This window comes from Salvia splendens, chromosome 3 (assembly GCF_004379255.2).
Source record: "Salvia splendens isolate huo1 chromosome 3, SspV2, whole genome shotgun sequence".
NCBI lineage: Eukaryota > Viridiplantae > Streptophyta > Magnoliopsida > Lamiales > Lamiaceae > Salvia > Salvia splendens.
The window spans coordinates 10,361,998-10,430,638 of record NC_056034.1 but is presented as its reverse complement, the minus strand read 5'-3'; the positions used below and the strand labels follow the sequence as shown (position 1 = coordinate 10,430,638).

General features: G+C 39.8%; 9 protein-coding genes, 1 non-coding gene and 2 pseudogenes across 13 annotated transcripts in view; 4 read left to right on the top strand and 8 right to left on the bottom strand.

The window, feature by feature from the left end:
• LOC121794858 overlaps positions 1 to 1,387 on the top strand; it is a 3,153-nt gene extending 1,766 nt beyond the window's left edge. For all 3 annotated transcript variants that reach the window (XM_042193220.1, XM_042193218.1, XM_042193219.1), the window contains 6 exons: positions 1 to 14; positions 93 to 255; positions 348 to 476; positions 573 to 767; positions 839 to 961; positions 1,053 to 1,387. The exon at positions 1 to 14 is cut by the window's left edge and continues 122 nt beyond it. In XM_042193220.1, the coding sequence (XP_042049154.1) occupies positions 1 to 14; positions 93 to 255; positions 348 to 476; positions 573 to 767; positions 839 to 961; positions 1,053 to 1,169 (741 nt within the window). In that variant the 3' untranslated portion in view covers positions 1,170 to 1,387. The remainder of the gene's footprint in view (positions 15 to 92; positions 256 to 347; positions 477 to 572; positions 768 to 838; positions 962 to 1,052) is intronic.
• Positions 1,362 to 3,603, bottom strand: LOC121794859 (probable WRKY transcription factor 3). Its single transcript, XM_042193221.1, has 4 exons — positions 3,205 to 3,603; positions 2,151 to 2,686; positions 1,916 to 2,062; positions 1,362 to 1,852 (listed from the first exon to the last, which is right to left on the bottom strand). The coding sequence occupies exons 1-4, from the start codon at positions 3,532 to 3,534 to the stop codon at positions 1,567 to 1,569; spliced, it is 1,299 nt and encodes a 432-aa protein (XP_042049155.1). The 5' UTR covers positions 3,535 to 3,603; the 3' UTR covers positions 1,362 to 1,566.
• Positions 3,604 to 12,264: 8,661 nt separating this feature from the next.
• LOC121794857 (eukaryotic translation initiation factor 5A-2-like) lies at positions 12,265 to 14,083 on the bottom strand. The gene is made up of 5 exons (XM_042193217.1): positions 13,818 to 14,083; positions 13,110 to 13,232; positions 12,975 to 13,031; positions 12,816 to 12,890; positions 12,265 to 12,728 (listed from the first exon to the last, which is right to left on the bottom strand). Exons 1-5 carry the CDS (start codon positions 13,938 to 13,940, stop codon positions 12,627 to 12,629), a joined length of 480 nt encoding a protein of 159 aa, XP_042049151.1. The 5' UTR covers positions 13,941 to 14,083; the 3' UTR covers positions 12,265 to 12,626.
• Positions 14,084 to 17,074: 2,991 nt separating this feature from the next.
• On the bottom strand, positions 17,075 to 33,923 carry LOC121796541 (annotated as a pseudogene).
• Positions 33,924 to 36,525: 2,602 nt separating this feature from the next.
• On the bottom strand, positions 36,526 to 38,851 carry LOC121797333 (cell division topological specificity factor homolog, chloroplastic-like). The gene is made up of 2 exons (XM_042196088.1): positions 38,641 to 38,851; positions 36,526 to 37,311 (listed from the first exon to the last, which is right to left on the bottom strand). Exons 1-2 carry the CDS (start codon positions 38,731 to 38,733, stop codon positions 36,703 to 36,705), a joined length of 702 nt encoding a protein of 233 aa, XP_042052022.1. The 5' UTR covers positions 38,734 to 38,851; the 3' UTR covers positions 36,526 to 36,702.
• A 3,823-nt stretch (positions 38,852 to 42,674) lies between these two features.
• On the bottom strand, positions 42,675 to 42,777 carry LOC121797532. Its single transcript, XR_006049895.1, has one exon. It is a non-coding gene; the product is annotated as a U6 spliceosomal RNA (small nuclear RNA).
• Positions 42,778 to 47,665: 4,888 nt separating this feature from the next.
• On the top strand, positions 47,666 to 51,114 carry LOC121794855 (protein RETARDED ROOT GROWTH, mitochondrial-like). The gene is made up of 7 exons (XM_042193214.1): positions 47,666 to 48,164; positions 48,436 to 48,544; positions 49,053 to 49,212; positions 49,542 to 49,690; positions 49,898 to 50,049; positions 50,321 to 50,435; positions 50,837 to 51,114. Exons 1-7 carry the CDS (start codon positions 47,860 to 47,862, stop codon positions 50,969 to 50,971), a joined length of 1,125 nt encoding a protein of 374 aa, XP_042049148.1. The 5' UTR covers positions 47,666 to 47,859; the 3' UTR covers positions 50,972 to 51,114.
• A 29-nt stretch (positions 51,115 to 51,143) lies between these two features.
• On the bottom strand, positions 51,144 to 52,418 carry LOC121794856 (uncharacterized protein At5g01610-like). The gene is made up of 3 exons (XM_042193216.1): positions 52,110 to 52,418; positions 51,760 to 51,814; positions 51,144 to 51,607 (listed from the first exon to the last, which is right to left on the bottom strand). The coding sequence occupies exons 1-3, from the start codon at positions 52,209 to 52,211 to the stop codon at positions 51,228 to 51,230; spliced, it is 537 nt and encodes a 178-aa protein (XP_042049150.1). The 5' UTR covers positions 52,212 to 52,418; the 3' UTR covers positions 51,144 to 51,227.
• A 1,087-nt stretch (positions 52,419 to 53,505) lies between these two features.
• On the top strand, positions 53,506 to 57,715 carry LOC121794851 (integrin-linked protein kinase 1-like). Its single transcript, XM_042193212.1, has 11 exons — positions 53,506 to 54,231; positions 54,478 to 54,552; positions 54,951 to 55,067; positions 55,223 to 55,317; positions 55,632 to 55,752; positions 55,847 to 55,926; positions 56,124 to 56,183; positions 56,377 to 56,498; positions 56,587 to 56,672; positions 56,762 to 56,877; positions 57,262 to 57,715. The coding sequence occupies exons 1-11, from the start codon at positions 53,959 to 53,961 to the stop codon at positions 57,389 to 57,391; spliced, it is 1,275 nt and encodes a 424-aa protein (XP_042049146.1). The 5' UTR covers positions 53,506 to 53,958; the 3' UTR covers positions 57,392 to 57,715.
• A 152-nt stretch (positions 57,716 to 57,867) lies between these two features.
• Positions 57,868 to 60,002, bottom strand: LOC121794853 (transmembrane emp24 domain-containing protein p24delta9-like). The gene is made up of 4 exons (XM_042193213.1): positions 59,607 to 60,002; positions 58,996 to 59,205; positions 58,220 to 58,296; positions 57,868 to 58,139 (listed from the first exon to the last, which is right to left on the bottom strand). The coding sequence occupies exons 1-4, from the start codon at positions 59,823 to 59,825 to the stop codon at positions 57,995 to 57,997; spliced, it is 651 nt and encodes a 216-aa protein (XP_042049147.1). The 5' UTR covers positions 59,826 to 60,002; the 3' UTR covers positions 57,868 to 57,994.
• A 943-nt stretch (positions 60,003 to 60,945) lies between these two features.
• Positions 60,946 to 62,616, bottom strand: LOC121794854 (annotated as a pseudogene).
• A 273-nt stretch (positions 62,617 to 62,889) lies between these two features.
• On the top strand, positions 62,890 to 66,638 carry LOC121794850 (rhamnogalacturonan I rhamnosyltransferase 1-like). Of its 2 annotated transcripts, none has more exons than XM_042193210.1 (8): positions 62,890 to 63,734; positions 64,104 to 64,171; positions 64,250 to 64,338; positions 64,411 to 64,573; positions 64,802 to 65,112; positions 65,298 to 65,502; positions 65,760 to 65,917; positions 66,010 to 66,638. In XM_042193210.1, exons 1-8 carry the CDS (start codon positions 63,482 to 63,484, stop codon positions 66,281 to 66,283), a joined length of 1,521 nt encoding a protein of 506 aa, XP_042049144.1. In that variant the 5' UTR covers positions 62,890 to 63,481; the 3' UTR covers positions 66,284 to 66,638. The 2 variants fall into 2 exon arrangements, with proteins under 2 accessions (XP_042049144.1, XP_042049145.1); XM_042193211.1 differs by having other exon boundaries at positions 62,891 to 63,734; positions 64,802 to 65,091.
• The last annotated feature ends 2,003 nt before the right edge of the window (positions 66,639 to 68,641 follow it).

Sequence of the window (68,641 nt, the reverse complement as noted above, 5' to 3'; positions counted from 1 at the left end):
GAAAATTATTTCAGGCATGCTTCCTGGTTAATACATGCGTCATCACCTCTATTTATTTGTTCTGTTTTTTCATGGTAATCTTTCTGATGCAGAGATAAAAAGAAGTATCCAGCTGCTGACTATAGCCCTTATATACCTATTGGTGTTGATTTATTCGCCTGCCCTCGGAAAATACATCATATAGCCGAGCACATTGAACTCCCTAATGCTAAATCACACCATGAATTTCCTTCACTACTGATTGTAAACATACAAGTATTACATTTGTGTTTTAAAGTAGCTGTAAAAGTACTATGTTATTTGATCTCAACCGCAAGAATTCAAGAATCTTGATGTTTTATTTGCAGCTTCCTACTTATCCTGCCTCAATGTTTCTTGGAGATACTGACGGGGAAGGGATGAGCCTTGTTGTTTATTTCAAAGTGTCCGAGAATTTTGCCTCTGACACTCCTCCAAAATTTCTCAACGCATTAAAGGTGCTCAAACCTTTATACCTATCTATATAGAGATTTCATGCCTATTTCCATTTTTATGTTCCTAATCTCACCACGTTCTTGATGAACTTCTTGCAGAGCTTCGTTGTGAATGAGATGGAAACCGTGAAGAGTTTTGCAAAGGAAACCATCGTTCCTTACAGAGAGAGGCTAAAGATCATGGTCAATCCTGTGAATCCTGAAGCCCTTGGCTTGAGCTCTGCAGAGAGGAAGCTTCTGCAAGCGTATAAGGACAAGCCTGTGCTTTCACGCCCGCAACATGCTTTCTACAAGGTGAGTTCCTCTCAATCAACGGATGATTTTTGCAGTGTGAGATTGCTTAAATGGTTTCTGTGTGTTTGTAGGGGCCGAATTACCTTGAAGTCGACCTAGATGTGCACCGTTTCAGCTATCTATCCAGGAAAGGACTTCAGGCGTTTCGTGACAGGTTGGAACACGGAGTTCTTGATCTGGGACTGGCAATTCAGGTTGTCTTTTTTACTACATTTCCATTTTTAGATTGTTATAGCTAGTGATGTTTTGACACCTTATAGTGACTTTTGTTATGAACTGATGTAGGCTCAGACACCGGATGAGCTTCCTGAGAGAGTTCTCTGCTGCGTTCGACTCAACAGAGTCGATTTTGTGAACGTTGGGCAGATACCAACTCTTGTAACTCAAGACGACAAACAGTGAGCTATAGGAGGAAATTCGGCTTCCAAGAAAAGAAGATTTGAGCCTCAAGAATGCGTTGGGTATTGATGCCTTTTGATGGGGTTGAACCTGATGGAGGAGAGAAAAAAACAGGAAAATTGAATCTGAATTGTGTAGTGAGGTGCTGAAGCAGCAGATATAATTGTGTATCCCATATAAGAATCATACTCACAATTAACAAATAGCAAATCTTGTTTATTTTCCCTCTTCCAAATGCAGGTTTTCACAAAGAATATACAAACAACTCAATTTCTGTAACTAACTTCAAACCATTTGTGTGTATCCTAGTCTCTATCTTTGTATATGTTTTGTGTCAAATCAAACTTAATCAAACAACAAAATGAATCATCATCTTCTTCTTCTTCTTCATCTTCTTCTCTTACCTGTTATGTTTCCAGTCATTTTGAGAAAAAGATATGTTGTCCTGTTCTTCCTTCATACGAGGAATCCCGTTAGCTTGCTGCTCGTTACGCCCGTATCTCTCAGCAAGCGGTCTCAACTGTGAAGCAGCAGCATTAGCACTGCTGTGGCTGCTAGCCTTAGCAGCAGGAACTTGGTGGTTGTGCTTCCCCTCATACGTTGTTATCACAGCTTTGGCATCGCTCGCTGCTCTCTCCACATGCTTCCTCACATTGCAACCTTGGCTCGTGCACTTGTAGTAGCTTCTGCAAATTCAAACATGAGAGAGGGAGAAAGAAATAGAGAATGCAAGAAAATGATGCCTTTACCTTGGATAAGGATTCCCCTTCACCACTTTCTGCCCATATTTTCGCCACCTATAGCCATCATCCAAGAGATCAATCTCACTTGTTGTCTGAACAATGATCCTAGGCTCTGTAACCGTACGATGAGACGACGAGGTTTCCTCAACACGTCTGCAAAAAAGATTCAAACAGAGAGACACAGAGATACAAGAAGCATTAGCTCCAAAAATACTCATTGAGGCACAATCTCTAGCTATACCTTTTCTTGGATTCGTGTTCATCCTCGTCTCTCCCATTCACTCGCTCTGCCTCACCATCTCCGCCTACTTCCTCGCTGTCACTTGACTCCGACACACGTTCAGGAGCAGAGTCCTGCTCTGTCTTGGACTCCATCTCCGAGCTATCTCTAGCACGCTTAGCAGGGCGGGCGTGGTTGTGCTGCCCTTTGTAGATGATCTCGGTGATCTGACCATCGAAAGAGCGCTCCACTTTCTTCTTGACCGGGCACTCTGCACGCGTGCACTTGTAGTAGCTTCGAGGATACTCACTGCCCTTCACCTGCTTCTGCCCATACTTTCGCCAGTTGTAGCCGTCATCAGCAGGCTTGTCAACAACAATGTTACTAGGTTGGAATTTTGTATCAGCGCGTGCAATCTCGGATGATTCTTGCACGCGAGGAGGAGGGGCGTCTCGTTGCAGAGTGAAGGACGAGGAGGATGGGAAATCGTTGGGAAAGTGATGAGCCTGTGCAGCCATCTGAGCTAGGAAATGTTGGTGAGGAAGTCCTAGCACACCCTATTACAATCAAGAAACTCAACTCTCAATGATCTTAGAAATGGGATTCACAGAGCAAGATTGAAACTTGGACAAAAAAGAGTTTATATGATGGCTATCCTAAAAAAAAGTTGTAATCTTGATGGAGTGTTTATGGCACATGTACAAATTAGGACAAGGATTCAATAACATGCCACTTAATTATCTCATCATTATGCACAAATAAGGAAACATTTGGTAAGTTCCACTCTATGTTGTATCAAGAAATGAAGATCAAATTTGCACTACTAAAATTGCATGTCACAAACCAATATCTATGCTCCATAAATTTAAGCTAAAATGAAACCTCTATCCTCACTAATCAATGAATAAAGCATCTAATCATCCATCAGTCAAAACATCATTCATCGATGCATACCGAACTCATATTAATATGATATTGTCATCACGGTTTTGTTCTTGGCACATTTTCCAAAAGGGCTCGTACTAATGTAAAACTCTTATATGTTGCTTGCGACTTTATTTATTTCCCGACATACCTGAGAAGATGGGAAAAACTGCGGTGAATCGAGCAAGCTAGCCGGGCTCAAACCGGGCGGAACCGTGAACATTGCCAGCGGCTGCGACACCGCCAGCCCCGCCGGCCTATTCTGCTGAAACATAAACTCGCCGCCGCCTGCCGCCGCCGGCTGTCCTAGAAGCTGCGAAAACGAGCGGCAGTAGGCGTCTGGTTCATTCTCGGGGAAGAAGGCGGAGAGGAGAGTCATCGGGCCCGGGCTGAAGGACGGCCCGCCAGTGAAGAAGCTCCCTGATGAGCTTGCCGGCGGCAGAGTAATCGACGGTGGCGGCGGAGATTCGTTTTCGGCCATTGACTTTTAGTTTGTCTAACTTGGGAGGTTTTTTGCTTGTTTAAGTCTTTGGTGAAAATGAAAATAAAACAAAACAAAGCATAAAATGATGATATGAATAGAGAAGTTGAAACTCTGAGCTCCCAAATTACATGTCAAAAGTCGTCGCTGTCGCTGAGTAATTAGTTGAGATTCGATTGTATGAGTGTAACTTCTTTTCTTGGGCTAATAAATTAACCATTTCTATAATTTTGACTCATTTTTAATTGTTAATTGTTGCGTACTATCGTTCTTAATTAAAACTCGTAAACACTTTATCTGAGGTGATTCGAACACTCATATCAATACTTGTATGACCTAATTCATTTAGGCCGGATGTGTGCATTATATTCAAATGCGATGATATCTCTAATTTCTACTTATGACATGTCGATATGGTGAAAACAGATATATGTACTGAATTCTTGTTATATTCAATGATAAAATATGCAAACTCAAGTTATGACTCAATCAATAAGATATTTAGAGCATCCGCAGCGGTGGCGGTTGGCGCCACCGCCGTCCGTGCCAGCGGCAAGGCGAAGAACCGCCGCCGCTGCAACCGCGCCGCTGGCACGGCGCTGCTCGATGTATCGAGCACGTCCGTGCCAGCGGACGCACACGTGTCACTCTCCCATTCGCCAACGGCATAGCCGTTGGTTTCAAACAATTTTTTATTTTTTTTTAAAAAAATCGGTTTTTTATTAAAAAAACCGATAAAAAAAAAATTCACTTCCCCAAAAAATTATATCCGTTTATAACCGTTTTTCCCCACTTTTTAATTTTTTTTTTATTTTTTTTACCCCAAAAATACACACTTTCATCTATAAATACCCTCAATTTCACTCCCAAAAATTCACACTTTCACTACACAATTCTCATCATCATTCTCTCATCTCCATTCTCATCACTTTTGGTGGCGCGTCTCTAGCCGGTACAATGCACACCGGCCGCCGGGAACGATCGAGCGCAACGAGAGTATGGTGCGCAACTGCATCGGCCGAGCCAACGAAGAAATTGAATTATGTAATTTTTAATTTTTAGTATTTTAATTATGTAATTTTTAATTTTTAGGATTTTAATTATGTCTTTTTATTTTATTTGTAATTTGTAATTTTTATTGTGGTTTTTTTAATGAATTTTAGTATTATGAAAATGTTGTTGTGTAATTGAATTTTATATTAATTGTACTCGTCCTTGCGGAAGAGCACAGTTGTGGGTGTTGTGCTCTTGCCAGAGAGCAGGCATGAATAGTACCGCCCGGGCCCACAACCGTGCCGCTGGCAAGAGCACGGTTGTGGATGCTCTTATCGTCAAGTCAATAGATTAGAAAGTTCAAGTCAAGTGTATAAATCTCTAAAAATTGACATCATAATCCACATTTTAAATTTGCTTTAAATGCTCAAATTTTGATACTTATAATTATACCCATAAAATATGAAAGTTGTAACTTGTGTTTGGTGGGAGTAATTGTATGTCGTTGTTGGCCTCAGAACATAAAACACTAATGCAATATAGTTGTTTTTTTTGCGAGATAAGCACGTGGAATATGATTAGAATAATGAGACTTTCCAAAAAATTAAGAGTTGTCCAAGAAGGATTGAATCGGAATTCACATCTTCATCATGATTTATGTGGGCGATAAGAGAGAAAGCCTTATTAAATAGCGCTTAGAATTTTATCTATGTGTTAGTAGATAATTAACATTAGAAGACCAGCTCTGCCTAATCCTAATGAAACTATAAGATTAATCATTCTAAGAAACAATTCAAATTAAACAGAGAATAACACTTCATCAATCATCATTTTTTTTATGAAAAGGAGGAATAATGAGAGAATTCTTGATCGAATCTTTTGGCAAGAGGCAAAAGACAAAGGAGAGAGAGAGATGACTTGTTTGGAATTTAATATATGGTTGAGAGAGATATATTTTATGACTTGTTTGGATTTTAATATATGATGTTGCATTGTTGGTCCCAACTAAAATTAGTCAGTCCCACGTTATCAGTTCTGACCTATAACTAGGCCACTACTACTATCCAATGTGAAACACACACACACTTTATAGTAAAATTATTATTCTTGTAATTATTTATTACACAAGACCTCTATAAATCTGTATTCAATAAATTTAGACTTTATTAAGAATAATAAATTGTTTGTGGCCTCACTTTGGCCAATGTAGAACATTGATATTGCTGTTAAGTATTAAAAATCTAAGATAAGGATGTTTAAATAGACAATTATATTATTTAATAGTACCGTCGATATCATAAGCTAATAATCTATTACAAACACAAAATATAATAAAAAAGGTTTTCTTTTCTCAATGTCTTCTCTTCTCCGAAATTATCTCTCTAATTTTTTTATCTCATATCTATGACCTAGTTTTATTCTCAAGTCTATTAATAAAGCTCCAAGTCTCTAACCATTATTAGCTTATAATATGAGTTATTTTGAAATTAATTGGTGGTTTGGTTTGACAATAACTTACACACTGACATTAGCAGATTTCTGCATTCAATCAATCAATTGCCAATAAACATGTCAATAGTATACATGCTCCTTTTCAACTCAATGTGCTATAATCTAAATTAAAAAATCTTTCAAAAATTTCATAACTTACAATTTTATCAATATCCGTTTGTTGCTTATGAAAAGTTATTTTTTTTATTAATGCAATTACCATTTTATAGCGTTAAATAACACTCAATTTGTTATCCTCTAAATACTCTAATTTGTTAGGACTAAAATCGAACGAATAAAATGTTTGGTTGTACCCATATCGTTATATTGGTGGGGTCGACTTAAATTTTGGCCTGCATTTATTTAAATTAACGTGATTGAAGCAGGCCTTAATTAAGCCGTACCTAAGTAGGTGCTACAATACAAAAACGCAATTATTTTCTAAATATATCTCACCAGATAATGAAAAAAATAATTACTAGTAGTATAATGTACAAAAAAATAGTACTATCATTTTTGTATGAAGAGTATCTATTAAATGACAATTGTAAATCATGGAGTAGTATAAAACATTTACATATACATACTATTCACTTTCTTGCATCTATAACAGTTTGTTTATGATTTTTTAAAGTGGTGTATTGGAATTTGAAATCCAGTACCAAATCATGATTTCCAAATTGTTATATACTGTTAACATATTACTTATACACTAACTTATACTCATACGAAAAATTAATTCTTTAATCAGCTATGTGTTAATAAATAATAGTAAGTCAGCTTTAAATATTAGTTCTATATAGTTTTAACTGAATATAGCAAGTTGAATTGGTACTATTTGATTACGTGTAAGGCACGAGGGTTTATAGCTACCAAAAAGAGTAACACGACGACAATAAAATATCCTACCTAACTTTATGCTTAGATCATACTGTAGCTCAAAAATGTGTTTCAGAGAAAAAAATTGTTAAATTTGAACTAAAAAATATAAGAAAAACTTTTATTCCTTTTAAGCCAAATAAAGAAGTGGATTTAAATTCTAGAGGAAAAGTTTCAAATGTTACTGTATCTTTCAATAATTTTTGTGAGCAATACTCGGTCCCTTTCAAAAATATTAAGATTAATTTTAGGCCCAAATACTGAGATGATTCCCAATTTGGAATTCAAGCAAATCAAATGGGCCGCTTTCAAGTTTATACAGTATGATTTAATTTCTAATGCAGAGTCGATTTAGAGAGATTATTATATTAAAATACCCAAATATATAAAATAATAAAATACAGAGATAATTGTTGCTTAAATCATGAATTTTGATCAAAATTTAACCAATCTTATAAGATTTTAAAATATAATATTAAATGATAGTAATACTTAATTTTTTTCTCAATTATCAGTGTACAGAACGGCTTGTTATACTTATTAAAATAAGAAAAGAAATAAAAAGAAAAAAAATCTCATTTTGAATACCAAAAAGGCATCGTTTTGTGTACGGATTAGACAGTTGTGAAATACGGAGTATTGAAATTTATAATTTCATACTCCCTATGTCCCATAAAAATATGGACAATAGGGATGACACGTGAATTAAAAACAAAATTAGTAAAGTAAGAAAGAAGATGAGAATGGTATGGTAAAGTAAAAGAGAGGAGGAGAATTAGGCCATCTGCAACGCTGTCTCTTATCTGTCCCTTAACCATCTCTTAAATTACTATTTTTGGGTTCCACTGTACTTTTTACTCCATCTCTTAACTAAGGGACCGAACTTGCAACCCTCCATCTCTTAACCATCTCTTAAATTACTATTCATTCATTTTCATTTTTTATTTTTATTTCCAACAAATTCAATTAATAAAAAACACACTTCATTAAATAAAATAAAATTACAACATAAAATAAAAATACAACTTAAAATTCAAAAAAATGAAAAAAAACACATAATTAAAATCCTAAAAAAATAAAAATTACATAATTTAAAACATAATTTTATAGAAAATAAAAAAAACTACTCCGCCGGCGAATCATCCTTTGAAGGCGATGGAGGTGCACTGAAGCCACATGGATGCGGAATACCAAGTTGTCGTGCCATAAACTCAATTCCAGCAAGATAGGCTTGGTATTGGGGAGGCGTCATGCGGGAAGTGTCCGTCATTGTGGCGGTCATGTACGTGGACATTAGGGAGTTCGAGGGTGCCCCTGGACACCGCCGACCCACCTTTCCTCGTCTTTGACGACCTCCCAAACATCGACATGTTTGAATTGTTTGGCGGTGTCGTCGAAGTAGACTCGCAAAGCCGACCTCAGAATGTCGGCTCCCGTGGCTCCACTTTGGTAATGAGCCGCTTCACTCTTGTAGATGGTGCAGAATTTTTTGACCTCTCTGTCGACTCGGTCAAAGTGAGCGCGGAGCATCTTAAATGTGCGGCGACGGGACCCCTTCGGCTTAATCTCGTGGTAGGCCTCGGTGACCTTTTCCTAGAAGCACTTCTGGGATTGTTGATTCCCGACGATGGGATCGTACGAGATGCTGATCCAGGCGTTGTACACAGCCAGCGTTTCCTTGGGGTTGTACGGATGCCGGCCTAGATCCTCCTCCTCCTCCTCCGCCCTAGAGCTTCCACCGCCTCAGCCTCCTCCACCGCGTCGGCCTCCTTCCAGAGTGGGTTCAACCGAATAATCCTGCCGAATCTGGGATAATCCCTGCGAATACCTCGGGGCGGAAGGACGGGCGTATGCATCCACATCAAAATGGGGTGGTTGGTACCCCCCGGCGTTGACGAACCGGAACCACCACCCAGGACATTGTACATGCCCCCCGTCGCCGAACCCGTAGATGTCAAACCCGCCAGAGCCGCCATCGCCAGAGTTTCTGTCGCCGACCATTTTGTGATGAGAAGTTAGATGAAAATTGGAAAGGAAATGAAGATGATTTGGGAATAATAGATGTGTATTTGTGTGTGAAATGAGGATGAATTAGGAGTATTTATAGAGTAAACAAAAGAAAAAACGGTCGAAAAAACGGTAATATTACCGTTTTTCAATTTTTTTTTATTTTCAAAATTTGAATTTAAAAAAAATGATTTATTGCGTCAGCGTGACGATGCTCACTCGCGGGCCGGCAAGTGGGCGTCACGCATGGCACCGGAGCGCGCCACGTCGCGCGGGCGCGTGACGAGACAGCTCGCCACCCGTCTCGGCTGGAAGAGACGGGACGCTGTAACGCGTCTCGTCGCAGTCTCATCCCTGCGTGACGGGTTACGAGCCACCCGCGTGACGCGTTGCGGGTGGCCTTATAGTTAAAGTAGTGTTAGTAGATAGTGAGACCTACATTATTAAATTGATATAACTTTTTAAAAATGGAATGCACATATTTTAGTGGGACAGACGAAAACGGAAAGTGCACATATTTCTAAGCGACGAAAGGAGTATCTTGAAATGCGAATTTAATAAACTTTTGTGATTTTAATTATTGTTTCAATGGAAGATACTACCGTACTATGAGGAACAGTCTCTTGTTCTTCCTTTATTGGGTTGTTCATACTTTTGTCTTATTTTATAGTCTCACTAGTACTTATATTTTCAGGTCACACCTAAGGCCAAACGCAACGCTGTCACTTATCCGTCTCTTAAATTACTATTCATGGGCCCCACAATATAGTTTTTTACTCCATTTCTTAACTAATGGACGAAACCTGCAACCCTCCATCTTTTATCCGTCCCTTAACCGTCCCTTAAATTACTATTCATTCAATTTCATTTTTTATTTTTATTTCCAACAAATTCAATTAATAAAAACACATTTCATTAAATAAAATAAAATTACAACATTACATTCTTAAAATAATAAAACAAAACATAAGTAAAAATCCTAAAAAAATAAAAAATACATAATTTAATTTCATCCGCCAAATTTTGCCCAAATGTGCTCCATTAGATCATCTTAGAGTTGGGCGTGGGCGGTAGGGTCACGTGTCCTTGCCCGAATAGACAACTGTTCTTGTATATACGGATGCACTCCACTTCGAGGTGGACTACTTGTGGTTGAGCTTCCGGGGGCTTTAGGGTCGAACCAATTTCCCGCCTCGGGTCCTTCGTCTTGGATAATCATGTTGTGCAAGATTATGCACGTATACATGATGTCAACCATGCTCTCCATGAACAACGTACGAGCCGGGGCTTTGATAATGTTGAAGCGCGCTTGGAGAACCCCGAACGCCCGCTCCACATCCTTCCGAGCAGCCTCCTGCTTCTGCGCAAAAAGAGTCTGCTTTGCGTTCACAGGCCCGATGCACGTCTTCACGAAGGTTGGCCACTTCGGGTAGATGCCGTCGGCAAGATAGTACCCCATTTTATAGCGCCGGTTGTTAGCGGTGAAGTTGATGGTCGGCGCTTTACCATCCAAAACTTCGGCGAAGAGGTCGGATTGGTGGAGCACGTTTATGTCGTTGTTCGAGCCGGGGACCCCGAAGTACGCATGCCAGATCCATAGCCGGTGGTCGGCGACGGCCTCGAGTATAACGGTGGGGTGGGTACCTTTGTGGTCGCTCGTGTACGACCCCCTCCACGCTACCGGGCAATTCTTCCATTGCCAGTGCATGCAATCGACGCTGCCAAGCATCCCGGGGAATTCGTGCACTTCTTGAAGGCGGAGCAGGAACTGGCAATCTGTCGTGCTTGGCTTCCGGAGAAATTCGTCGGTGAAGGCTGCCCGGATGCCTTTGCAGAATTAGATCAAGCACATTCTCCTAGTGCTTTCTCCAATGTGGAGGTATTCGTCGAACATATCCGACGTTTGTCCAGTAGCAAGCTGACGGATTGCTGCAGTACATTTCTGCAGCGTCGTGTGGCTGGGACGGCCGACAACGTCGAATCTTTCTTGGAAGAACTCTTCCCGGGCTGCCAATGTATTTGCGATGTGGAGAAATAGCGGTCGCCGCATGCGGAAACGGCGACGGAAGTAGGTATCTCCCCACACCGGGTTATCGCAGAAGTAGTCGCCGACTAACCTTGCGGCGGCTTCCTCCCGGTTACGATGGATGTAAGTCCAGGAGCGTCTTTGGGGTGGCGCGGCTTCCTCCGCCTCCCGGCGTCGATCTTCTTCAAGTGATTCTTCCATTATTCGATGCATTTGCTCATATGGATAATTAGATCGATTAAATTTGGGGGAAGAATAAAAGAGATAATTGGAGTGGAAAGAGAGATGATTTGAGAGGAATAGATGTGTGTTTGTGTGTGAAATGAGGATGAAATATGAGTATTTATAGAGTAAAAAAATAAAAAATAATAAAAGAAAACCGGTTGAAAACGGTAATATTACCGTTTTCGAATTTTTAATTTTTTTATTCAATTTTTTAAAAAAAAAAAATTGATTTATTGCGTCAGCGTGACGAAACCCACTCGCGGGCCGGCGAGTGGGCGTCACGCATCGCCTAGGAGCGCGCCACGTAGCGCAAGCGCGTGGCGAGACAGCTCGCGGGCTGTCTCGGCGTGACGGGGGTTCCGGCGGAATGGTGACGGAACAGGACGATGCAACGCGTCCCGCGCCCGTCTTGTCACGGAGGGACGGGACACCAGCCACCCGCGTAACGCGTTGCGGGTGGCCTAAGAGCACAAGCAAAAGGTACGAATTATTTGGTCAATTTTGGACCACTAATATTGTTCAAACTGTGGTGACTAATTGATATAGAGGCATATAATAGCATTGAATAGGATGAGATGGATTGATTGTCTTCCCTTAATTTCTTTCTTTTTTACAGCTCCTCTCATGGTTTGTACCATGTATTCCCACTGTTGGAAATTTTAGAATGTCTCCTTTTTAAGTGGCTGGCCAACTTGCAAAAGTCATCCAACAATTATCAGTTTATCAATTTGTTAAAGCTTTAGATGCTGGAGTGTACATAAATCTTTATGATTTAGAAGGCTTCATTATCTCACATAGTACTACTTTTCAACTAGTGATGAAAGACTGAAAGTGGAGTACAAGAAATAGCATTCTTTTATAACCCCATCAATTTATTTCCCAAAGTTGAAGTAACAGTAGCAGCACACCTTACAACTGGAGGCATGGTTACCAAAATAACAGAAGCTACTATTATTGCAAAATTGGGAATTGATGCCTACGTTGTCAAGGAAATTTAACTACCTAGTAGTATGTGCTCTTATTATTCTTATTTTTCCATATCAAACCAACCTGCTTGTGGCTCAAAAAAGGGTAACATAACATTATACAAACTCATCGATAAGATTTTATTTTCCACTAATAAAAACACCAGCCATCTTATTTCACAATGTGATGATTACAATGTAAAACCCATCACAATTAATCTTGATTCACCACATATATATAACCACATGAGAAGAATCCAGTTTCCAACATGTCAAATCTAAAATACCACACAGTAATAAAACATGACAGCAGTTCAAACAGAAACAAAAATGGAAAGCGGAAAAGAAACATAATAGCCATCCTAATAATAGGAAGTAGTCTCCTTCATCGTCGAGGACACAAGCCATCAACAATCCAGTCTAAAACTATCCTGAATCATACGATGGGAAATGATCCTCCCATATCATTTAGAAAACTATAATTATCAGATCACAGCAATCCCACACTACTTGGGACCAATATCCTTGAGGGCGCAGATCTGCTCCTCCCCCATTGCAGACATAACACTCACAACAAGGTCCTTCCCTTCAGCAAACCCATCCTTGATCTGAAAGGTAAAGCCATAGTCGAACAAGACATGAGATGGGTAAATTACTAATCCAAAAGGGAAGAACAATTATGGGAAAAGCTTCACCTGGGTAAGGAGAGCCTCATCAGTAGGAAGACGGAGATCATCCTTGGTATTACCACTGTCAGTAAGCAAGCTCACCTACGGATTTAGTTATTTCATGGTTAATAGTCTATATAAGCAATTTGAAGTTAGGGATCAATGTAAACAACACGAGACACGTACAAATCCATCCTCGGAGATGTCAATAAGCTGGTAGTCAGTGCGATTAACATGTGGAACCTGGAGAGAAAAGCTAAGATTAAGGTTTTCATGCATAGCAAGATATCAATTTTAGGTACACAACAAGAAGATGCATACATCACAATTGTGGGAAGAGGGAACGATATCCTCGAGCTTCTTGGAAGTGAAGATGTCAATTGCAACAAAGTGACATTTGGCATGACCGTGCTTCCCGGTTTTGGAAGTTGAAACCTCCACAACCTGGAAGGGAATATTATGAGATCAGCTTGAAAACTGAAATGAAAAAAATCATGCTTTATTGCTGTTTGAACAATAGTAGTATAAACAAAGGTCGAAGAATATTTTCCAAATCATGAAACAATGTTATTAGTTAAAATTTGCTGAATTAATCGGGTGTGATGACTGATGAGCTTTATTAAGTCGTCAATAAAGCACGAATAAAGCAAGCAAATTTAATACTAAAAAAAAGTACGGATCTATTGATAGGAGAGATATGAGAATTCCATCACGAGCAATCATGATGAAAGCAAAAAAGTCGAAACTGGAATACGACTGTATGTTATCACACTAAATTTAAAAGAAAAACAGTCCATGAAACCGTAGCCAAAAACCTAAATCAACGAACCGCAGGGCTGAGCAAAGCCAAATAGACAAACACATGAAAATCGATCATATTGCTCAGATCTAAAGGAACTAAAAAGCGCATACTCGAGCAGGATTGAAACCGAGATCAAATCCGACGAATTGAGAGGAAAAACAAAACGAAACAACTGAAATCAAATCCAACGAAATCAATTAAAAGGAGAAACAGAGCGTGAAACAAACCTTGCAGGGGCGGCCCTTGATAACAATGTAACCGTTCTTACGGATGGTGCCGGCCTGCTGGGGGTAAGTCTTGGAGGCGCCGGCGTCGGCCTTTGATTCGAACTGATGCTCCTCGTCCGACATCCTCAACGGCGACGGCGACGGCGGCGGTTAGAGTGAGAGAATGGCCTGAAAAACAAAAGGATTTGTTGGGAGTGTGTGCAGAAGGCAAAGCTGAGGGCGAGAGAATTGACGATGGGTTTTTTGGATATATAGGGTTCGAGTAGTGTGGAGTTCAGATGGAGAATTTAGGGTTTTCACAATTTGAAATTGATTTATCGCCGTTGATTGGCGAGTGGAGCGGCTGACGGACAGGATTCGTTTGAGATATCTGCGTCAAAACGACGCAGTGTCTTGTGCTTATCCCTTTGAGCATTTCAATATTACTCTTCGTTTCTTTAAAGTTGGATAATTTTTTTCGTTTTGAGAAGTTCCTTCATAGTTTAGTCATTTTTATATATGGTAATTTTTTTCTCTTTCTTATTTTACTCTCTCTACTTTATTCACTTTATACTTTATTCTCCATGTCTTTTTCCTTTCTCTTACTTTTTTATCTGTTTATTTAACATACCTACCTTTCATTCCTTTCTAAAACTCCAATGCGAAAAATTTCGCTAAGCCTATGAAGAAATACGGTGCAGCTTCACCCACGGGAATTACTGTGCTACCGAATAGCTCGTTACCGTTATTTATTAAATTAAAATTATGGAGTATAATTGATGGAATAATATTCCGACCAAAAAGGAAAATTTGGTATAAAAATCATTTAATTTTGAATCCCCACCAAATCCCTTCTAGTAGCCTAAGCCTTTTGTCATATAATTAACATTTTTTTCTTTTTAAAATAATTTTATTTGTAATTTATAATACTAGTACTAATATACTACTCCTGTCCCATTAAATATGAAATATTTACATTTCGGTATGAGATTTTACGTAGTGTTATTTTGTAAGTTAATGGAAAAAAGAATAACGTAGGAAAGAGACAAAACATAGAAATGGTGGGGTATATTCATTTTAGAAAATGTTTCAATTTAATTAGAATAATCTAAAATAAATATTTCATTTTTAATGAATTAGAGAAAGTATATTACCATATCACCTCCCACTCCTTTTAGTTCTCTTAAATGCTCATAGAAAAATATGCACCATATATAATTGAAAGGAGTAAATACTCTTTTCATTCACCGTTTATAGTCTAATTTTCACTTAAGAAGAGTTGCAAAAAATTGTTTAACTTTATAAAAAAAATAAAGAATTGCATTAGTAGAATTTAAGCCTCATATAATGATTAGTTAAATGATGGGATCCATTTTAGCTAAAATAACACTTTGTCATAGACACCCGAGAGGTAAAAATGAGATCTTTTTTCACGGGCAGAGGGAGTGTATGCTAAGAGCATCCCCAACCTCATTCCCAATTCAGGCCCCAAGTCCTATCCACGTCATTATTTTCCTAAATTTGAGTCCTAGGCCACAACTCCTCTAACCCTGTAGGCCCCATCTCGGGTCACAACTATTAAATTGCACTATTCACAACTCCAACCTATTTTACTCGTAAAATAGAATACGTTGAACAATTAAAATTGGAAAAATTCATTGTTCAGTCGGAAAATAGAAAATTACAAATCCTAGAAAAAGAAAATTAAAAATCCTAGAGAAAGAAATTTACAAATCCTAGAAAAAAATTACAAATCCTAGTAAAAGAAAATTACAAATCCTAAAAATTGAAAAAAACTACTTCATTTGTGCGCAAAGGTAGGCGATCATCTCATGGTGCAACTCGAGCTCGAACTCCGACATTGTCGAGGTATCTCTCGATGTCAACTCCGTCAGCTGGCCCATCCGCAACGTAATACTCATATCCGACATAGAGTCGGATATCTTATCCAGGGAAGGATTGGTCGGCAGAGGTGGCATAGAGGAGTAGCTCACTGTTGCTTTTCCCTTCACTTTCCTCTTTGTCGCCTTTGTGCCAATCGGACAGCTTTGAGTACCAGGGGATGAGAGGAAGATGTCGTCGTCTGTCACGTTGAGGTCGATTGGCGGACCTCCTTCGCTCGAAGAGTAGTGTCCCGCTGCGGAAACTTTGGTTCTCTTCGGCACCCCACTTGCCACTGATTCTGCCCCAGCGGTGTACTTCGGGCTTCTCGACAAGCTTCCAAACGTCGAAGTACTTGAAATGCTTCTTCCCGTCAGAGAAGAAGTCCGCCATGGCCTTCTCCACGAGGTCCATCTCGTTGTGCCCGCTCGGCCACATTCGGACTACGTTAGTCCACTTGCCATTCCACTTGTTCATCTCCTTTTGGACCCAACCCCAATGCTTGCATAGCTTCACATAGCTACGCTCGAACGACCCTCTAGGTCGACTAGCGTTGTACTTATCTGCAATCCGCTGCCAGAACACTTTGCCGCTCTGCTGGTTGCAGATGATAGGATCCTAGAGACGTCGACGAAGTTCTTGGCCAGCTACAATGTCTCCTGCGGACTATACTTCTTCGGCCCCTCCTCATCCGCAACCTTGTCCTTGCCCCTCCCTTCAACGGGCTCCATATCACTGATTTCGTGCTCATCAGTGCTAACTGGCGATGTTATTTCCATGTTGGTAGCCGACCCCGGACTAGGCGTTGCATTTGGGTCGGGCGACGGCGGCACGTGCCAGTTGTTGGCGTTGATGAAATCGTCCATCTGCCGTTGGTCGCTGTTAAACCACTCCATAGAAGCCGGAAATATTGGAATACAAGAGGATTGAAATTGAGAAAGTGTGGAAGAGTAGTAGAATGGAGCATAACAAGTGTATACATACGCAAACAAAATTTAAAAAACGAGTGGACTTGCCGCCCATCCCGAAGACATACAACGCCGGGCCGGACTCGCGATTTGCGTCACGGGCACGGCTAACCCTAAGCCGGGCCGGACCCCGGGCGCGGCCCCGTGACGCGACTGCGTCACTGGGACCGTCCCAGGCCGGAAATCGTCGACATTTAACGCTTGGGCCGCTGGCCGAAACCCAGTTGCGGTCCGGCCCGCTAGCGTTTGGGATGCTCTAAAATATAATGTATTCTACTGTTACTGAAAGTAAACATTACTTGCTGCATACACTTACAAAATAAGTTAAAAATCAAAATCAAGTAGCAACATACTAGTATACAACTAAAAGTTAAGTTGCATTTCTAGAAATGAAGCTGAAAAATGACCTCGACAACAACTTGTCCTCGATTATGCCTTCCTCGAACTACTGGCCGAGATTGATTCAATCTGTTGAGCTTCGAGATGATGCATGAATATCTGAGGATGCTCTTCTCTGTTACATAAGGAGTGTATGCTTTGTTAAGCATTCATTATGCTACAAATCATGAACTACCAGATTTAAAATTTACTCAAATCAGCCTCTATAAGAGTGAGTTCTGAAATGCAAATATCAGGTGGTTAAAGAAATAAACCACCCAAATTAGCTTGCAGATAAGGGAAATATGTGCTGGTTTGGAAAGATTTCATGGCTTAGTTGTTGATGCATATAAAGACATGGGACTAACCTTTTTCTTAATAGTCAAGCTTCTCTTGTAATGGAAGTGATGATAATGATGCATAAAGTGTTGTGTAGTTGAAAATTGGTTCATACATAGCAACTTGAGAAGACGGATACGCAAGACAGAGAATAGGACAAGGAAGTCGAGTGACCATGGATACCTTTGATTGGCCTCCTGGTAAGTGTAAGTTGATGCGACCGCCAAGAGCTGCCCCCCCGTGATTACATGCCACAGATGCAACACTGTTTGGAAATGTGGGAAACTGGAATCAAGAGGGATGTTTATGAGAACATGGTAGAGTTAAGGGGCGCCAACATAGAATGGAGTTACAGAAGAAAATGGAAATGGTCAAGGATCCTGCATATTACAGGCACTAGCCATCACAGTAGTTAAGATTAGCATACCTCCAGCAACCGTCTCCTCTTTATGACATCCCATATCGTAGCATAACCCTCATTATCACCAGTAACAACGACTCCACGTAAGCTGAAATAGGTAATGATATAGCCAAGTGTGTTTAAATGTGTGCAATGGAAAGCTAAAAATGAGCGAGACACATACGATGGATTAAATGCAATGTCATTTACTGCCACCAGATGTTGTTTTCCATTCTTATCTTCTGGTTGGCATTTGAAAGCATATCTGCAGAAGTTCAAACTTAGTTGCAAAGCAAGGTGAAACTTAATAATTCCAAGTGCATGAGTTGCCAACTCAATAATAGCTTCGTATCATTTGGGCAGCCAACTCAATTATGAAAAGCACAGGTCGCAAGAAAATATTGATATGTCCGGTGGTGGACACAGGTGAAGGAGGTAAATTTCTACTGCAAAATTTTTCAAAATTTTCAGAAACTATGTTCAGCCATCGCCAAAGTTAATATCTTTGATGTCTAAATTGTTAGAAGTTTAATGGGAAGGAGGTGCTGAAAATTAAAATTACAGAGCAAACTACTTACAACAATGGCCGCCGCATGTAATTGGGAAGAAGGGAAGAGGAAGAAGATGAACAAAATAACAGCGGGCCATCCGCATCCCTGTCTCTTATCCGTCTCTTAACCGTCTCATATCTTCACTATTCATGGGCCTCACTGTACTTTTCACCCCATCTCTTAACTAAAAGACAACACATGCATCCCTCCACCTCTTAACCATCTCATCCCTTAACTATTCATTCAATTTCATTTTTTATTTTTATTTCCAACAAATTCAATTAATAAAACCACACTCCATTAAATAAAATAAAATTACCACTTCAAATTCTAAAAAAATAAAAATAAAAAACATAATCGAAATCCTAAAAAAAATTAAAAATACATAATTTTTAAAGAATCAGAAAAAAAAGTTGTCTAAAACTCAAAACTCTCTCTAAATTCAAAATCTCAAAACTAATAAATGTAGAAGAAAGAGTTGTCTAATGACGATCATGTGCGTCTACTGGTTGCCAAATTTTGCCCAATGACGATCATGTGCGTCGATCTTCTTCTAGCGATTGACGATCATGTGCGTCGATCTTCTACTAGCGATTCTTCCATTATTCGACGCATTTGCTCAAATGGATCCATGAATGAATTAAATTTGGGAGAAGAATAATGTTTGAGATGAAGAATGTAGAGTGTTTGAGTGAGAATAGAGAGTTTTTTTTTATGGTGGATTAATTTGTGGGAATGATTTGATATTTATAGAAGTGATTGGGGGCTTAAAAAAATATTTAAAAAAAAGTAAAAATTTGTAAAAAAAATGGCTATAAACGGCTAGTATATTTTTTGGGATTTTTTTTAAAAATTTTCAAATTTTCCTGAATTTAAAAAAAACAAAAAAAAAAACATTTTTTCAAATAAAAACGACGTCCACTCACGGGCCGGCGAGTGGGCGTCACTGAAGAACCTGAGCTTGCCACATCGCCAACGCTTGTGGCGAGCTGTCTCGCGAGACTTTCCTCCGCGGCGAGATAAGGGACGGGATGGGGACGGGCTGGGGACGAGACGCTGTCTCGATGCGGTCTCGTCTCTCCTAGACAAGATAGAGCCCGCAACGAGAAGCGTTCTTTTAACGTAACAGTATTAATAGTAAAGGTAAATCCGTACTCCCTATTTAAACAGGTGGCACGTTTTTAGCTATACAATTACTATTATTAAAAGTGTCACTACATTTAATATAATTACTATAACACTTTATAAATTGCTTCCTAGATTTGACAACGTTTTTTTATTCAAAAGAACTATTTATTGATTTTTTTTTATAATTTTTAATATTGAGATTTTTTATAATATACTACTTCATCCGTCTCATAAGAGTATGCACTCTATCATTTTCACTCCGTCCCACAAGAGTATGCACCTTTTAATTTTAGAAAAAAATTTCCCTCTAATGAGTTGTGACATATTCTCCACTAATAATTACTTTTTCTTTCTACATCTTTACAAATTATGCATTAAAATTCATGTTCAACCAAAAATGCATATTTTTATGGAACGAATGGAATATATATTACTCCGTCCCTTAAAAACAGAAACTTTCATTTTGGACCGTCCTTTAAAAATAGAAACTTTCAAAACTTTCAATTTTAGGATGCGGACCCCACAATCCACTAACACTACTTTCATTATATTTTCTCTTCCTCTCTCTTATTTTATCTATTTTTTATTTTCGACTCTTATTTTATCAATTGTACATTAAAATCTTTGTAGCTGTGCCGTTTCAAAAGTTTCTATTTTTGACGAAGGTATGTAGTACCAAAAAAAATTTAGTAAAGCCCCTGCCAAAATTTATTTCTGCGTCCGTCACTGGACATTTATATATTTCTACCAAGGACTGAAACATAATCCAGTCCTGAATTTGTACGGACACATTTTATATGGATATCCATGAAGTACTTTTTGGCTTGAAGTGATTTATCTAAGAGTGTCCACAATGGGGGAGCCGCGGCCCCCCATGGCAGAGAGCCGAGAGCCGGGGCGCAGGGCCGGAAGCCGCGGCCCTCCACTGCAGCGGGCCGCGGGAATTTTTTTTTTTTTTTTAAGTTTTGAAAATTACTTTATAGATATACACTCTCATTTCCATTTTTTCAACTCCATTTTACTCCAATCTTTCCTTCCAATTTCTATACAACCTTGGAACTATGGATTCCGACGATGAACAATTCCAACAAGCGGTAGATCTGGAGTTCCAAAACCTTGTTGCAGCGGTGCAACGTGAAGCCGACAAGGCGGAAGATGCGGCGGAGGCCGCGGCTGAGGCGGCGGCAGTCCCTCGGCCATTCTATCATCGGTGATTTTTCGACCGAGATCATACCGGGGCTGACCGCCGGTTGATGGAGGACTACTTCAACGAGAACGCCCGTTATCCGGCAGAAATTTTCCGTCGGCGATTCAGAATGTCGCAACGTCTCTTCGTCCATATAGCGCGATGAGCAATTATACGCTGCCCAGCTCGACAATGGCACGAAAATGATGTCGCAGTCATCATGACTGCATGTATCATATTGCACAATATGATAATAGATGACGAAGGATTTGCTGCAGAGCGGTGGACACCGGAAGATGGTGCTAGTTCGAGCTCGGGTACTGCCATGGAGCCCCTGCAGATGGGTTGTGACATCTCTAACCCGAAACATGCATCATTTTGCATATTAACATATTTATTTTAGTTAATTATATGTGTCATGGAATATTAAGTGGATACCATAGATAGCAATACTTAAGGTTATGATTCTTGAAAAGAAAAATATATATAGTAATAAAATCAATTACATCTATCATGTAATATTGCTTTAAATACTAAATAGTTATTCTAAATGCATGTATATGTGTAAATGTGTGTGCATGTGTACCATGCAGTACTAGTATTTACGTACGTACATATATATATTAAATAGAAAATGATAGTGATCCTAAACTAATATAATATTATATAATAGTAGTAGCATAGTTTAAAAATACAAATATGTTAATATGTACGTGGTCAGTAGTTGATAGTGCCACTGATATTATATGACAAATGTCAAAAAAATAAACTATATAGCATGCATGTTACTATTTATTTTAATGAGTAGCCTTAAGTTATTATTATTTTTAATCAGGGTTAGCATGCTTATATATATATACACGTAGATTGGGGAGAAAAAAAGAAAGGAAAAGAGAATGATAATAGTTAGTAGAGGAAGACGAGAGAAAATTTAGAAGAAGAAAAGAAATTAGAGTTAGGAGATCGCAAAGCAGAATCGAAATTTTAGTTATATATATCTTAAGGATCAAGGAACGTAGATCGGGAATCAAGAGCTAGTGTTCGACCAGATTACCTATCGTGATAAGGTGTGTATAAATCACACTTTTAATTTTACATGTTTTATTTGCTTCCTTGCTAGGTGTTAAACAAAATGAATGATTTGATTATATGATGTGATCCAATATGATTATGTATTATTTGATATAATTTGATGGAATATGATATGGATATGTTATTGGTGCAAATGATATGTTTATGATACCGATTATGTGAATCATTGGATTAAAGAGGGTCTGTGACGGTTTTGCCCTGGATCTGAAATCACAGTGGGACCTTCGGGTCAATCATATTGGGACCTTCGGGTCAATCATATTGGGACCTTCGGGTCAAACATATTGGGACCTTCGGGTCAAATCACAGTGGGACCTTCGGGTCAAATCATAATGGGACCTACGGGTCAATCATATTGGAAATCCCGGGCAGATTCCAGGCTTGACTGTTACAGAATAATAAACTGAATAGAGTGGCATATGCTTATGAAAATGGTTTGTGTTTAAATTATGTTATATATTATTTCTGATTATATGTATTGACAAAGAATATGCTTGATGTTTGTATCATGTGAGATTAAAGGTGGAAATTTATATATACTGAGTTGTGGCTCATATAAACCACTAAATTTTTCAGGAATAAGATAGCAGTAAGGTTTTGACTAACGTGCGTCATAGGAACTCCACGTGTTATCAGGTTCGGCGGCTGACGCATATTGGCAACCTTCTCCGTCTCATCATTTTGCATGTAGATAAATGTATAGTATATAGAGTGGTGAGAGGGTTCCACTACTGTGTAGAATGTTTTGAAATATGTATCAGATAAGTGTTGGTTTGAACTTATATAATATGGGTGTTCTATGAATTAGACACGTGTATTGATTGCTTTTATGATAAGGGATTTATTTATTATAAGAGTATACGTCAGAGGGGTTGAGGTGAGACAGTTTAGGTGGTATCAGAGCGGGGATAGAATCCCGCTGGGACATAGTATTCATGTATATCATATGATACATTTATGTTATAAGTTTCATTTGCATTTGTATTGTCATGAACATATCTCACTGAGGAGAGAAGGGTCAGCCGCCCTGCATCATCAATTAATTATAGAAACATCTCATATACATATTGCATCATATGGTGATTTCCAGTAAATACATGGACCAATGATGAATCAAAGAGGTAGAAACATTAAATAGCACCGAAAAATGGAATTGTTGACTTTATGAGACTACTGATCCAGCCGTGACTGAGATATGGTTGAAAAGGATAGAATATGTGTTTAATCAGATGAGTTGTATGTCAGATGAGCGTTTTGATTACATAGTGTCTCTTCTTTGAAGCAATACTTACTATTGGTGAGAAACAGTCCCACAATCTATGATACAACCTCTGGTACTCAGTTCAGAAGATTTTCCTAGAGAATTTAATGATAAATATATGCAAGAAGTGTATAATGATGAGAAGTAAAGAGACTTTTTGTCTTTACAAGGAACTATATTTGTTGTTGATTACGAGCTGACATTGTTTCAGTATACACAGTTTATCTAGACTATGTGGTGCGAGTTAATTCAGTTGAGCTGCTAGCGAATATTGATTCTCTTGTTCATACACAAATTTGATATTATCACGTGTATAAATTGGTTGTCACTTCATCGAACTAAGGCAGCTTGTCATGTTAAAGAAATGGTAATATAATCATCGAGACGAGATCGAATGATATTTAATGGTATTGACCAATTGCAACTTGTCTTATATTAGCTACATCGACTTTTCAATTTATTCGAAGTGGAAATCTCTCTGGGTTATCACCTGATCAAGAGATAAACTTCACTATTGAGTTACTACCAGGTACTGTATCTATTTCTATTCATCCTTATCAAATGTCTTGATTAGAGTTTCAAGAGTTAAATAAATAGTTGCAAGAGTTGTCAGACAAGAGATATGTATGACTTAATGTTTTACTTTGGAGAGCATCAATATTATTTTTGAAGAAGAAACACTGCGACATTATATATACTGTTGGAAGTCGAATCAAGTGACTGTGAAGAATAAATATCTATTACCGAGAATAGAAAACTTATTTGATCAATTTCAAGGTACATGATATTATGTTATTTACAGTAATGCACTGCAACATGGATTTGGTTTTCTATTTCTGATCTGGATTTCTATTAAAAAAATGGAAAGTTTATTGCTTATGCGTCAAGGACAATCACGAGTACATGAAGCATCTTATTCTCTTTCTGATCTGAATTTAGCAGTGTTGTTTCCTTCGAAGATTTGGCATCATTATTTGTATGGAGGACTTCGTCGAATTCTGGTTGATCACGAAAGTTTGAAATATTTGAAAAGTAAGAAGGAGTTGAATATGAGACTAAGACATTGGATGGAGTTTCTTAAAGAATATGATTGCACCATCGAATACCATCTTGAGAAGGAAAATGTTGTTACAGATACTTTGAGTTATAAGTCAAGCAGAGTGATTATACATATGCAAATAACATCATTATTAAAGTATTATTGGTGGTCGAAGATGAAGAAGAAAGTCGTAGAGTTGTTTCAAGGTGTTTGATATGTCAACAGGTTAAAGCAGAACAGTGTGTACCTACAGGTTTGTTGAAGCATTTAACTATTCTAGTCTCAAAATGAGAACACATTACCATAAATTCTGGTACAGGGTCACCGATAGCACATTTCTTACCTATAAGATGGCGTTGTTTGTTATATCCCTTAGCTGAAAGGTACGCGAGAGATGTGGTACATTTATGATTTAGGTGGTATTCTAGTATCTTATATGTTTGACAGAAATCCGCAATTCAGTATCTAAGTCTTGATAAAGCTTTTCGACAACTATGGGGACATGACTATATTTTGTAATGTTTTTCACCCTTAGAAAGATGGTAAGTCAGAGAGAACTATAAAGACGTTGGAAGAAATGTTTTGTGCTCGTGTTATTGAATTTCAGGGTTCAGGGAATGAGTATATTCTGTTGATAAAGTTTGCGTATAGTAATCAGTTTCATTTATGACAATGTATGAGACATTATATAGTAGAAAATGTAGAAGTTCTATATAGAGATTCTAGAAGTGTCAGAGATTATTCGAGAAACTGTCCAAGATTGACATTATTAAAAGCAGATTGAAAGCGACATGGGATAGACAGAAGAGTTATAAAGCTAAGTTGAGTCCTTGTTATATTGGTCCGTATGATATTGTCGAAAGAGTTGGACCATTGGCGCATAGGTTAGTACTACCTCTAGAATTAACACGAATTCATAATATTTTCCAGGTCAGTATGCTTCAACGTTATCTATCTGATCCTTCACATATTTTGAAAGATACTGATATACAAATTTCTGAGAAATTGAGTTATATAGAAGAACCAGTCAATATAGTGGACCGCCAGATAAAGCAATTGCGAAGAAAAGATATTCTAATGGTAAAGGTTATTTGGCAAAATCACGGAGTCGAAGAAGCGACTTGGAAAATAGAGGAAAAGATGAGAAAGAACTATCCACATCTGTTTACGGGTTAGAAATTTTATTGAGCATGTCAAATTTTAAAGAAATGAATTTTGAGGACAAAATTCTTAAAGAGGGGAAGAATTGTGACATCCCTAACCCGAAACATGCATCATTTTGCATATTAACATATTTATTTTAGTTAATTATATGTGTCATGGAATATTAAGTGGATACCATAGATAGTAATACTTAAGGTTATGATTCTTGAAAAGAAAAATATATATAGTAATAAAATCAATTACATCTATCATGTAATATTGCTTTAAATACTAAATAGTTATTCTAAATGCATGTATATGTGTAAATGTGTGTGCATGTGTACCATGCAGTACTAGTATTTACGTACGTACATATATATATTAAATAGAAAATGATAGTGATCCTAAACTAATATAATATTATATAATAGTAGTAGCATAGTTTAAAAATACAAATATGTTAATATGTACGTGGTCAGTAGTTGATAGTGCCACTGATATTATATGACAAATGTCAAAAAAATAAACTATATAGCATGCATGTTACTATTTATTTTAATGAGTAGCCTTAAGTTATTATTATTTTTAATCAGGGTTAGCATGCTTATATATATATACACGTAGATTGGGGAGAAAAAAAGAAAGGAAAAGAGAATGATAATAGTTAGTAGAGGAAGACGAGAGAAAATTTAGAAGAAGAAAAGAAATTAGAGTTAGGAGATCGCAAAGCAGAATCGAAATTTTAGTTATATATATCTTAAGGATCAAGGAACGTAGATCGGGAATCAAGAGCTAGTGTTCGACCAGATTACCTATCGTGATAAGGTGTGTATAAATCACACTTTTAATTTTACATGTTTTATTTGCTTCCTTGCTAGGTGTTAAACAAAATGAATGATTTGATTATATGATGTGATCCAATATGATTATGTATTATTTGATATAATTTGATGGAATATGATATGGATATGTTATTGGTGCAAATGATATGTTTATGATACCGATTATGTGAATCATTGGATTAAAGAGGGTCTGTGACGGTTTTGCCCTGGATCTGAAATCACAGTGGGACCTTCGGGTCAATCATATTGGGACCTTCGGGTCAAATCACAGTGGGACCTTCGGGTCAATCATATTGGGACCTTCGGGTCAAATCACAGTGGGACCTTCGGGTCAAATCACAGTGGGACCTTCGGGTCAAATCATAATGGGACCTACGGGTCAATCATATTGGAAATCCCGGGCAGATTCCAGGCTTGACTGTTACAGAATAATAAACTGAATAGAGTGGCATATGCTTATGAAAATGGTTTGTGTTTAAATTATGTTATATATTATTTCTGATTATATGTATTGACAAAGAATATGCTTGATGTTTGTATCATGTGAGATTAAAGGTGGAAATTTATATATACTGAGTTGTGGCTCATATAAACCACTAAATTTTTCAGGAATAAGATAGCAGTAAGGTTTTGACTAACGTGCGTCATAGGAACTCCACGTGTTATCAGGTTCGGCGGCTGACGCATATTGGCAACCTTCTCCGTCTCATCATTTTGCATGTAGATAAATGTATAGTATATAGAGTGGTGAGAGGGTTCCACTACTGTGTAGAATGTTTTGAAATATGTATCAGATAAGTGTTGGTTTGAACTTATATAATATGGGTGTTCTATGAATTAGACACGTGTATTGATTGCTTTTATGATAAGGGATTTATTTATTATAAGAGTATACGTCAGAGGGGTTGAGGTGAGACATGGGTGTACCACGTAGTAATGAATACTTGATCCAGCGGTACACCGACATGCGGAGCCAAATATCGCATTCATCACTGCAGGCTGATATGATTGAAGAGGTCTGGAACCGTAGAAGTAGCGCCGCAGAGTGATTTGGGTTTCCCCCAGTGTTTTTAAACTAGATCACTTTCGTTGTATAATTTTCCTACTTTAATATAATACAATGAAATTATTGTTACATTTTTTTTAGGTTGTGAATTTTTTTTGTTTACAATCCAAATTATTTTATTTTAATTAAATTTATAAATATCATAAATTTAAAGACTAATAAAATTTATTAGACATAAATTAAAAAATATTATTACAAAAGCAAACAAATTAATTTTATTTTTTGGAGAGGGCCACATTTCGTGGCCCTATTGTTTTTATACATTTCGTGGCCTTTACCATTGTGAAGGCCACAAGAGAGCCACGAATGGTGGTCGGGCCACATTTGGTGGCCTTCAAGGGCCACCATTGTGGACACCCTAAGAGCGTCCACTATAATGTGGACGCGGCTATAGCCGCGTTTGGGGCGGAAGCGGGGCGGCTATAGTGGGGAAGGTGGGCGGACAACACGCCGCGGCGGTGGGGGTGGTGGACGCGGGATAGCCGCGTTCGGGGCGAGCCCGCGGCTGGGGTGAATGGAGGAAGAATGGGTGGGGCGATGGCCGCGGCGCCCTATAGTGTGGAAACGGGGCGGATGCGGGCTCCGCGGCGGTGGGGCGGCTGTGCGAGAAGGGGGGCGGCGCGGCGGTCGGGCGTCCGTGCCATAGTGGACGCCCTAAGCGACGCAAGTCATAAAGATGCACTGATGACTTGTGAGCAATCATCAGACTCAATCCTGACAGAGACATGACATGGATGTTAGAGCATCCACTATAGGCGGATGCTTTCAATCGCCCCGCCCCCTTTTTTTGTCCACAACCCCACTTTTTTGTCCATAGCCCCAATTTTTTCCAACACTGCCTCACTATAGGCGGACACTTCCAATAGCCCCAAAATTTTGTAACCAATTTTTATTTTAATTTTTTCGTTTCGTTTTTAAATCAGCTAAATTGAAATATTTGCAAAACGAGGTAATTGAGACCGAATATTCGTTGTATTGGCAAAGGTAAAATTATACAACGAACGTAAAAAAATACAAATAAAAACGCCGCCACCGTCTAATCGGTGGCGTCGTCCGATTCCTCTTCCTCATCTCCGTCGCCTTCTCCATCGCCTTCAACGTCTCCCTCGTTGCCGCCGGCCGCCGCTGCCCCAGGACCCTCATCAGCCAAGCGCAGACGACGCTGGATCCGACGTATGAGGTCGGAGTATATATTCTTGATGTACGGGTCGGTTGCCGTCTCGTAATTTCTGCAGGCATCATTCAATTCGTGCGCCAGCTGCACATATACGGTATCCCTCAAGACCGCGCTGGCAAAAGGGGCCCTTGAAGGCAGTGTTGACTCGGGCTGCGGGGCGCGCGATCCAGAAGCCGCCGACGATCGTCGAGAGGAACCGCCGGCTTCTCTAGCGCGTCGGATAGAGGCACGTTGTCCCGGAGGGCGGGCGCGCCTAGAGTGTGTAGCGGAGGGCTCTGCGGCTTGCTCTTCGTTCAGGTCGAACGATCGGGAGCCGCTGCCGCTGCTGTAGTCCCCGGCAATGTTGTGTCTTGTCCGCTTCGTCGCCGGACTCTGCTCTTGGGCACAGATGGCCTTGAATTTTGGGCAGTCCTGGAGAACTAGAAACTCCTCCCACATTGTGAACTTTGGATTGCCGAGCGTGTGGTATTGCTCCATCGAAAGTTCTTTCACGTCAGCCTCGCTGCGGCCACTCTCCGCATGGAGCAGGCTGTTCTGGTATATGCCCGCGAACCGCCGGGTTGCCGGCAGAATCCTAGACCACTTCTTGCGGAGCTGTTCCCCGTCACGCGGGAGGGAGTCGCGAGGTTTGAACTCGTTGTACGCCTACACGACGCGCTTCCAAAAGCTAAACTCGGTCTGATCGGTGCCCAATATGGGGTCTGATGTGGCGGCATCCCACGCCCTCGCCACAGCAACGGACTCCGCTTTGGTGTAGTGGATGGGCTTTTTTTTCCGACTTGAACTGAGCCGCTTTGCGAACCGCCACCGGAGCCGACGCCGCTGTCCGATCCGCCGGCTCCGCTGACATTACCCGATCCTCCACCGCCACCGCCGCCGCGTTGGGACCCTCCAATTCTCGTTGTAACGGGCGTATCCGGTACGCCGGAACTGATCAGATCCATCATCGTATCCAGTGCGTCTTGATCTGCATCGGTGAAAGGAGATTGACTGGATTGGTAAGGGGTCTCCGGACGGGGATGGTTAAGCGAGTCGAGGTTGGGTCTGTAATCTCCAAACGCCGAGCGGCTCAGATTCCTCGCCAAAGGTTGGGTGGGAGAAGACCTCCAAGGCTGAGATGGTGGCGGAGTTGGACTCGATGCCCATGCCGGGGGAGGTTGATTCCAACTCCATGGCTGAGACGGAAAGCCGCCATATCCCGACGGTACGCCGCCATATCCCGACGGTACGCCACCATATCCCGACGGTCCGCCGCCATATCCCGACGGCTGGGATTGATTGCCGCCATATCCCGATTCGTGCGAGCCGGGGGATTCGTCGTCTCCACCGTGCATTTTTTTAGAGTGAAAGTGTTGATAGTGATGTGTGAAAATGAAGTGTGTGAAAGTGGGTAAAAATGGATGGTGGAGGAGGAGTATTTATAGATGTAATTTTCGAAAAAATTAAAAAAAAAAAAAATCAAATTGGGGCGGACGTGCATAGCCCGTCGCCCCACCCATCGCCCCATTTCGCCCCGCGGCCCCCACCATCGCCCCGCCATCGCCCCGTAGGAGGCGATGCCTCTACCGCCCCACAATAGCCCCATTTTTCTTGTCCGCCATGGGGCGGACGTTTGCTGCACTATAGACAGCCCCACAATAGCCCCAAATTTTTGTCCGCCCCATTTACGCCTATGGTGGATGCTCTAAACTACTCATCAAACATCCTAGTTGAGCGCGGATCCCAAAATTTTACTTTTTTATCCCATCCGGCGCTCATGAGTTAACCTGCATATATACAAAAATTTGAGCCTGCATATGTTATTTTCAGGTGTACATAAATCGTAACAGTCCAGCACTTCGAACGCCGTACTGATTTCATAGATATTGCTATTTGCGTAGTTTGAAGGAAATAACCATTTTCTAATAGTCATCTGGACTTGGACGATATCAAAACATTTTAAAACAAATCTTCTCTATTACTAGAGCATACACAATAGGTCGCTCTATGCTCCGCCACATCAGCATTCTATCCTCCTACCCTTCCACCTGCAGTGGGAGGGGCACATCAGCATTCTATTCTCCTACCCTTCCACCTGCAGTGGGACGCCCTAAAGTCCGCCCTATAATTTTCACTACTATTTTGTTAATTAATTTTTTATGTTTTCAAATATGTCATGCAAAATTCTAAAAAAAACACTACGATTAAAGACAAATCCTACATTACTGATTAAATTTTTTTTACAAGGGTTAGAAATAAAAAACAAGTTCACTAAATCCTACATTACTAATCTTTCATTCTCAGCTTGCGGCACAGATCATCGATCATCCACTTGAGGTATTCGGCTTTGCCCGGGTCCTCACACTGCATGAGGGCGTGGTGCGTGTCCAACAACGTCCTCCGGTTGGCGGCCGCCACCAACTCCGCGTAGGCATGTCCCGCAGCCGAAGTCGGGGCCGGGGTCGGGGCCGCGGCCGCGGCCTGTGAGGATGTCGCCTTCGCCTTGCCCTTGTTCTTGGCAGTCTTGAAGCCAATGGGACGCCGGGGGGACACCGGTGTGCCGGAACTCTCATCCTCGTACATCGGTTGGATGAGGTCCATCGGAGGTGCGCCGTTGTCGCCGCTCGTATAATCACCGGCGGCGGTGTTATTCGTCCTCTTCGCAGCAGTCGATAGGGGCATAATCCCTCCTTGGAACTTCTGCTTATCCTTCAAGAGGAGCTAGGAGTTGTAATGCTTGAAATCGTCGTACAATGAAATGTATGACGCAAGCGCTTTATCGCGCACATCAGTTAAACTCTCGTCGTTGCCCTGCTCCCTCAAGCACTTCTCATACTCCGCCGAGAACAAATTGACCTGCTTCTTCACCCGATCCCAGTGCTTGCGAAGCTGCTCCTTATGGCGCTTGTAGGCGGCCGCCGGCTTGGCCTCGTTGTAGCGATCAGCGATGCGCTCCCAGTATGCGATTTGCTTTTGGTTGTTGGCAAACACCGGGTCCTCCGAAATATCAATCCAACACCTAACCAAGACGATGGTTTCATCTGGGTTGTAGTTCGTCCTCCCTAGGGTGAACTCTTCATTCTTCTCCGGAGGCGGCAACTTCTGGGCCCTTTGCCTGTTCCACTTGTTCTTGGTGGCGGAGCCTGAGACGGCGGCGGCGGGGTGGGGCGTGGGCGCGGGTGGGAGACGACTCCATGTCTGACAGCCCGTACGAATCCGTACTGAAATCGGGATCGTACTGGGTGTTGGAGTCAAAGAGTCGGTATTCATCAAGGTCTGTACCCGGCCGCCGTGCACCACCACTGAACAACGGACTATTTGGACTTGGGTAATCACCGGGATTCATTTTTAGTGTATGGAAGAGTGAGAATGGAAGAGTGGAGTGAATGGAAGAGTGAAGTTGCGGACGATGACATACCCTATTGTCCGTGGACGAAGCATAGGGCGCGGACGATGGATATGTCATCGTCCGCAAATCAGACGGACTATTGTTCGCCCCACTTTGCTTATCATCCCAGAGGTATAAGATTAGTAACCCCTGATTCGTGCACATCCTTTATAAATGGAAGTAGCAAGCAGATGACTAAAGGATTACATTCTACCAATATCTTACATTTTTCCTCAGAATATTCAATACAGGTTGCCAAATCTTCATGTTTCCCTATTGCTTTGCTGTTCCCCACACCCATGTCATACCTAGGAGATTTTAAAATCAAATATAACACCACGTAAAGCATTATCAGTTCAAGATGGAAATAACCGAAGTTGCTGAATGAGTTGTAAAAGATGTTCTGTTAGAAATAGAATCAGGCCTGATAGTGAGATACTAAACTGGATTACAGCAGAACTTTGCTCAACTTTAGTAAATTTAAAATTTAACAAATTTCATAGCATAACAATGATTCAATTTATTGGTATCTTTCCACTGAATGTCAAGACTCAATTTCCACATAAAATTTGGTGACTTGCAAACATAACAAGAATGATGCAAGCAGTACTATTTTAATTCTCTAGTTAACAAGTTCACGGCAGGGGCAAAGATTAAACATATATTCCTACTTTAAAAAAATCGCTCAGAAAATAATTTAGCTAAGAACAATATATTCCCAAATTATTGGCTATATTCTAATCAGAGATTAAAAAAATCCCCAATTTTAGGAATATCCAATGTTTTAAAAATCGGACCGGACCGGCCGGTTCGACCGGTCGGACCGCGAACCGGTAGGTAGTCCGGTCCGGGTCACCCCTTTAAACCACCACTGCATTGAACCGCCGTGAACCAGTGGAACCGGCCGGTCGGACCGGTTGGACCGTGAACCGGAAACCGGTTTTCTATTTTTTTTGGAACCGGTCGGTCGGACCGGTTGGACCGGAAACCGGTTTTTTATTTTTTTTTCAAAATATTTTAAAATTTATTGTTGGTAGAGGTTGAACTCATGACCTCTCTTCTAGTTAAGAAGACATCTACCACTCCACCACATGGGCTCATTGAACAATTTGAACATTAAATATTTTTATAGATTAATCATTAATTTTATCTAAAAACTAATAATTCATTATAATTTTATTATTCTTTAATATAATTGTTAATTATAATATACTCCCTCCGTCCCGCACTACTCGCACTTATTTCCTTTTTGGGCGTCCCAGGTTACTTGCACTCTTTCCATTTTTAGTAAAAATTTTCACCTACAACCGTCATTTTTTACTTTCCTATACACTCATTCCTTAATCTCCGTGCCGAAAAGGAAATGGGCGAGTAGCCCGGGACGGAGGGAGTATATAATTATCATCCTTTATATTTTAATGATGCTCTACTTACCACCTATATTATTATTAGTACCATATAAGATTCATTATTTACTATAAATAAATTTTTTATATCACATACTTAATTTATATACCCTAGCTATTGACATTAATGAATAATCTTATCTAAACTAATTAATAAGTACTTAATTCGTATTTAATTATATATTATTTTACGAAATAAATTTTCTTAAATTAATATAAACATTATCTATTTTAATACATGAAATATTAAATTTTTTATCTAGACTAACTAATATTAAATATATATATCTGAATATATTTACTAAATTTTAATATTATTTATATTTATACATCACTAATTATCTATAAGGTTTAATGTATTGTGATATATCATTTACTAAATTTAATTATAAATCATTTACTGAATTTAATATATTAATTGTAAATCATTTACTAAATGATTATAAATCATTTACTAAATTTAATATATTTTTATATATTTACAACAGTAAAACGGTTAGACCGGTGGTTCGACCGGTTGAACCGTGAACCAGTAACGTCGCCGGTTCATTTGCCGATCCGGTTTTTAAAACATTGGGAATATCAAATACACACATAACGCAAAAGGCAAACCTGATAACGGAACCATCGGAATTTGCTGTAAGAGCAACTGATTCACTCTCGAAACAGCAATCTAGAATCCCATTAGGAGCTTCGAACCTGAGCTCGCATTTATCCACATCGAAAAGTCGGAGTGGAGTGTCTGCTCGAAAACACTGAGAGCGGAGAAGTAAAGGTGATTGGGGGAATAGGTTTTACCGAATCCCAAGAGGAAATTAAAAGATTGTTGGAAACCGGAGCAAACCGGATCCTGGAAATGGCGTCGCCAATGGGGCTGTCGAAATTCAAGCAAGAACCATTCATTGTGCTCAAGAATGTGCCAAGGCCGAGAAACTCGAACGATTTTGAAATACAATGCAAATCGATTTAAACCGGAAACTCCCGTCTCTCTGAGACTGAAGATTCACCAAGATTAAATTAGTGAGATTGAATTATTTCGATTGACCCATTTTTCATTAAATTTTTTACTACTTTTCTTGTTTTATGAATTGCATCATTTAAAAAGGGTTATTTTTTAAAGATGGAAATAGTATTTTTTTTATACTACTCCCTCCGTCCCGGGCTATTCGCTCATTTCCTTTTCGGCTCGGAGATTAAGGAATGAGTGTATAGGAAAGTAAAAAATGACGGCTGTAGGTGAAATTTTTTATTAAAAATGGAAAGAGTGCAAGTAACTTGGGACGCCCAAAAAGGAAATAAGTGCGAGTAGTGCGGGACGGAGGGAGTATTATTTTTAAAATTGTGGTCGGTGCATGCAGTAGGCTCGTAGGAAAAAAGGGCTAATTTTTAAGAAAGATTGTTGAGATTTATTTTTATCGTATATACCTTAATCGATATTGTGCTTAATGGTAGTACATTATAACATTTATATTTGATCCATTATAACAATTAACAGCAAAACTAAGTAGTACTCGACACATGAAAATGTATCACATAAGGTCATCCACAACACTGTCACTATACCGTTCCTTAAATTACTATTTGCGGGTCCCACTGTACTTTTTTACTCAATCTCTTAACTAAGGGACGGAACCTGCAACCCTCCGTCCATTAACCGTCCCATAAATTACTATTCATTCAATTTTATTTTTAAATTTTATTTCCAACCAAATTCAATTAAAAAAACACACTTCATTAAAAATAAAATAAAATTAAAACATAAAAAAATACAACTTAAAATTCAAAAAAATAAAAAAAAAGATATAATTAAAATCCTAAAAAAATAAAAATGACATAATTTAAAATATAATTTTACAGAAAATAAAAAAAACTACTCCGCCGTAGAATCATCCCCGGAGACGGTGGAGGTGCACTGAAGCCGTGAGGAGGCGGATGCCAAGTTGTGCCGCCATAAACGCAACTTCGTTAAGCCAGGGTTGGTATTGGGCGGGCGTAAAGCAGGAAGTGTCCGCCATTGTGGCGGTCATGTACATGGCCATAGGGGAGTTGGGGGGTCCCCCCCGAGCCCGAGCCCGCCTGGCTTGATTCGGCTCTGCCCCTCCTCCCTCTAGCCGCCTTCGCCGCATTTCTCCCTTGCGGCCGACGCGCCCACGGGAGGATCCCCCGGCATCATCTGCAGGAGTCTCAACCTCCTGCGAGCCAAACTCTTGTGGCTTGCTGCCCCGAACCGTCACCAGACGAGTATTGGTCACTCGCCGTGTGCTTCGTGCACTTCGACGTCGAGCCCGTGCTGGACCGCACACCGCCGGCCCACCTTTCCTCGTCCTTGACGACCTCCCAAACATCGACATATTTGAATTGTTTGCCGGTGTCGTCAAAGTAGACCCGCAAAGCCGACCTCAGAATGTCGGCTCCCGTGGCTCCGCTTTGGTAATGAGCCGCTTCATTCTTGTGGATGGCGCAGAATCGTTTGACCTCTCTGTCGACTCGGTCAAAGTGAGCGCGGAGCATATTATATGTGCGGCGGCGGGTCTTTTTCGGCTTAATCTCGTGGTAGGCCTCGGTGACCTTTTCCCAGAAGCACTTCCGGGGTTGTTGATTCTCGAAGATGGGATCGTACGAGACGCTGATCCAAGCGTTGTACACCGCCAGCGTTTCTTTGGGGCCGTACGGATGTCGGCCTAGATCCTCCTCCTCCTCCTACTCGTCCGCCCTGGAACTTCCCTCGTCTCGGCCTTCTTCCGGAGTGGGTTGAACCGGATAATCCTCCCGAATCTGGGATAATCCATGCGAATACCGCGGGGCGGAGGGACGGGCGTACGCATCAACATCAAAATTGGGTGGTTGGTACCCCCCCGACGTCGACGAACCCTGGGTGCCCGGCGTCGATGAACCGGAACCACCCAATGTGTTGTACATTCTCCCCCAGTCGTCGAACGCGTTGAGGTCCCACCCGCCATCGCCGGTCATTTTGTGATGAGATGTTAGATGAAAATTGGAGAGGAAATGGAGATGATTTGGAAAGAATAGATGTGTAGCTGTGTGTGAAATGAGGATGAATTAGAAGTATTTATAGAGTAAAAAAATAAAAAATAATAAAAAAGGAAAAACGGCTATTAACGGTAATATTACTGTTTCACATTTTTTTATTTTTTTTATTTTATTCAAATTTTAAAAAAATGAATTATTGCGCCAGCATGACGATGCCCACTCGCGGGACGGCGAGTGGACATCACGCATGGCCTGGGAGCGCGTCATGTCACCTCGGCGTGTGGCGAGCCGTCTCGCATTCCGTCACGGCGGAACGGGACGGGTGACGGGCTGGGGACGAGACGGGGCGCGGCAACGCGTCACGCCGCCGTCCCGTCCCTGAGTGACGGGATACGGGCCACCCGCGTGACGCGTTGCGGGTGGCCTAACCAATAAAATTTCACAGTAATACATATTTGCTCAAGATAAAAATATCAAGAAAAGTGACTACTTTCTAAAATTTGCAAACATAAAATTAGAAGCATTCGTTCAATTAGCAAATTCCAAATATATACAGAAAATATAATGCTCCAGTGGTTACAACACCCATATACCGAGTAGGAGAGCCTCTAGTGCTATGATAAAGAGAAAAAAAAAAAAGAAACAGATTTTCAGCAACATATAATCTCACCGTGTCTCAAGAAACAATTCTTCACATGCTAAAATCCTCGCTGGGAATGTAGAAATCAAACTTGACGTCAACAGAGCCTGAGCTCTCTCCGGTGTCTTTGTATTCCACATTCGTAATGGATCCGGATTCGTCGTCGATTTGATACTCTGTTCTCACTCGCCGCACAGGCACCGTGACGGAATAGATGGTGCCGAGATCTGGGTCTGTCGAGACGCTCAACTGAACTTTGTCCTGCGATTCAATCTCAACAAAATCGGACAGTGCACTGACAACGTTGCTTACTATCTTCTGCTTCGCCTCTTCGCTGACTGCACAACGATCTGAGAAAAGAATCATCTTCAGGCGCTGCTTGGCAATGTTTGCATTGGATTTCCTTCGGGACATGGGTGATGGAAATATGATCTTCCAAGCCAAGTTTAGACGTTCGAAGAAGTTCAAGTTGATCGCGTTGAGGAGGAATTCTTCAACCTCCTGGCCGAAAGGATTTTGTGAAAGCTTATAGTCTCCAAGAACTTGAAGAGGCCGTCTAGAGTGACAACGATTGTTGTGGACATCAAGAACAGCACGTGAAGATCGTGGCATTGACTCGATAACACTAGATGCACCATTGACGAAGACATTACAATCAACCTGTAGAGGGACAAAATATTTTTCTTTCAGATCAAAATGCAGGGCAATGGTTCGAACCTCATCAATGAAATTAGTTTATTTATTTTTCCTCATGGTACAGACAATAAACTATTTATTCCCATGGGGGGATGGGTGCCTTTATTTTTATTGATAGGATGGATTGATAAAAATATTCAAGCTATTCCACCATTTACTTTGCTGAATTAATACTACTTTTGAGCTTGTTTGATCTTCTACCCTTCAAATACTTAATCCTATGGTTTATCAGTCTATCATAGGAAACACCCCCTGAGGGGTAATAACATATGGGTTAGCAATATGCACCAGCCTATTAATGCAGCTTATAATTCATGCTCTTTCTAAAATGTTTGTAGCAGACTCGAAATGTATGAATCTCGGTGGACCCTGCTTTCTACAGTGTACAGAAAAGCCATTGTGTTTAAGAATGAACAATACCGAAATCTTCAGTTTTCCAACTACAACCTAACTATGCCAATTTCCATATTCAAGTTAGAGTTCAATCTGCCCCAAAAAATAATTAATTAGAAGCAAATGTAAAGCACAACATATGGAAATGAGAAACATAAGAGGTATGAAATACAGTATCAGACTATATATCCAAAAAGAGAGTGGCACAAACACAATACATAAACGTGAATTCGTGAACTGAACAAGATGCGAACACACATCGAGCACCAGATCAATTAGGAAAATTATCACTCTAATTAAAGTTCTACTATCGATAAAAATGAAAATAAATGCAGAACCATCAGCAAGAACACGATAAACCTTCAAAAGATCCATTCATAGTTATAAAAGCCAATGTATCTTCACTAAAAGAACAAGATAATCTCTAAAAATACTATGCTTAAAAAAGAAAATCACGAACCTTCACCGGAATAACGCAATAACATCTCAAACAATCCCTAGATACAAATGAAGATTAATGTATTCTCACCAGGAAGAGCAGAATAATTAGTAATTCTCTGGGAAACTCATCTAACAATCAATAACTCAAAATGCCCTACACAGTTTACCCAAAATGCTGAAAAAATAAACTCTAACAGTGTACCTTAACCAGAAAAAAAAGCATACTAACAATTAGTCAATTTAAATTCTATGAGCAACTTTTCCAACATTCAACAACATAATGATAGCCTCGTTTCTGAATTCTATAAAAATAGCCCAAAAATGCAGAAAGCTGCCCTCAATCAGTTTCATATTATCCCATGTTAAACTCAAACATATTAAAAAAAGAAAAAGCTAGACGAAATTAGAGGAAATCCTAAATGAATTAGAAAATTTGAGAAATTGGCGGCGAGACAAAACCTTAGAAGGGGGAAAATGCGACGTCGTGCGAAGTGGATTGAATCTGTATGAACTCAGAGCTGCTGAAACCCTAAGATCTCCTGAAATTGCCATTTTCCTATCAAACTTCCAGCTCGGTTTGATTTGAGGAATGGTTTATATTGGATTTTGCTCTCGATTTCAGTAGGGCTTTCTCAGTCACTCTTTTCGATACAAATTGCGACTTGAGAGAGTGGACACTCGTAACGACGTCGTCCGAGGGTGAACAAGGGGTACTAAGAGCATCCACAATGGCAATAGCTCAGCCATAGTTTAGCCATAGCCTAGCCACAAACTCTTCTTGCCACATCATCAGTACTAAAAACTCCTCCTCCCACATTATCAGGACAAGCAATAGCCTAGCCATAGGCTAGCCACAATAAACAAAATTATAAAAATAACAATCACACAAAATACGGAAATCAACTTACGACACAGATACAGGAAAATGCAATAATTTTATTTAAATATAAAAAAGGTACTTTAAAAAAAATTACATAATTAAAAAAACTAACGCTGTGCAGTCCTCCGTGCCCACAACTCTTCAATTAAATTCTTTTGGAGTCAATATGAGCTTCCACTTGGCGCATGTCGGCATGTGCTTGGAGGCGGCCGACTTCATCGTGAGGTACCCCACTTTGTACGTTGGGGGCGGCCACGTCGTGGCTTGGACCGGCTTCATTATAGTCGTTGGCCCAACTAGTCAGTTGTACACCTTCATCTTCGACAATCATGTTGTGCATGATAATACAGGCGTACATTATATCAGCAATGCAGTCGACATCCCACAAACGCGTTGGACCCCTAATTGTCACCCATCGAGACTGGAGCACACCAAATGCGCGCTCCACGTCCTTGCGCGCCGACTCCTGTCGTTCCGCAAAGTAGGCATTCCTCTCATCTGACGTGCAAATCGCGTATATATAGTGTTTCGAAAATTAAATAAAAAAATTTAAAAAATCGACTGGCCGATCGCTCGCCAATCAGGAGCCTGCAATGGCGGCCAGCCAATCGGCGAGCGCATCGGCCAGCGCTTGGGAATCGGCGTGCGCTCGCCGATTTGGCGTTGGCCGGCTGCAATGGTTCGGCGAGCGGACCGTCCAGCCGCCATTGTGGATGCTCTAATTTCTTAGGGCATCCGCAGTGGTGCGGATGTCCCGACGGACATCCCAAAAACACCTCATGCCACGTCATACAGACTTCCCACTGCGGATGCCACGTCATACGGACATCCCACTGCACAATGGCGGACATCCCCAAGGACATCCCGACGAACTTCCCACGGTAATAAAAATTCACAAATTCACAAATTAAACAATTTACGGATTTAAACAATTTACGGAATTAAAAATTCGACGCAAATACGGAGACCTTACAACCACTTTATTAAAAAAAAGATACATAATTATAAAAAAACATACATAGTAATTAAAAAAATTACATAGATAAAAAAACCGTCAGCTCACTCCTCGGATTCCCCGCCGCCGCCGCCACCCCCTCGTAGTCACTCCCCGACATGTCTCCGAACCCCAAAACGCGCCGCATACTGTTGATGAGGGGTTTAAGCGACCGCTTGTAATGGGGGTAGGTCGATTGGCGTCATTCAACCATTGCACGTAACAAGGTTTCATGTGCTGCGATGCGGGCGAAGGAGGGGTTCTCGGGATTGTTTTGGGTGGGCGCTGCCGATTGGGCCTCGGCGGATCCACTAGCGCTTCCCCCCCTGGCGGTTTGAACTGGAGGTAGTTGTGGCTAATGCGCTACCACATCCTGTCGATGTGCTGGTTCGCCCCAACGTAGGGATCCTCCACTACACTGATCCATGTCTTCGACAGCGCAATACACTCCTCCATGCTCCAGACGGTCCTCTTGTTCCCGCTGGACCCCTCCTCCGCCTCACCACCGTACATCGGGACGGGCGAGGTATTGCCCCGTCCCCTGCCACTCACTGTCCCTGTCCTCCCCCTCATCCCAATCGCCGTTGGTGTGTCTGTTGGAGAATCCCGGATCGGAGATAGCCCCAGCTCCTCCATCGAGAACGTGTTGATGCCAGTGAACTGAGTCTCGAGAGGAGTACTCGGGGGGTTATCCGTCGACAGTAAATCCATATAGGGCCGGTAGACGTTGTCCATCGGTGATTGGGGGACCCCCTGCCTACTCCCTCCGCAGCCGCCAGCGACCCCTGCATCATCCCCGACATCATCATACCGGGCATCTGGGGCATCATCCCCGGCATTCCATACATCATTCCCGGCATTCCGGGCATCATCCCTGGCATTTGGGGCATTCCGGCACTCGCCCCGGGTATCTGGGATATTTGGGGCATCATACTATACCACTGCAGGTACATGTTGTAGTACCCGGGCATCATCCTCGCCGCCATTTGAGGTTGGGGCATCATCTCTGGCATTTGGGGCATCGCGGCGGACACAGGCGTACTCCCGTCGCCGGGAAAATAAGGCGACTGTGACTCGCTCGTAGCGGGGGAATCACATCGTGATGCTCCATTGTTCTTCGAAAGAAAAGTATTTTAGAGAGAGATACTCGTTAATACAAGTGGTGCGAATGAAATGAAGTGCAACAAGACGTATTTATAGAATTTTTTAAAAAAAATTTAATGCAATAATCGGGACGTCCGCGCTGACGTCCGTGAGAGTCAACGCAATGGCAGACGTCCGCACGGACGTCGCGACGGATGTCAATGGAAGGCCGCGGAACTGCGGTGTCCGCAGCGGATGTCCGTATCCGCGTCACATGCACACAATGGAGACGTCCGCCACTGCGGATGCTCTTATGGTTAATATCAAAATAATTTATTTATACTTACATCTTACCCAATTTTAAAGAATAGTTCAAGATTTACTCGAAGTGATAATACTAATAAGGGTATGCAGATGACAAATATTACGAAGTTAAAATATATCTGAAACTACATTGGAGATTCAATTGATTTTTGGTGTAAATATTAATTGTGGTTTTTAAGATATAATGTTAGTTTGCAATTTGCATGCTAATAAGCAAATGAATTCAACATATTGTAGTGTAAAATTGGTTTTGGTTTGGATCGATCAAATTTATTTTTAGATCCTCAGAACTGTGCCGATCTATTTTTGGAACTTTATAAATAAAATTTCTTAAATATGTTTTATACATATATTATCAATCCACCTCATATGAAGTATTAGAAAATAATATTAGTACTAGTAAATTCCGTATCTATACATATATAAAAGAGTTTTGTCTTTCTTTTAAAATATTTATAAGTTTTGTCCTTATTCTAAAATATTTATAAGTTATGAGATCAATTGAAATATTTATGGAATAACTAATCACCATATTATATTTATGTATATTTATTTTATATTGTCAGTCTCACTCAATTTATGAGTTACTTTGTTGACTCACAATATTCAAATTAGTGATTGGACAAAATATAATTGTTCTTTATTATTTTGTAACCGTCACATTAATGAGTCATTTTCAATACTTTATATCTATAAATATGTATCATTGGCAAGATTTTATTTCACTTCTTCATCATCTCCCCTCACTCCATTACAAATGTGCGGCAAAAGTAAAAATTGTTCACATCATGGAATTCCCATTCCTTAACGATCTACAGCCTAACAATACTTTGTCAGTGATTCGAGTGTTGTGCATGCATGTTTATATTCATTAAACATGGACAAACCAATGTAATCTTATTGGAATGTGTGTTCCACGATCGGATGGTATGTGTGTCGATGCTTAGCTTATTACTAATTTTTAGTTATTTATCTAAAACCAAAATCATTCATTGTTTATTTTTCCATGCATGGAACAAGGATTCAAGGCACGGTTCCAAGGAATTTACATAATACTTTCAACTTTTTATCTATAAATATGTATCATTTGCTAGCTTAAAGTTCATTCCTCATTGTCATGTCCCAATGCATCACGGATTCTTTGCAAAAGGAAGAACTTTTCTCGATATGGTTAATACTCTTTACTTATAGTAGTACATTTATTTGAGATTGATTTGTTTCAACGATTTCTCGATTTATGCGTGTCATCCTTGCGCAGGGGCCATGCTAATCTTCTCTGTATCGTTCCAATTTTATCGGATGTCCCCGAAGGGACTGATTTGTTTCAACGATGTTAGTTCATATTTTAGTTTTTTCTTGAAGTTAGTTTGTTTTATTTTTATTAGTTTTGTTTTAATTTTTATGTCCAGACTATAATAGTTCTATTTTTACAAATATAGAAATCACATAAGCTCTGACTATCTATAATATTTTGAAGCTGCAACATTACACATTTGTCACCAACTTCGTCACTCCATAGTTTTCATGCAAAGAAAACACCTAAAGCAACAAAATGACGAAAGGAAGCAAAGAAGACGAAGATCATAAACTATCACATTTGTTTTTGTGCATATGCATAAATCATTTATTATTTATTTTGCTTTTCTTATTATTGTACAATTAAGATTATTCACATATAAGTTTTTTTATGTCTTACAAACTATTGTTTTATTGTTCTAATTTTTATGTTTTATTTATTTTGTACATCATTTTATCATTTTATGAAGAAGTTATTGTCCTCATTATACTTTTTAGTTGCATATTTAATATTCTATATCAATTTAATATTGATAGTATTTTAGTATTGAAGTATGTATATTGTGACGATAAGCGTCGCAATTAACATATATTCATGTTATTTAATTTAAAATTTATTTAATTTTATATCTATAATTATTTAACATATTATTCTATATAGTACTATATTTTTTTATTTTTAAATCTTATGTAATGATGTTATTTTTAATTTATTTAATTTATTCAAAATATCTAATTAATAGAACAAAAATATTATGTGTCGCGCATAGTGCGTGGGCTAACAGTAGCGTATACTCCCACTGTCAGTGAATAGGAGTCCCGTTTTTCCATTTTAATCCGTCTGCGAATAGGAGTCCCGGTTCACTTTTATCATAAATGGTAATAGAGTCCCACATTCAACTAACTCATTCTACTCACATTTCATTTAAAACTAATATATACAAATGAGACCCCTATTCTACTAACTTTTTTTCACCAACTTTTCTCAACATTTCTTAAAACCCGTACCGTCCATATATTGGATTCCATATAAAGTACACGATTCATTGATTGTACTACATATATTATCTTGTACACGAGCAATGTTGTTAACAAACAAGCAAAGAGTATGTATACTCTTTTTTTTTTATTAAAAAAGTAGTAGTACTCCTATTATTTTTAAAGTAAGAGTAGATTTATTATTTTTAGCTAAAATAAGAGTAGATTTAACTGGGCGTTGATTGGATGTTATTTCTGGGTGTAAAGAGCATCCACAATGGTAAATAGGTCGGTCATAGACTAGCCACAACTCCTCCTGCAACATTATCAGCACTAAAAACTCCTCCTGCCACATCATCAGGACAAGCAACTGGACAAGCAATAGGCTAGCCACAATAAACAAAATTATAAAAAAATTAATTAACAATCACACAAAATACGGAATTAAATTTACGACACAGATACGGAAAAATTCAATAATAATATTTAAATTAAAAAAGTACATTAATTACAAAAAAATATAATTTAATATAAAAAAATTCAATAATAACATTTAAATTTATAAAAAGTACATTAATTAAAAAAATACTTTAATTTTAAAAAAACCCCTCTTCCACGCACGAGCCCCCGCCTCCGCCTCACTCGTCGTGACCGTCGTCGTCGTCGTCGCCCGCGTCTGAGCCCCCCAACTGTGCCGCGGCGGCATCCAAATCGACCAGCATACTCTCGAGCATTGAGTGAAGAAACCTCTTATCCACGGGGTCAGTTGTCGCCTTCCAGTCAGCTAAGATCTTGTACTTCTGAGTCCGCGTTTGTTGACGTACGAAAAAGGCGAGCTCGACTGTCGACTTGCCAACAGGGGGGGATGCCGACTGGACCTCCTGGGACCCCTGGCGAGCCCGTTGTGCCCGTCTTTGACCAACTGGGCGAGTGCGGCGAGTAAACGCGGGAGGGGAAGGGAACTCCTGAACATCCTCGGGGAGGTCGTGGGAATCGCCGCTGCTGCCGCCGTAATCACCGGTATAGTTCAGTCACTTCTTCTTCGGCCAGCCAGCATCGACACCTGCCCGAAACTTCTCGGAGTCCATCAGCACCTCATAGCAGTTCGAGTAAGTGAACTCCTTATAAAGCCCGGGCACGGGGAAGGCTTTCTCCGCTATCCTCCGGCATTCCTCGTCAGTTTGGCCACTGGTCTGCATGCGGAGGGCGTTGGTGTACAAGCCCGAAAATCGAGAGACGGTAGCCATGATTCGGTCCCACCCCTTCCGGCACTCCTCCCCGCGATGTGGCCTCCCCTCCGGGCAAAATGTCTTGTAGGCTGCTGATATTTTAGCCCACAAGTTGACGATCCTCTGATTGTTCGAAAGGAGGGGATCATCGCAAACACTCACCCAAGCCTCGGACAGCGCGACGTTCTCCACATCCGTCCACTTCCTCCGTGTCGGGCTGTCATCATCAGCCGGTTGCGACGACTCGCCGACCACCCTCTTGCCCTTCCCCTTGCCCTTCTTCTTCTTTGGCGCCCCCGACCCCGCCCTACTCCCCCCGTTTGAACGGGAGTGTCCGCATCCCCGAGATCTATCCCCAACTCCTCTAAGGAGAAAGTATCACACCCAGTGAACTGCGTCTCTGATGGGTCGACGTGTGCGAAGAAGTAGTCAAAAAATCAAAACTGGGACGATAGACGTTGTCCCCCCCGGCGTCCCCTGCATCCCCGGCTGCCACCTCGAAAATCGGCCAGCGCCCGAAAATCGGCGTGCGCTCACCGTTTTTCTCGCCGATTTGCCGCTCGCCGGCTGCAATGGTTCGGCGAGCGGACCGGCCAGCACCGGGAATCGGCTAGCCGGTCCACTCGCCGCCATTGTAGATGCTCTAAGAGCATCCACAATGGTTTTAGGCTAGCCATAGGCCACCATAGGCTAGCCACAACTCCTTCTGTCACATCATCAGCACTAAAAACTCCTCCTGCCACATCATCAGGACAAGCAATTGGACAAGCAATAGGCTAGCCACAATAAACAAAATTATAAAAAACAAATAATTAACAATCACACAAAATACAGAATAAAATTTACAACACAGATACGAGAAAATTCAATAATAATAGTAAAATTAAAAAAGTACATTAATTACAAAAAAAATTACATTAGTATAAAAAAATTACATTAATTTTAAAAAAAACCCCTCTTCCACACACGAGCCCCCGCCTCCGCTTCACTCCTCGTGGCCGTTGCCGCCGTTGTCGCCGCTATCCGGGACCCCCACCTCTGCGGCATCTGAGCCCGCGTCTAAGCCCTCCAACCGTGCCGCGGCGGCATCCAAATCGACCCGCATACTCTCGAGCATTGAGTGAAGAAACCTCTTCTCCACGGGGTCAGTTGCCGCCCTCCATTCAGCTAAGATCTTGTGCATCTGAGCCCGCGTTTGTTGACGCGCGAAGAAGGCGAGCTCGGTTGGCGACGAGCCAACAGGGGGGATGCCGACTGGACCTTCTAGGACCCCTGGGCGACCCCCCTCGCTACCCGTTGCGCCCGCCTTTGCCCATCCGGACGAGTACGGCGAGTAAACGAAGGAGGGGACGGGAACTCCTGAACATCCTCGGGGAGGTCGTAGGAACCGCCGCTGTAATCACCGGCATAGTTCAGTCGCTGCTTCTTCGGCTAGCCAGCATCGACACCTGCCCGAAACTTCTCGAAGTCCATCAGGACCTCATAGCAGTTCCAGTAGGTGAACTCCTTATAAAGCCCGGGCACGGGGAAGTCTTTCTCCGCTATCCTCCTGCAGTCCTCGTCAGTTTGGCCACTGGTCTGCATGCGGAGGGCGTTGGTGTACAAGCCCGAAAATCGGGAGACCGCAGCCCTGATTCGGTCCTACCCCTACCGGCACTCCTCCCCGCTGTGTGGCCTCCCCTCCTGACAAAATGCCTTGTAGACTGCTGATATTTTAGCCCACAAGTTGACGATCCTATGATTGTTCGAATGGAGGGGATCATCGCAAACACTCACCCAAGCCTTGGACAGCGCGACGTTCTCCGCATCCGTCCACTTCCTCTGTGCCGGGCTGTCGTCATCAGTCGGCTGCGACGACTCGCTGACCACCCTTTTGCCCTTCCCCTTGCCCTTCTTCTTCTTTGGTGCGCCCCGGCTCCGCCCTACTCCCCCCGTTTGAACGGGAGTGTCCGCATCCTCGAGATCTATCCCCAACTCCTCTAAGGAGAAAGTCTCACACCCAGTGAACTGTGTCTCCGATGGGGTCGATGTGTACGAAGAAGCAGTCAAAAAATCAAAACTGGGGCGATAGACATTGTCCCCCGACGTCCCCTGCATCCCGGACTGCAACCCCGACATCATCTGCATCCCGGCTGCCCACCCCGGCATCATCTGCATCCCGGGTTGCATCCCCGGTACCCCCTGCCCGCCCTGCATCCCCTGCCATCCTGGCATACTACCCCCGGTTGCCATCCCGGGCATCATCTGCTGCCAATGGTACATGTTGTAGTACCCGGCCATCGGACCCCATCCACGGGTACCGTGGGAGTTTGAGACCCTCTCGTCACTGGAAACCCTTTGTTGTTGTTCTCCATTTTGCTTTATTGCTCTTATACAGAAATTAAGTGAGAGAGAAAACTCGTTAAAACAAGCGGTGCGAATGAAAATGACGTGCAAATCACATATATATAGTGTTTCGAATTTTTTTTAAAAAAAGTGCTGGCAGATCGCCAGCCTACAATGGCGGCCAGCCGATCGGCAAGCGCATCGGCCAGCGCCCGAGAATCAGCGTCCGCTCGCCGATTTGGCGCTAGCCGACTCCAATGGTTCGGCGAGCGAACCGGCTAGCGCCGGGAATCGGCTAGCCGGTCCGCTAGCAGCCATTGGAGATGCTCTAAAAATGTTGAAAATGAAGCAGGAAAATCTTGCAGGTGTAAGTGAATAAGCTAGGGTTTGTGATCCAAGTCTCAATTGAAAATCAGGTGTCTTGAAAATCATTCAACAGCAACAACAAATATCGACCACACCAATGGATTCCGCCCTACTCTTAGAGAAAATGGTGTGAATTCTATAAAATTGAAGGGTCAATAGCTTAAACAGCTCGCAAAGAATTTTGCCACTGTTCGCCCCAGTGAATGGGGAGATGGGGATGGAGAGTTTATGTCGCAGTTTCCTGCATCGCATCCGCTTCCAAATCCATTAATAACCCAAATTTGAGCAGGAACCCACGTATTAGATCCCAAAATTCACCATTAATTTCAAGGCCTAGGAATTATTTCTCGAGTTTCAGGCACTTCTCTGCCCTCCCCGCATCTCCACCCTACGTCGAAGAATTTGATGCCCATAATAATGATTTTGATGCAAATAAGATTTTGGAGGAGTTGTTTGAAGATGACGAGGCTGGGAAAATTTCAGTGAGGGCTTTTTTTCTCTGTACCAGGTTGGTTCCACTGTTTTATTTATTTATGATGGAATGTAACGATCGTGTCAATTTGAAGTTCCAATTTTTATTTTTGAAGGATAAATTAGTTGCAGAACTTATGTGATTGAATTTGTGTTCACTCTGATACTCGTTATGCTTGTTGAAAGTTATGATTTTGTGTGTTGTTAGATTCACTCACTTGCACTGTTACACTTCCGATTTCCTCTTTGTTTCTTTTGTCGATGTTGCATCTCGATTTTCAGCTCTCTCAGATTCATAATTTTGGCAGTGTTGATTTGAAGAGTATGCAAGCTGAGAATTCAAAATATGTCATTCCTCCGACTTCACGTTCTTCAAATAGTATTATTCTCAGATTTTGTGGTCCTCCCTGGGAAACTGTAAGTTAATGTTTGCTTATTAGTTGATCCTTGCAATTCATCACAATCTTGAGAATTTAAACTCTTCTTCTGGAATAAGTGGTTAATATTAGCTACTCCAGTGCAACGGGATCAAACCTCCTGGAACGATGCAGTTCTTATGCTGGGTTTGATGGGAAATGAACAGGAGTTAGGGGATGGGTTGTGAACATACAGACTAAAGAACAAAATTTTGCGATAGATGCATTAAAAAGCCTTGAAACTGCTATGGAAGACAAAAATGTCTTCATTTTCTTCAGACATAAAAAGAGAATTTATATACATCCGATGTAGATTTCATAGGCTTCCACCAACCATTGCTATAGTGTCTTCATGTCTATATTCTTCACCATAGAATTTATATACATCTGATATGGACGTCGGTGCTCGTAGATCAAATAGCCAAGTTAAATAAAATATCAGTTGGTTGTATTTAAACTTTAAAGTGACGCTCTTGATCAAATATCCTCATTCGAAGTGTTTTTGTCAGCGAGATGCAGCTGGAAATGACATGAGATGCTATCGTTACATGGTTGTCTACCAGTATGGTTCAGCAATCCTCTTCAATGTTGAAGATCATGAAGTTGATTTTTACCTGCAAACTGTTAGACAACATGCCTCTGGATTGCTTACAGAAATGAGAAAAGATGGTTAGGCTGTTTTTACTATCTGCATTTTTTTTCTTTAGATAAGATAGTTCCACTTGCTTTGGGCGAGTGTTTTGCAGCAGGGAAAGAGAACACTACTCTTATCATGTAACACAAATTATGTTTTTTACCATCAGAGAAACTGAATCAGCTGACAAGTAAATATGAGTGTTAGTTGTTCGGTATTAGATATTCCTACAGCGTCCACATATTTGTTTCCCATATATATTAATTTTAAATTGACCATGGAAATTGCATACATCTTGATTATTTGTTGAATTTCCAAGGCATAGTCATTTTTTTTATCTTAAAATTTTGCTTTTTTGCATCAGATTATGCTATAAAAGAGAAGCCTTTGTTGGTTGAGGATATGCAGGGAGGTCTGAATCACATCATTTTGAAAAACCTAGACATGGATAGCATCCGCATAATTGGCAGTGTTCTCGGACAAAGCATTGCTCTGGACTACTTTGTATCACAGGTTAACAGATAGATACTACTCTTTACTTTAAGATATGTATAAACTACTGTAGATTGTAGAATTTCATAGTTTATTGCTGCAATAGAATGCGACAAGGAGTTAAAATTTAATATTCTGCAAGCTGCCTTATCGATCAACCTTGCATAATCAGAGAACAGTGAGTTCAAATTCAGAAAAATGTACTCAAAACGTATATTTGTGTATCAGGTCGATGGTATGGTTGAGGAATTTGCACAGATAAATCGTGCAATGCAGAAAACTGGCACTTTCACCATGGACCGCAAAAAGTTGTTTCAACTTGTTGGGAAGGCTAACTCAAATTTAGCTGACGTGATTCTAAAAGTTGGTATTTTTGATAGGTAATTTACAGGTTAATGTAGGTGTAATCATGATATATGTAACCTGCTTAGTAGTTATTTAGATCAAATAATATCTGTTTGTAATAAATTATTTATTGTGTCCCAAGGTTTTTTCCTCACAAGTTTTTAGTTTCCATGTCTTTTAGTGTCAATTGAAGAAAAAATTGACTACATGTCAGCATTCCCATTTAACTAGTTACTTCGTCTCTTGAGAGTCTTAAGTAACGAGCATTGATTGTTGACTGTTTAATGTTTATATTATGCATTTCAGATCAGAAATCGCTTGGAGGGATGCAAAATATGCCCAAATTCTTGACTACCTTCGCGAGGAATACGAGGTTGCACAGCGATTCGGAAATCTTGATTTTAAATTAAAATTTGTTGAGGTATGCACATTTCAACTCTGCACGCTTTATTTTGGATTCTGGGCTATAAATACAGAGAACAGAGAGCTCCCCATTTGGATTCTGAAAAATATTCGACTTCTTAAATTTTCTCAAGCTTGAAGGTCTCGCTGATTACTTATTCCAAAGGAAACGTTTAGTTTGAGTGGTAACTTGGATATATAAAGATGACATAGGCTAATCCACTATATACTTTGATAAATCAATCAAAATACTCTATTCTATGCTTTTTCAATCTATCCGTTGCCCAAAATATATGGTATGTTGAAGGAGATATCACAGAGTAGATTGCTTGATCTATACACCCACTTTGTTTCTGGTGTAAAACAATGGCTAGAGATATTATGACTGAGAACTACTTTTCTTCTTATGTTTTCATGCAGCATAACATCCATTTTCTTCAAGAAGTGCTCCAAAATCGGAAGTCTGATTTGCTGGAGTGGTGCATCATTATATTGTTGGCAATAGAAAACATAATCTCAATTTGTGAGATTGTTAGGGAATCTATAGGAAGTTAAATAGGGGAAAAGATACAATATACGCCATTCTTTTGCTGCAGCCAAAATTTTGACAATATTGTTGCAAGAACATATTCATTGTGTTACTATTATTGAAACACACTGTTATAATAATTGCTGCAGTTCCTTTTGCCTTTTTCCCATTGTTGAGTAAGAAACTCATCAAAACAGATTGAAAATAAGATGTTTTCACACGTGAATCAACTTCAAAATACGGGGCTGACAAAACAGAGATATAGTATAATTTATCATCCTCTCAAAATTCTTCGATTCTAACAGCTTCACGTGGCACGACGTATGCATCCTTCGGCCTTGACTTCTTAACTCCCGCGGTGAAAGAGAGCTTCTCTGACTTGCTACCCTCAACAGCCGCGCTCGTGACCTTGACCCACACGAGGACCTTGGTCTTCATTCCTTCTATGCCGATGAGCTTACCCTTGAGGAGAATGCATTTGACACGAGGGGCATACCTTAGCACAGATGAGTCCTTGAAGCTCACTTCACAAGCAAAGGGCAAGTGAACAGTCAGCCTCGACTTGATCTCATCATACTCATATGCTGTAATGTTGGTCGGGAAAAGGCCCGGTGGGAGATTGTACTCTCGCAGAAGATCAGGCAAGCTTCTTAGTGGTTTTCCTATGGAGGAAGGAGAGATGTCAAGATAGTTATGTGCAAATGCAAAGTTCATCACATATTTGTATCTAACTTGAAGGAGAGTGAAAATTGCCAGTGAATTTTGCATTCTCAAGTTAGAAAGGTTTGGAATCAGCAATTTAAATGAAACAGACCTTTTAGCTTATCGAAGATCCATTTTGCCTTCTCCTCAACAACATTTGAGACAGTCTGCAAAATAGGCAAGTATACTCCATCAAAACTGAAAGAAATTAACGTTATAAACAAATGAAAAGTTCATTTAACACAAAATTATAAATATAAGCCTAAAAAATAGATAACACTTGCAACAAATTAAGTTCCAAAACAAGAGATAAGCCTAAAAAAGTCAGTGAATACCACAAATCCTCAGTCATTGACTATTTCTTGAAATCTTACAGATTGCAACACTCGTCACATTCCACATATTCCAAACGAAAAATAAAAACAAAATAAATTAATTAGAAGAAGAATAAAAAATACATACAGTGAGATCTTGAGTGATGTTATTGAACTCTTCCTTAGCTTTCTTGGACAGCCAAAAGCTTCCAGATTTTATGCTCCCCATTTTCACCATTGCTTTCTCCATTCTTCTTCTTCTTCGGGCTCCTAAGCTGCGGGCCGGATTCTGCAGAGTGTGTCGTTTTTTTGTTTGTGTGCGCTAGTAAATGAATTATGCAGCAAGACCAAGACAAACAAAGGAAAAGCCCGCATGAATATCGGGCCGGTCGCGATTCCCGATAGCGGGCTTTGAGAGGAAAAGTGGAAGCTGGAACCCGATTCTGTTCTGGTTCGGGCCCCATGTCTGAATAAAAGTTGCTTTTGCGGATTGAAAAACCGTAACTATCACTTTCTTGCTATTCTTGTTAGGGACATTTTTTTCGGATTTTCTAATGTATTGATTGTGCGATTAGGATTTGTTTTTAGGACTAGTACTAGTATATATTAAAACAAAATTGGTCGCATTCGTGAAAAAATCGAAACATTATTGTTTAAGAAAGTTGATTGGCTAGTTAACTTGAATTTTATCTGATTTAAATCTACATTGTGTAAATCACACAATAGTCAAATCTTGTTTTAATAATGTATCTAATTTTCAAAATGGTGTTGTATTGATGTTTTTATTTTAAAAAGGGTGTTTGTTGCCATATGAATGAAATCAACCCATTTTGATGCTGGGCATGGGCTTCAGTTATTCGGATGTTTCTACTATGTTTAAATCATCTCATAATGAACTGTGATTTGTGACTGAAATAACCTTTATTTTCTCATGAGGGAGACCTTAATTTAGTGGAATTTCCCTTCCAGTTGTTGGACACTTGGACATATAATACCATATCATATTGAGTAAAAAATAAAAACGGATAATATTTATCATAGCAAACTTGGTAGGCAATGAAGAAGGAGAGGAGAGAAGAGACGATAGATGCAACAAGTAAAAATTATAGATCTAAAATAAAGTTAATAGTTTTATATAGGAGTACTTATTATTTAGGAGCAATGCCTAAATAGTATACCTATAACACTTTACTCAATTATTCTCATAAACTAACACAATCAAGGAGATTGTATGTAATGTAAGTATACTATTCATAACAATAGTGCAATTGACACCAAAACTATTGATTTTGTATTGATTCATCATTGAACAGAAAATTTTATATGCATATTCTTACTATTTCAAATCTTCAAATTAAGTGAGCACATTATAAACAACTTTTTTCTCTCCCGTGACTTATTCTGGATAAGATCAAAAGGAGAAGCGTATAGCTAATTTTCAATTAGCTATATTCTTAATCACTCCAAGTTTAATCTATTATCTTTTGACCTCGACAACAATACCTTCAAAATCTTACCCACATCCATTATGTTATCATCATAATCACTATTTTATGATCCTTATCTTTATAGTATAGTTCTCCAATATTTTATGGAATTATTCAAACCGACATAACAATTTTTTTACAGTACAAATTTAATTCCATTTTGGTTTTCAAATTGCTAGCCAACCGTATCTATACACAATTCTTCTACCATGAAAACGTCAATCTTAATATAAATATTTATAATAAACTCATCTTCATGTAAATAGGATCAAATACCTGTACAATTTATAAAGCATGCAGCCAATTTGTAGTTTCAGTAGTTTTAAGCGTTTCCACAACATTTTCTCATAATTTCCGAAGTTTAATTTCTTTTTCAGACTTGAGTTCTAAGGAAATTCCTATTGATGCGTACATATCAATTTTATTTTTAACAATTTCTCGTTTTCAGATCTTTCATTGATTGCAAACAACATACAGTTTCGATCGTTAAGAATTTGAAGTGCGAAAGAGATGAGCGGAAGTGGCGGATCAGCGGAGGATATGGAGAAGAAGAAGGAGAAGGCGCGGGTGAGCAGAACGTCTCTGATTCTGTGGCACGCGCACCAAAACGACGTCGCGGCCGTCAGAAGGCTTTTGGAGGAGGATTCCTCTTTGGTGAACGCCAGAGACTACGATAATCGGACTCCTCTCCACGTCGCTGCCATCCACGGCTGGGTCGACATTGCCAAGTGTCTTCTCGACTACAAAGCTGACATTAACGCCCAGGATCGATGGAGGAACACGGTGAGGCTTTATCATTGTTACGCCGTGTGTTTCCATGCAGCTTTTGATTGCTCGATTTCGATTACCTGCTTGGCTAATTGTTGTTGTTGAGTGAATCGTTGTGATGCTGAGAGGCAGAATTTGGTGTTTATGAGTTTTTTTTATTCATAATTCTTCTTCTCTTGTTTGATACTGTTTGATTCGTGATTTGCTGAAAATATACTATTGTTTTCTATTAACTGTTTTTATACCTGAATTTGGTAACAGCCTTTAGCTGATGCTGAAGGAGCTAAAAGATCTCGGATTATTGTATTATTGAAGTCGTATGGAGGACTGTCTTATGTAAGTTCTTCCCTTTGTTTTGTTACTATCTTACAGCCTTGAATATTTTTGATTAAGGGTTTGCTGCAAAGACATTGCACAGAGATTTTGTGGGGTATTATTTGGTTTATATATTTGCTGATATCCTCCTTTTCCCCTTCTACTTTCTATCTTGTTGTTGAGTTGGAGCTTTTCGGTTTCTCAAGTATAACTTGGGATTGAAACTGAAATCATAGGATGCCATCTTTTGTTTTCGTGGTTTTTCTCTACATGTTATCTTTCCTGACATAAATGAATCATTGTTGATAAGACGAGATGCATCAGATATTGAGATGGCTGAATTATTATTAGAATAATTTGATATTATGAACCCATTCTATAGTTTCCTAGCTTGATACTTGAGTGGGTGCATATTGCAGGGCCAGAGTGGAAGCCATTTTGAGCCAAGGCCTGTTGCACCCCCTCTACCTAACAAGTGTGACTGGGAAATCGAGCCTTCTGAGCTAGACTTCGCAACCTCAACTCTGATAGGGAAGGTCTGAATTCATTTGCAGAACACTAATGAATTTTTCCTGTCTGAAGCAGCATGATCATTCACTAACTTCCGTTTAAGTCGTAATTTATAAAGCATTGCTCTTGTTTTTGATATGTTACTTGAAAGCTCTTTGCTGATGACAACTTATGTTGTTAGGGGTCTTTCGGGGAGATACTAAAAGCTGGTTGGCGAGGAACACCTGTCGCTGTCAAACGCATCCTGCCCAACCTTTCAGATGATAAATTGGTGATGTATGTCTTTCAATCTTCCTCAGTAATGATATATCATTCTTACAGCGTGAAACTTCCCATTTCTGCCTTTCCTTTTCAATTCTAAATACAGTGGCTAGTGTCCTTTTTTCATGCATTGATTCCTGAATGGAGCTTGTGGTCATACAACGTTGGCATATCTTACTTCTGGGTCCGTAATTGTTCTAGAGGATGTGCCATTTCTTTTTTCCATTCAATGCATTATTAATTTGAAGTTTTTGAGATGACACCACACTATGTGTTATTTCTGGCATTTTCTTCCTAACACTAAGGTAGTTCTCTTGCTCTGAATTCAGCCAGGACTTCAGGCATGAGGTCAATTTGCTTGTGAAGCTTCGTCATCCAAATATTGTCCAGTTTCTAGGAGCTGTCACTGAAAGGAAGCCCTTAATGTTGGTGACAGAATACTTGAGAGGGGTAAATGAATGTTCGTTCTGTCCTCATTAGAAATTTATCCTTTGAAATATGGAAAGTTCATATGACCTGAGCCCTGTTTTATAATCATGTACAGGGTGATTTGCATCAGCATCTAAAGGGAAAAGGGTCGCTCACCCCATCAACTGCAGTCAATTTTGCACTGGATATAGCCAGGTACTCGATTTAGTTAATAATCTTCCACTCTATTTTCGTAAAGAAAATCAGTTTGAAGCATCATCGGGATATCAACAGCTGAATCTACTATACTTTGGAAGACTACTCCAATTTTGTTGCATTAGAGAGAAATACCTGTTAAATACATAGAATTTGGATAACTATAGATGATTTCTGCATTATTTTTCTTTGCGCAGAGGCATGGCTTATCTCCATAGTGAGCCAAATGTTATAATACACAGAGATTTGAAGCCAAGGTTAGTTACTTTTGTGGTGGTAAAAGGGTAAATGAGTTGCTTAATACATCTACATTCTGCCACCTCTCACTGTATCTCACAAAATACATGTCGACATTGGTGTGAAATTTTTGTATATCTATGATGATCCTTGGAGATTTCCTGCTTCCCTTCTAAGGTTCCAATGCAATATCTGTGTATGCTTTGGTTTCAGGAATGTTCTTCTCGTCAACTCAAATGCCGACCATCTAAAGGTAGGAGATTTTGGGCTAAGCAAGCTCATAAAGGTGCAACATTCTCACGATGTATACAAATTGACAGGCGAGACTGGAAGCTGTGAGTAACTATTTAGAAATTTTTTTCATTCAAAGCTGAAAGTTATGGCTTGTCCTTAACACTTTATCTTTCTCTGTGATTCCAATAGATCGTTATATGGCACCTGAAGTCTTCAAGCACAGGAAGTATGATAAGAAAGTTGATGTCTACTCTTTCGCAATGATATTATATGAGGTATTTTGTTTTATTTAATCCAACAAAAAGATATATGAGGAATTTGTGTGTCATCAAATCCAACATTAAGGAACTCTATACTATTGCAGATGCTTGAAGGTGAGCCACCAATGGCAGCTTATGAACCATATGAAGCTGCTAGATATGTGTCTGAAGGACACAGACCGATGTTCAAGGCCAAAGGCTACACATCTGAATTGAGAGAGTAAGTATGAAAATAGTGAAGTAGCATGATATGAAGTAAGGATCATATAGTATGTATAAATGGCTGAGCTATTTTTTTTTGTAAAAATCTGATGAGATTGTTTCAAGTTGACGTGAACATAGGCAATAAATTATTTACTGAGATCAGAACAGTGCTAGAAGTGTTCCTTGAACTGTAGGATATTGATCTGCATACTTTGATGATCATAAGAATGTTGGTCACAGAAGATCACACCTCAGCAAAAATGTCTGTAATGTTGGTTTTTGAGGAATGCGTTCTTGTTTTCTGCATCTGTTTTGTCATTAAATGTCTGTGAATTCACCATCCTTATAATCGAGGCAGAGCACATGAGTACTTATTTTGTCGATCGATATTTTCTTTTAGGCTGACTGAGCAGTGCTGGGCACCAGACATGAATCACAGACCTCCCTTCTTGGAGATTTTGAAGAGACTTGAAAAGATTAAGGAAACACTGACATCTGATCATCACTGGCACCTCTTTTCGTCTAGCTGAGCTGCTCAGTTGAACGTACGCTGTCTAGTTTCTCCATTTTAAGTTGCAGCATAACATGTTGGGGTTTGTGAATAGATTACAGCAAAGGTTAGCTACATCCTACAGGTGTATGAAGTTTATTTAGACAGTGGGGAATCTCCATTTGCAAGAGAGTTTTATGTTGTCAGGTTCCCCAAGTTCTTTACTCCCATTACTAATACCATTAGTCATGTTGTTCATCCTTCATTCTTTATTTGATTTTTACACTGGTTGTGTCTGAGATATTCACAGTTTGATAGAGGGAATTCTAAAACTTATTCAAATTGTAAAGGTCATCTTCTGATTTCTCTATTGTGTTTCAGTTTGATAGTTTTACACTGGTTGTGGCTGAGATATTCAACACTCTAACAGTTAGTCTTGATTTTCAACTTTAGCCCATAACAAAGACAAAGTTAAAAAATAAAAATAAGTATACTGTCTACAAATAAAACCGCCTATAACAACAAAAAATGAAAGTTATTACTGTTCTGTTGCCAAATCGAATCAAAACTGTAATTCATCTCTTCTCTAAGTAATTTTACAGTACGCAGAAATGCTAATAAATTACTCAAAAAGTACATTAGATCAGATGAGCTTCTTCTTCTCGAAGAAAGATTTCAAATGCCATAGCTGGATTCCAGATACAGATAGGCAAACAAGAATCGATAGAAAACTAAACCAGAACATCTTGCTGTTAGTAGCTTTATTCAGCAGCTGCATCTCTTCCTCCCTGCAATAAGATATCATTAACTACCAACTCAAACACAACAAATTGACATACTGCAATAAGAGAATCGTGATCTAACTCACCTTTCACGAAGATAGAACATCTCGTCGTGGATGGATTGGACTGTGTCTAACATTTTCTTTAGTTCTATTTCCATCAACTGATCACAAGGAAAGAAAACCCAAGAAAGTTGACAACCAAAGTAGATAGAAGGGAATAATTTCAAGAACCCTAAATTTTATCAAATCAGATAGTATCACAATCAAAATTCAAATTATAACTCTGCATGAGTCCATAAAAAGGAAACATTCAGGGAAACCAAATAAAAGAAAATAGTTCAAATCACAATGGGACATTTGATTTACAAAAAGGCATATGAAACACAAGAGAACATATAAAGCCAATTTGAAGTACACTGGGACTTGGAAATGTGCCATCGGAGAAGAAGTACTCTTAACACATTAGGCAAGAGCAGACTGCAGTGTCAAGAGAAGTGAAAGCATTATGGTATCAATACAAACATTTTATTATGTCATATTTTACTGCACCATTCTTGAGTGAAAAGCAAAAACCACATTTTTTTGCACCATATGATGGAAGAAATCTTTTCAAAGGCAGTCTTCTTTGTCTTTTCATTAGACAGATGATTGCAGGGAATACAAGTAAGGTTTAGGTTTAAAGTGACAAATAAACAACCCAGCAACTAAACCCTATTCAGCAACCCGAAGAAGTGAAAACCATGATGCCAGCAATGAAAGATATACCAAATCGACAGCTTATATAAAAACATGCCGATGAGCAACCAAAGACGAAGAAACAAAACAGAAGAGTATCGTGCATACTGTATACAATCACTTACTTCAACGGAACCTTTCTTGGCGACACTGGTCCACTCCTTGGAAGCAATGCCGGACTTCCAGTCAAAGTCAACAGTTATGGTTGTAGAAGGCTTGTTATCATCGGCAAAAAAGCAAGCCATGTAATCACCTGCCTCGACTGCTTGAAATGCAAAATGCCCCTCGGTGACAAGTTCCGATGAGTGATAACTGTTTCCATATGCTGATGTAACCTGTAAACATGCATTCGGTGTATGCAATTGAAACAATCGAATAAAAGAGTTTTAAACTAATAAAAAACCAGTCCAAAACCTCCATTTAGCAAAAACTTATGAAAGAATTGATCGCATAGATGATCCAAGAAACGATTTTTAAACTAATCAACCTGCCCAAAACATTATTAAGCAAAATATTTTCTAATGATCATTTCCCAAGATGAAACCTTTCCTATTCATCAACTCAATTAAAACTAATCTGATGCCAAACAAAGCAAAACCTAGAAAATCATGGCTCAAAACTGTCAACGTCATGAGTTGCTCTCGAGATATAAAAATGGCAAAATCATATAGAAATTGACAAAAAACCGAAACAGCACAAAAAAGAAAAAAAACATATAAATTGAGGAGAAAATTACCCGAACGGTGACTTTGTGAGAGTCAGGCAGAGGGTTTCCTTCGTTGGGATTTACAATATGATATTTTCCAACAGTCATAGAATTGCTCTTAATGTCCTCCGATATGCATTTGGTGTGGCCGGATTCCAGATCGAACCGAATCGATTCCGCCGGATTCCAGATCAAGAAAACTGAAATCAAAAGGAGCAAAAAACCCTTTCTTTGGATTTGGATTTTCATGTCAACGATGACGAAAAAACAATCGATAATTTCGAGAGAAAGAAGGGATTTCCCCCCTTATTTAGGGAAATTATTTATGTCTGAATTCAGACCAACTAATTGAGTTTTCTCCCAAAATTCACCGATTGATCAGAAATTGCAAAGAGTCAAAGGGGAAAACGTGAAATGCTAATTGCAATATTTTATTGCGCTGCTCTTTTATCGCGTCACAAGTTATTCGATATCCAATGAGATTATTCCACGTGGGATTTTAGTACTTGCCACGTTGAATATTTGACAACCAAAAATCTAGTAGTACTTTAACGGCTGTGCGTTACAGTATAGATTTATCTTCAATAATCATGAATACATAATTAAACAATAATAATTGCATTAATCCAAGAAAACATAAAAATTGTATTAATCCAAGAAAACTTTTATGTGAACACATTCAAATCAAATTTATGAAAATTGAATCTGTAGAAATTATAGTATCTAAATTAAATGATTACTTTTTCTAATTTTATAATACGCCAAGGCCCATTTAAACTACTCCTATAAAAAAATGTTGTCCAATAAATTTAAAATCTCATAAATATTACTACAACCCATTATAATAGCACAATGATAGACCTAATTGCTTGACGCCTTATCGATTAAAAAATTTATCTTCAATTCATTTTGATACAATCATTGATAGTAATAGTCTCTCACATAGTCACATAATTTGATCAAACTTATTGGCATATTGCATTCTTGTTATGTTATGAAATTGAAGCATGACAAATGACTCATTTCCATGTTTTTAAGTTAAATATGTGTATCCTTCATTTTTAACAACTTGAAAGTAAATTGGTGGATCACATTTAGCTATTCAACTCATTGCATGTATTTTGATAACTCTTATCAATCCCAACCAAATTCACCAGAATAAACAAGGGATTAATGTAGAATAAAGAACATCAGTTCTAAGTATAAAAGATTTAAACTGATTAGTTATCAATAGTAGTTATCATATCATACTTTCAAATTATAATTTTCAGGAGTTAACAGGAACATAATTCCAAAAAAGAAAGTGAAAGTACACCTGAGAATATATGTTCTTCCTAACTACTACTCCGTAATATTATAGACAAGAAAGTTAGATGTTAGAACGAAATAAATAGCACTATTAATTCAATAGGTCTTTAGGATACTTCTCTGTTGTTTACAGATAATAAACATCTTTATATAGCAACTTAAACTTTGGTATTCTCTCAGGAGGAAGCGGGCAGTTTACAATCAGCTTGCCCTTCATTGCCGCTCTGTATATCGCCTGCAATTACAAATGCTAGATTTACGTCCTTGGACCTTACGTTCCTTCAAAGTGTATATAAACTACAGAAACAAGAACAAACTTTACATATATAACACGACCAAGCACACAAACACGAAAAAGAAGAATGTAGTTTAGGAGCAAGAGCAAGAGGTGGAATCAAGTCTTCTGATTAATTCATTTGCAGATATTGCCTCATTTGCTGCTCACAGAAAGACTCTGCCTTCAGCTACTTACCGAAGCTAAGCCATATATAACGACAACATCATTTTGTAGAAGTTCAATAAAGATATTTTTCAACCACTATAGATTACCATCAATCTCTACATCTGTTTAAATATTTCACAAAGAAACTTAACTAAAAGATTCTCAGTTGTTCAAATGGTTTTGACATGTGAAACTAGGAATGGTTAGAATTCTTCAAAGGGGCTCAAAACATGAACAGGTGAGATCCTATGCAAAGTTATGATCTAAGTTAGTCCTTAATTCTCAAACATGCATGGACTGACAAAGATACCATACTATGAAAAAGAAATCAGAAGTTAGCCGTCTAGCTAGTTTATGATGAAATGTTAAGGATGAGATTGCTCAACAGGAAGCAAAAGTGATGAAGCATTCACTCAAGAATCCAGTGTCAAGGAGAGAGAGATGAGATACCTCCACAACATCCACAAAGTCTTGCTTTTTCTGAAATGTACCAACCCATTAAGTGTTATCCGCACTTCTGCAATAGGTAAGAAACAAAGATGAGTTATGCAACTGCACATTGCTTAATTGAATCCATTAAGCAATGCCTATGCCTATGTCTATGGTGGACAAAGAGAAATGATTCCACTAACATCAAATCATCTTCAAACTATCAAATAAATGGACAATTCACATTCCACTTGACTAAAGCTGCATTTTAGGGAAACATGAGAATTCGATATTATCTCTCTCATCCTTCCATCACAAATTCGCAATTGAAGATCCTTGACTGTGCAATTGATTATATAAAATCAAATTAAGGCGAAAACTGAATTTGAATGAGTACCCGGAATCCATTTTCATGTGATGAGCATTGAAGAAAAAGACGATGGAGGGGACATATGTAATAACGAAATACTTGAGATAAACTTGAATCTCCTCCTCCGCCGCATCCACTAGCCCTACAGTCGCAAATTTTGACACGTCTTTCGCCGATTTATACAGCTTCCGACCAATAAACATACATATGGTAACATCAAATCATCTATGATTCTGAATAATAATCGATGAAATTTGGGGGAAATAGGAAGATTTAAGGGAAAAGGGGAGCGCGTACGACGTCGTAGAGCTGAAGGCAGACAACATCAGAAGAGAGACCGAAGCGAAGGACGAGGACTTTGTCTATGGTGTCTCTGATGAGAGAATCGACCTCTTGCTTCTTCCTCAGAGTCGGCAGCAAATACTCCATTACTGAGGTTCTGAATTGTGAAAATCCGCAATATTTGAGTTATATTATTATTTTATTATGAATTTTGAAAATGTCAAAAAAATACACATATTTAATTGTTATTACCATTATTTGCTCATTACAGTCGCACGCATTAATCAACGCCACATTAATCAACGCCACATTAATCGTCCACTTATTTGAATCCTCATAATTTGGAAATCCACTATAACTCTCAAATCCCATATTCCCATTATCAACAATTAGTTAATGAAATCAAGAAATTAACTAAATTAATGGATTATCTTGGCAGGTAAGCGCAATTAATATTTTTAGTCAGAGACTAATCAGTGGAAGCAAGTGATTTTGGAACCGAAATTCCTCAATTTTTTATACAATTGCAGAAAAATATCAGATTCAATTCCCACATTCTCTAGAAGTTGTGTATCAAATTTAGGCCACCAAACAAAGAACTTCAAATCTGCAAAAGCCCAACAAGAAATCGACTAATGAAAGTGAAGAAGAAATAGAGCGAGATAGATTAAATACAACCGTGCGTTTCTCCCACTCTCTAGATCTTGCTGAAAACAAGATAGCAGTTTTGCAGTTCGTTTCACACTTTCCTCAAACTAATAAACCATTTCCCCTCTGATTTACTCCTCATTTAATTTGCTCGATTTCCCCTCGTGAAATCAACCGCTCTCTCGCTCTACAATCTAGATCCCCCATTTCTGATTCCGATCCCATTTCTTTAACCTATTCTTAAAAATTCTTTTTTTTGAAGTGTTTATGTACTAGGCCTTCATTCAAACCAAGGGCGCTTGAATCTCTATCAGCGCCCACCTCCGAATCTCACGCAAATCACATAAAGATCAATTCTTTTTGCACGAATTTAGGTTACGCTGACTGTTACCGAGATGAAGATTTGGCTATGGTAATGCGGCTTCAATGGAGGCGGCTAGATTAGAGAAAAGTGTGGAGAAATCGCCTGCAATGCAGGGGCTGCCGGCGATGCAGAGGACGAGGTTGCAGGTGTGGTTTATTAGGGTTTGTTCTAGTATACTAATTTGGACGTGCTTGGTTCAACTCGTGGCGGTTGGGGAGCTCTGGCACCCTCGTTTGCTTACCGGAAATCCGGGCTCCGTGAAAATGTCGGCCAATCAGGAGGGATCGTTGCCTACTCAGCCTCCACTGGCAGCCAGTGAGTAGCATTTCTTAGAATTCGTGGTGGATTTTGATGTGGTATTTTGTTGATAGGATGTTGTGTTTATAAATTATGAGTTGCTTTGCTATGCTGCGAAGAGAAATATGCCAATGTAGAATGATGTAGGGGTGGTTATTGCAATTAGAAAAACGGAACGAATGAGTAATGTTCGAGTAGGATGCACTGCTTTTGTGAAGAATTGATTGATTTGAGTTGCACTGGTTTAGGAAGAAGGTGATTTGTTGCTTAGTTTATGAATATATGTTGTTTTCATATAAGGATCTTTCATTCTTTGTTTCTTCCTAGGGATTGAGTAGAAGCAGAAGCAATGTTTTGTTTTGTTTAGAATTGACAGATACTTTTCAGGGAATTACACAAGTAATGGCTTTCTTAAAGTATCTTGCAACGGTGGCTTGAATCAAATGCGCTCTGCGGTACGAATTTGTGTCTGCTTTCTCCTTTTCTCACTGGCTGTGTTTCGTTTGTCTAATATTGCACATATGGAGTTTCAGATATGTGACATGGTGGCAATTGCTCGACTTTTAAATCTTACACTGGTTGTTCCGAAGCTTGACAAGACATCATTCTGGGCCGACCCTAGGTATTTGTCGTTATATGGATTATTAATCTCTTTCATTCATAGGCATTTTCAAATGGTTGGCTGAACATGCAGCAATTTTGAGGATATTTTTGATGTGGAACATTTCATCAATTCATTAAGAGATGAAGTCCGAATAGTCAAGAGGTTACCAAAGAGGTTTGGTCGACGATATGGATATCAACCACTTGTGAAGGCTCCTGTTAGCTGGTCAAATGAGCAATACTACTTACAACAGGTCCGTGAGTTTATTTCTGATGATTTTTTAAGAATCATTGCAGGACCTCGATTCCCCCCTTCTATAACTAGTGTTCATGATTTCTACATAGAAACTGAGAACACTTTGGAACCTTGAAAAGAATGAATGTATTGTAGTTTTTGCAATGTTAAATCAAAATAAATGTATTCTTATTACCATTTCTTAATCAGAGGTTTGCTGGACAAATTTTAAAATCTACCTTTGCAGATTCTTCCACTCTTTGCTAAGCACAAAGTGTTACACTTCAACCGAACAGATTCAAGGCTGGCCAACAATGGGATTTCCCTGGAGCTTCAGAAGCTTAGGTGCCGTGTCAATTTTCAGGCACTAAAGTTTACCCCTCAGATTGAGTCACTGGGAAACAAGTTGGTCAGTATTATCCAACAGAAAGGACCCTATTTAGCCTTGCATTTGAGATATGAGATGGACATGTTGGCTTTCTCGGGATGCACACATGGATGCACCGAAGAGGAAGCAGAAGAGCTCAAACGAATGAGGTCAAATCTGTCACTTCTTAGGTGGAATGATGATGTCTATTTCCTGAGATAAATTGAGAATAGAACTTAATTTGTAAACTCGAGAGGATGGTTCGTCTATGTTTTCGGTGTTTTAGGTGCATGATGTATACTCATCCTTGCCATTTATTTACTGCTGCTTAGGTTTTCTAACTTTCTTTGTTTTGTTCTTGACTTCTATGCATCAGATATGCATTCCCTTGGTGGAGAGAAAAAGAGATAGTATCTGAAGATAAGAGATCACGTGGTTTATGCCCTCTTACTCCGGAAGAGATGGCTCTGATTTTGCAAGCATTGGACTTTAGCAGAGATACCCAGATCTATATTGCATCTGGTGAGATCTATGGCAGTGAACGGAGACTTGCAGCACTAAGAGATGCTTTTCCAAGGATTGTAAGTCAGTTTCTTTGTGCCCATCTCTATTTTTATGTGCCTGCGTGTGCTCAAATTTGTTACCAGAAAACGAGTAATTACCAGCAATATTTGGGGTTTGGATACTAAGGCTGGTGGACCATGGACAGGAGATTCAAACAAACACAAGTTCATGAAATTAACTGTCTAATATGCGGACCTCTTTAGTTTATTTGGCACGCCGCTATTGATGTTGTAGGTTGCTACTTCACTAAGATTCCACCATCTTACAAATTCAGGTGAAAAAAGAAGTGCTGCTAGACCCTGAAGATTTGCGGCAGTTCCAGAACCATTCATCTCAAATGGCAGCGCTCGATTTTATGGTTTCTGTTGCCAGTAATATCTTTATTCCCACGTATGACGGAAATATGGCAAGGGTTGTAGAAGGCCATCGTAGGTACGGGGATGAACTCTTCTAAGTGGTGGTTGCTATATCTTAATCAAATCTAGTAACACAAAATAAGATCCCCATTTTCTGATCTTTTGCAGATATCTTGGGTTTAAGAAAACATTCCAACTGGATCGTAGAAGACTTGTGGAATTGTTGGATTTACATCATAACCGAACTCTCTCATGGGACGAGTTTTCCGCTGCTGTGCGGCTAGCTCATGAGACAAAAATGGGACAGCCCTCTCTCCGTAGAGTTATTGCAGACAAGCCCAAAGAAGAAGAATATTTCTATGCGAATCCTCAGGAGTGCCTGTGTGAAGCCACGAGCTGTGCTAACTTGTCTCCTGTTGGAAATGCTACCATGTCTTTGTGAGATTCACCTCCCAAAGAGGAGCTACTGAGATAGAATATGCGGATTGAGCATGGAGTGTTCTCGAGTGAGAGCATTGACGCCATTTGAGAAAGCAAAGGCTTCAACTTGGCAGAATGGTTCGACGAATCCGGTAGAGTTAAATAGCAAGAGACCTAACTTATTGATAGGTATGTGATTTTGGTCATCACACGGTATGATATATGAATTGCATGAAGAAATGCATGAATACTAGAATTGCCTTCATTCATTTTGTTCATAAGCATTTCTTTTCTTCTGCTGCTGGTGGCTGCAGTTTGTATCACATGATTCCCTGCTATGCTATTTATATAAAAGTTGCCCCAGTTTGTTAGTAGTATCTTATTTTCTTAATAGATAAGAATTCATTAATGATCTTCAGTGAATAGTGTTGTAGAAACTCGAACCCTAAATATACATACAAATTCCTAGCTCAAAACTTGAAAGGGACATCCCTTCCAAACAAGCATCAGCTGATAAAAGTGTTTTGGGTTTTGTGAGTGTTCTATTTAGGCTCCCAGAAGATGATATCACCTTGCTCACCAACTAGACCAAGATCCTTGAGCCTTCTCTCTTGGTAATACTCAAGAAAATCTAACTCTGACTCTCTCTCTCTAAAGATATCATCTATCTGCTGCAACACCTTCTTCTCTCCTCTTCTTACCCCACCTGCCACTGCTAGCCTTGAGCTGAGATTCCCTTCTTCAATCAGCTTCTCATCCTGCAAAATTCCATTCTAACGTAAGCTGAAAATGATCCTGCTAAAACAGTGAATAAAAAACTCATTAGTTGTTACCCTCTTCAATGGAGGTGTGGTAGCCAGCTAGTGCAGATTTGCATGCACTACGAACTACTTGGCATATGAGTTCCTCGTTGGCACGACTGACTGGCAGTTCGAGAAATCCCCATAGTTGGTTTCTGAATATCGACTCTAGGAGGAAGGCATCAGTCCCACCAAGAGCCAGAAGCAGGAGATATTGAAGCATTTCTGTTTGGAGAGTTTGTTGGCCATCCTTGATATCAAAGTAGGCAGATTCACCAAAACCATTCATCTCAGCTATGTCTAACTTGTCCTCGAAAAATTCATCAGATTCGGATATTTCAAGTGTCAAAGTGAAACCCATTACGACTGGTGTTTTCCAGTTCAATAAAACCTTAGTCCAGAGCCATATCTGCACTACTTTTGTTGAGATTATATTGGATGAAAACCTGCCCAAAAACAGATTATGAAACACGAAACCTCTGAAACTTATGCTAGAACTGCAGAAATGGTGATGGAAAATGCACCTGCTCACCAGCCTTGAGAGATAAAGGGCTCCTTATTTGAAACAGATAATCCCATGAGAAAAGCCTCCCTCGTGCACATGATCTTCAGTCGTAACCTGAACATGCTGTGGTTGATCTGCAGACAACGATCCAAGAAAGTTTCCTAACCACATTTTCTTGTATCTTATACATATGAGTGAAACTACTATAAGTCACAGAAACTCAAAGAGGTTACCAGGTCAGCAAAGGGGATGATAACAAAATTTTGGTTGCGAAGCGAAAATGCCCTCGATCTGAGCATTCCAAATGCCCAGAAGAAATCATCCAATGTTATGGGAAGAGGGAATAGCTGCTTGTTTGGGAGTATGATCTCCTTTTCTACATTCAGAAATTCATTTTTCACACTCTTTTACACTCAATGAAGTGCTCAACAGTTGGGTCCCTGCAAAAAAAAAAAAAGTAGTTTATCAATCACAACACCTATATCATCTCATTCATCAAGCGAAAAACCTTATTTGAATCAAATCAAAGTAGTAGCATAAAGATCAATTTTTTATGATGAAAACAAATCAAGAAACCGACCTTGAATCTCAAGAAGCTCCTCTTCTGACCTGCACTGGAGTGGAACAACACTTATCAATATTAAAATGAACAGAAGAGGAAAAACAATGAAACTCAACCAAAACCCACCAATATATAGTAGAATCAGTTCCCTGTGGAAGAACATCAAGGTAGTATTTCAACTTAGAGTCGTCCCCCTTCAGCCTCTCCCGCAGCAAAAGCAGAGCAACGGAAATCCACGGCTTCAATCCGGAGCAAAGGGCTCCAATATCGGAGGCCGCGGCAGCGTCTGGATTAAGCCACAACTTTCTTGGGACCTCCAGAACGACGCCGTTTCGCGACGAGGCCAAGCCCCTCGGGCACGATTCCCAGCTTCAACACAATCCCTTCGTCTTTGAGCCATTGCCAGAATCTATCGACTGTTTGCGGGATTTTGGGCTCGGTTTCTGTGGAGGAGGAGACAGTGTCAACTTTCTCTGCGGGACCGGCTTGGTGAACATATCGGCAGGATTATCA

Excerpts from the sequence above, each read along its gene's own strand:
- LOC121794859 (XM_042193221.1), bottom strand. The coding sequence starts at position 3,534 with ATGGCCGAAAACGAATCTCCGCCGCCACCGTCGATTACTCTGCCGCCG. Across the intron at positions 2,687-3,204 it reads AGTTTTTCCCATCTTCTCAG|GGTGTGCTAGGACTTCCTCA; the intron begins GTATGTCGGGAA and ends TGATTGTAATAG. Across the intron at positions 1,853-1,915 it reads AAGGGGAATCCTTATCCAAG|AAGCTACTACAAGTGCACGA; the intron begins GTAAAGGCATCA and ends TTGAATTTGCAG.
- LOC121794857 (XM_042193217.1), bottom strand. The coding sequence starts at position 13,940 with ATGTCGGACGAGGAGCATCAGTTCGAATCAAAGGCCGACGCCGGCGCC. Across the intron at positions 13,233-13,817 it reads TCAAGGGCCGCCCCTGCAAG|GTTGTGGAGGTTTCAACTTC; the intron begins GTTTGTTTCACG and ends ATTCCCTTCCAG. Across the intron at positions 13,032-13,109 it reads CCTCTTCCCACAATTGTGAT|GTTCCACATGTTAATCGCAC; the intron begins GTATGCATCTTC and ends TTTTCTCTCCAG.
- LOC121797333 (XM_042196088.1), bottom strand. The coding sequence starts at position 38,733 with ATGGCAATTTCAGGAGATCTTAGGGTTTCAGCAGCTCTGAGTTCATAC. Across the intron at positions 37,312-38,640 it reads CGCATTTTCCCCCTTCTAAG|GTTGATTGTAATGTCTTCGT; the intron begins GTTTTGTCTCGC and ends GTCCCTCTACAG.
- LOC121794855 (XM_042193214.1), top strand. The coding sequence starts at position 47,860 with ATGGGGAGATGGGGATGGAGAGTTTATGTCGCAGTTTCCTGCATCGCA. Across the intron at positions 48,545-49,052 it reads GTGGTCCTCCCTGGGAAACT|CGAGATGCAGCTGGAAATGA; the intron begins GTAAGTTAATGT and ends TGTTTTTGTCAG. Across the intron at positions 49,691-49,897 it reads TGGACTACTTTGTATCACAG|GTCGATGGTATGGTTGAGGA; the intron begins GTTAACAGATAG and ends TTTGTGTATCAG.
- LOC121794856 (XM_042193216.1), bottom strand. The coding sequence starts at position 52,211 with ATGGAGAAAGCAATGGTGAAAATGGGGAGCATAAAATCTGGAAGCTTT. Across the intron at positions 51,815-52,109 it reads ACATCACTCAAGATCTCACT|ACTGTCTCAAATGTTGTTGA; the intron begins GTATGTATTTTT and ends CCTATTTTGCAG. Across the intron at positions 51,608-51,759 it reads GATCTTCGATAAGCTAAAAG|GAAAACCACTAAGAAGCTTG; the intron begins GTCTGTTTCATT and ends CTTCCTCCATAG.
- LOC121794851 (XM_042193212.1), top strand. The coding sequence starts at position 53,959 with ATGAGCGGAAGTGGCGGATCAGCGGAGGATATGGAGAAGAAGAAGGAG. Across the intron at positions 54,232-54,477 it reads AGGATCGATGGAGGAACACG|CCTTTAGCTGATGCTGAAGG; the intron begins GTGAGGCTTTAT and ends ATTTGGTAACAG. Across the intron at positions 55,068-55,222 it reads CCTCAACTCTGATAGGGAAG|GGGTCTTTCGGGGAGATACT; the intron begins GTCTGAATTCAT and ends TTATGTTGTTAG.
- LOC121794853 (XM_042193213.1), bottom strand. The coding sequence starts at position 59,825 with ATGAAAATCCAAATCCAAAGAAAGGGTTTTTTGCTCCTTTTGATTTCA. Across the intron at positions 59,206-59,606 it reads CTCACAAAGTCACCGTTCGG|GTTACATCAGCATATGGAAA; the intron begins GTAATTTTCTCC and ends GCATGTTTACAG. Across the intron at positions 58,140-58,219 it reads ATGTTCTATCTTCGTGAAAG|GGAGGAAGAGATGCAGCTGC; the intron begins GTGAGTTAGATC and ends ATCTTATTGCAG.
- LOC121794850 (XM_042193210.1), top strand. The coding sequence starts at position 63,482 with ATGGAGGCGGCTAGATTAGAGAAAAGTGTGGAGAAATCGCCTGCAATG. Across the intron at positions 64,172-64,249 it reads TGAATCAAATGCGCTCTGCG|ATATGTGACATGGTGGCAAT; the intron begins GTACGAATTTGT and ends ATGGAGTTTCAG. Across the intron at positions 65,113-65,297 it reads TCAAATCTGTCACTTCTTAG|ATATGCATTCCCTTGGTGGA; the intron begins GTGGAATGATGA and ends TCTATGCATCAG.